The sequence below is a fragment of the Trachypithecus francoisi genome, unplaced genomic scaffold (genome assembly GCF_009764315.1).
Source record: "Trachypithecus francoisi isolate TF-2019V2 unplaced genomic scaffold, Tfra_2.0 Lachesis_group12, whole genome shotgun sequence".
NCBI lineage: Eukaryota > Metazoa > Chordata > Mammalia > Primates > Cercopithecidae > Trachypithecus > Trachypithecus francoisi.
In genome coordinates, this window is record NW_022681457.1 from 14,069,626 (window position 1) to 14,126,945 (window position 57,320).

Here is a 57,320-nt window from a genome sequence, read left to right on the forward strand (position 1 = left end):
TCCAACCACACCCAGATTTCAGCTGGAGTCAGTTCCAGGCAGCCAGGGATCACCTACAAACTCACCAATTTCACTCAGTTACTCCACAATCTCTCTCATGTCTTCATCCCCAGGCCACAGGGACTCTTCTGTCTCTCTCAGCTGCTCTCCAACCATTTCTAAATTTCAGCTGGAGTCAGTGCCAGACAGCCAGGGATCACCACCAAACTCACCAATTTCACTGAGTTCCTCCCCAGTCTCTCTCATGTCTTCACCCCCAGCCCTTAGGGACTCTCCTGTCTCTCCCAGTTACTCTCCAACCACGCCCAGATTTCAGTGGGACTCAGTTCCAGGCACCCAGGAATCAAGTACAAACTCACCAATTTCACTGAGCTACTCCCCAGTCTCTCTCATGTCTTCACACCCAGACCTCAGGCACTCTCCTGTCTGTTCCAGTTACTCTCCAACCACGCCCAGATTTCAGCAGGAGTCAGCCTTCTGCACCCAGGAATCACCTACAGACTCACAGACCTCAGTGACATCCTCCCCAGTCTCTCTCAGGTCTTTGCCCTCAGCCTACAGGGAATCTTCTGTCTCTTTCAGCTACTCTCAAACCATCCCTAGATTCCAGCTGGAGTCCGTTCCAGGCACCCGGGACACACCACCAAACTCACCAATTTCACTGAGTTCCTCCCCAGTCTCTCTCATGTTTTCACCCCCAGCCCTCAGGGACTCTTCTGTCTCTCTCAGCTACTCTCCAACTGTCTCCAGATTTCAGCTGGGGTCAGCTTCCCACACCCAGGAATCACCTACAAACTCACAGTCCTTACTGCAACCCTCCCCCAGTTCTTTCACCTCTTCACCCCCAGGCTTCAGGGACTCTCCGGTGTCTCCCAGCTTCTCTCCCGCCTTCCCCAGATTTCTGCAGCAGTCAGCCCCAGGCACCCAGGAGAGCCCTAGAAACTCGCAGGCCTCACGAGATTATTTCCCTATGACCTGTGTCTATACAGGGATGGTTCCCATGTATCCCTCGGTGACCCCGAACCCATCTCCATGTACACTCAGACACTCCCAGGGCCTGACAGCTACTCCCTGTTATTGTCCTTCAGTTCGAAGGCCTGGCCAATCCATTAGCCAACATGACGCAGTTACCTGGCCATTTCTCCACATTTCTGGTGAAGGCCCCACACCCAGCCGCAGAAGAGCCCCTCCTGCATTCCGTCCTCACACACAGGCCTGTCCATCTACTTGCTACTGTCACACTCTTGCCAGCAGAAGAGGCTCCTCTAACGGCCAATATCACCACCCAGACTATCATCGCTCCACAGCTGTGCAGCGGGACCCTCCTGCTTGCCGACGTGGCTGCCAGCGTCCATATTGACACCAACCTCCAGCATGTCAGCGTCCCTTTGGGTGACAATACTGGTGACATGGCTAGCATGACCCTCCTATCTGGCGGTGACACTGTTGATGTAAGCCTCCCACATAGCTGGGACCACAGGTGCTTACCTCCACAATTGGATATATTTTTTTAAAATTTTATTTTAGGCCGGGCGCGGTGGCTCAAGCCTGTAATCCCAGCACTTTGGGAGGCCGAGACGGGCGGATCACGAGGTCAGGAGATCGAGACCATCCTGGCTAACACGGTGAAACCCCGTCTCTACTAAAAATACAAAAACTAGCCGGGCGAGGTGGCTGGCGCCTGTAGTCCCAGCTACTCAGGAGGCTGAGGCAGGAGAATAGCGTAAACCTGGGAGACGGAGCTTGCAGTGAGCTGAGATCCGGCCACTGCACTCCAGTCTGGGCGACAGAGCGAGACTCCGCCTCAAAAAAATAAAATAAAATAAAATAAAAATAAAAATAAAATAAAATTTTATTTTAGAGTTGGGGTTTCACCATGTCACACAGGCTGGTCTAAATCTGCTGAATTCAAGTGATCTTCCTTCCTCAACATTCAGTTTGGACAAATGTTTCCTCTTGGTGCATACCTAGGTGTGGAATTTCTGGGTCATTTGGAAACTTCTATTACGTTTAACATGTTTAGGAACTTTCAGATTATTTTCCAATATGGCTGTAGATTTTGAAATTCCTACCAGCAGTGCAAGAATGTTACAGCTTCTTTACATAATCATCAGCATTTGTTATTTTCTGCTTTTTTGTTTTTGTTTTTTTGAGAGAGAATTTCTCTCTTGTTGCCCAAGCTGGTGTGCAATGGTGTGATCGCGGCTCACTGCAACCTCCGCCTCCCAAATACCTGGGATTATGGCTGCATGCCACCACACCTGGCTAATTTTTTGTATTTTTAGGAGAAACGGGGCTTCACCATGTTAGCCACACTGGTCTCAAACTCCTGACCTCAAGTGATCCGACCACCTTGGCCTCCCAAAGTTCTGGGATACAGGCGTGAGCCACTGCACCCAGCCTATTTTCTGCTTTTCAATCCTTGCCATTCTAGTGAGTGTGAAGCGGCACCATTGTTTTGACTTCCATTTCTCTAATGACTGAGGATGTGGAGAGTCATTTCATGTGTCTCTTGCTTATTTATTTGTTTTCATTTAAGATATGTCTACTGAAATCCCTTGCCTACTTAAAATCTGGTCATTTTTTTCTCAACAATAACAAAACTGTTAGGGAGTGGGAAATTACAGCAGTTTCAAATTCAGTTGACACACGGTTTCTATAATCTTTTGCAGCTTGTATGAGGTAGGATGAGGGCTGAATGTTCATCTTGGGCCTTGGAATGGATTCATCTAGCCATACCTTGTCCAGGTTGGCTCTCAGCTTCCAGGTCAGGACACTTTTTTTAAAAAATTTATTTTTATTTTTATTTTATTATTATTTTTTTGAGACGGAGTCTTGCTCTGTCACCCAGGCTGGAGTGCAGCAGTTTGATCTCAGCTCACTGCAAGCTCTGCCTCCCAGGTTCACGCCATTCTCCTGCCTCAGCCTCCCAACTAGCTGTGACTACAGCTGTGACTACAGGCACCTGCCACCACACCTGGCTATGTTTTTTTTTTTTTTTTTAAGTAGGGAAGGGGTTTCACCGTGTTAGCCAGGATGGTCTCAATCTCCTGACCTCGTGATCTGCCCGCCTCAGCTTCCCAAAGTGCTGGGATTACAGGTGTGAGCCACCATGCCTGGCCAAGACACTTGATAGAATTGCTTAAGTGTTTCCTATGTGCCAGAGCCATGAAAAGTAAATAAAGAAAATAAAGAAAAAGAAGATCCAATTATTTTGATGACTTAGAGATCTGACCATGGAGGATGTGTGAAACGTGGTAACCAGCGATTGAAACCATGTGTTACTGGATCCCAGAGTAATATAATTTATTGATTTCTCAGGGAAATGAGAAAGTTCCGAGAGTGACATTTAACATCCACCACACTCACATGAAATTCTCCCAATCACAGACTGATCTGCTCATTGAATTATAGATATAGAGTTCAAAAACAATAGCGGAAATGATATTCAAGTTGTGTCTTAAATATTGAGTAAGATTTCAATAGCACAGGAAAGGATGGACTTACAGAAGGAAGAACAATAGCGGCAAATTCAGACATTTGTAAAACTGGAGGACACAGGCTGAGAACTAGGACTGTGTCTACCCAAGCAAAGAGAGGTGGTTTGGAACCAAATGCCTGACGGGCTTGGATGTTTTGGAGTCATTGACAATTTTTTAGAATTTATCAAAACAATTCGATACTCTGTTTATAAGGGAGAGTTCTAGAACTTCCGGGATGAAATGTTTGAAACACAACAAGGAGGGAGAGAGAAGGAAATGAGTTATCACTGTAACTGAAACCTTTCATCACGGCACAGAAAAAGACATCTCTATCTTGGAATACACTTCTATCCCAGAAAATATTTCATTATATATATATCAATGTAAGTGATTAGGATGCCATTTAAATCAGAAAGGAAATAATTACTTTTTATGTAAATTTTGTTAAGAAAAGTAGGCAATCCTTTGGTGAAACGGGAAACTCCATCCTCCTTTCATATCATACACTTAAATGAATCACATGGTGATTCAAAAGAACAATGAAAGCATCTGAAATGAATATAGACATGCACTTATTGGGAATCAGGCTAAGGAATGTCTTTTTGGTCATACTGGAGAAAAAAAAAAGAAGCCACAAATGAAAAGACTGATATACCTTGTCAGATGAAGGTTGTTTTTTTTTCTTTTTTTTTTTTTTTTTTTTTTTTTGAGACGGAGTCTTGCTCTGCCACCCAGGCTGGAGTGCAGTGGCCGGCTCTCAGCTCACTGCAAGCTCCGCCTCCCGGGTTCACGCCATTCTCCTGTCTCAGCTCCCGAGTAGCTGGGACTACAGGTGCCCGCCTCGTCGCCCGGCTAGTTTTTTGTATTTTTAGTAGAGACGGGGTTTCACGTATTAGCCAGGATGGTCTCGATCTCCTGACCTCGTGATCGCCCATCTCGGCCTCCCAAAGTGCTGGGATTACAGGCTTGAGCCACCGCGCCCGGCCTGTTTTTTTTTTCTAAACTACTTTATGAATGTTGAAACTGGGGGAGCATTTCACTTATAACAGAAGCGATATCATTAATACACAGTACTTAAATAAAAGATGACAATGAAATGCAATAGGCAATAAGACAGCATATTTAGTCTGTCAAATTGGGAAAATGAGACAGGATATTTAGTCCACCAAACTGGGAAAATATTAAAGAAAGTGACTGTGTCTAGTTTTGATATGCTAAAATTAGAAGCGTAAGTTCAATGGAGGACAAGGGGGTAACTTCCCTAAAAGCTAAAGAATCCTAAGCAAGCATTGCAAATTTTTTTTATTATTATCTCTACGTATCTCTACGTCTGTAGTGACATAGAGAACTATCCATGATATATGACCTGTGGGCAAGAAATGATTACGAAATGATGCCATTTGGGAGAATGGGATTTTTAAGAATTCATATTTACTCACATAAACCAGGGATTAAGTAAGAATTTATTATTATTATTATTATTGTTGTTGTTGTTATTATTTTACCATTCTTTACATGTAATGTGAACTACTTTTGAAATAAACATTTCAAAAGGCTCTGCGGCGCCCAAAACTTCAACTCAGGAACACCTTGCATGACACCTCCTGCCGCCTCGCAGTGGGCGGGACTCGAGGACGCGCATTTACGTCACCATCGCACCTAGGATCGGACTGCGCCGCGGAGGGTTCTGGGAAAGGTAGTCCCACACGTCGAGTCGACCACTTCCGTTTCCGTTGGGCGCGCCATCTTGGTTGCTTATTAGGCGGTGGTGAGGCGTGTTAGAGACATGCGTCTGCGTGTGGGTGTACTGTCCGGCCACGGGATTTAGGATTAGCTCTATAGGACCAACGTGAAAGCACAACGTGCGGCGGAGAGTCGAAGCCGACGGATTTCCATGAGCTCGACCTGGTGAGGCAGGGGTGTGAGGAGGCGCATGTATCGAACTTTCTGAGCGCCTGTGCGGGGTGGGCCCGGGTCTGCAGCCCTCGCAGTCCGGGCTTAGAAAAGCAGTTTGAGGCCAGCCCTGGCTTTGAGATGAGATCTGCAGTGCGAGAGCGTCCACTGCGGGCAGTGGCGGATCGATGACATAAATTTTCTCAGGGTAGCCGCCCACCCACTTGTGGAGTAATTTCAGAGTTTTCTGCGAAGTTATTTCTGTAAACAGGAAGTTGATTCCCTGTGTTCTGGTTTTATCCTTTGAAATGTATTGAGCGCTGTGCAAGTCCTAAGAGTTGGTTTGCTGTATCGTTGCTGGCTCTGCTTTTCGTAGCCGCCTAAGCACGCACAGGCAGAATTTCACTATCAGTGTCAGACAGTCAGCTCTGAATTCAAATCTTGAGGTTTTGTCTTGATTCTCATTGTCTCCTGAAAGGGACAGTGAGAGTAGGCTTGTAGACGGCTGCTTTGGGCATCAGGAATGGCGTGGACCTTTTACTCTGAGTCCTGTAGGAAAAGAGGTTCTATTCCTCGACTCCTCAAGCAAGTAGCGAGGTAGATTACAGAAACGGGTAGATTACATTCAGCTGGCACTGAGAGAGTCCCCCTGTGGCATAGTGGGAATTGGGATTAAATCATGTTAGCCCGCTGCTCATTTTTCTTTCACAGGCTTCCTTCTTGGGATTGTTTCTTTCTCGGAGAGAATTGTATAAAAGAGGGAGAAATAACCCCACATCTCTTGACACTAGAGCTCCAGGTGAGGGAACTTTGGTTTCTCTTTTGTGGCAATGCCCGGTCTCTTGGTGACCTCATTCTTCATCCCATTGATTTCACAAATGTTCATCCAGGCCCCTTAGCCGCAACTGCCTTCCCCTAGAAATGGGGAAGGGTGGAGGAATTTCCCAGTGTCTTTATTTAGTGTGTTATCTTGGCTCCTAGTAGTGGGCCGCTGAGTCAGTAAAGGCTTACGCCGTTTCAGCGCCGTGCTAGGGAAGAAGCAGGGTAGAAATAATTGGAGTAACTGTGATGGTGTATATGAACTGAGTGCTTACCGTATGCCAGGTATTACGCTCTATCCATGGTGTCTAGGACAATGCCAGGCTTGCTAGTAAATATTTGAATAAATGAATGTATTTCTATTGAATTTTCTGAGCAAGTTTGTATGTCAGCTATTATCCCAGTGTCACAGATGAGTTGCTGAGGTTTAAAAAGTCTAAAAAACATAAAAAGTAAGACCTGGCCAGGAGATCATCTAACCAGAAACAAGGTCTTTGCACTCATGCTTCCTTCTGGGCTTGTCTCATCCCAGCTTTTTTCACAGCTGATTTATTTTTCAAGCAGCTCTTAGAGACTGTCCCTGATTAATGTTGTTCTTTCCACAGTTGCCACGTATGTTTCACCTGATAGAACCTACGTTTGTTGGAAAACAGGAATCTATCATGTTTGCTTTACTTTCTTCATAGCCCTTTTTGCAATCAAAAGTCACCTAATTTGTAGAGAGATTAACCCACCCGAATGTAGGCACCATGGGAACAATTACTTTTTCCATCTTAATTTACTGCTGTAGTGTCATGCGCGTCCTGTGAAGAGACCACCAAACAAGCTTTGTGTGAGCAACAAGGCTGTTTCTTTCGCCTGGGTGCAGGTGGGCTGAGTCCGAAAAGAGAGCGAAGGGAGATAAGGGTGGGGTCGTGTTACAGCATTTGGGTAGGTAAAGGAAAATTACGGTCAAAGGGGGGTTGTTCTTTGGCGGGCAGGAGTGGGGGTCACAGGGTGCTCAGTGGGGGAGCTTTTTGAGCCAAGATGAGCCAGGAAAAGGAATTTCACAAGATAATGTCATCGCTTAAGGCAAGGACCGGCTATTTTCATTTCTTTTGTGTTGGAATGCCATCGCTTAAGGCGAGGCAGGGCATTTGCACTTCTTTTGTGATTCTTAGTTACTTCAGGCCATCTGGGTGTATACGTGCAAGTCACAGGGGATGCGATGGCTTGGCTTGGGCTCAGAGGCCTGACATGTATCTCTAGTGTTTATTCTTCTAAGATGTTGTTAGACTCTAAATGTACATTTACTAAATGCATGAGTTCCCGTATTCCTAGGTTAATACTGGGTTGGGTCAATGGTAATAGTTTATTGATGATTTTCTGTGTTCCAGGTACTGGGCTATGAAGTTTATTCACATAGGCATGTGTGTGTGAAAGAGAGAAAAAAGTCTTTTAGTTTTGCAAATAAGGATTATCTTTATTTGACAGAAGTACAGACTCATTCAAAAGGTCAAGTCATTCCTGTGGTGTTAATGTAACTACAAAGTGGCTGAACCAGAATTCGAACCTAAACCTTTTGACAACTCCAGTTTTGAGAAACTAGAACTGCAATTTTCAAAACCCGACTCTTCCTTTTGCTGTCTTATCATAACTTCATAATTTACCTGTTTTTTCTTCAGACTTCAACCTCAGAGTCATATTTATTTCTCCTCCTCTTCATCCCTACGTGGAATTATTCTTTTAGTTTTGTTATTTCTACCTCTGCAATATTTCTTATTCCCACTACTTCATTATCCCACTGCCTTCGTACGAACTCTTTCTGTCAGCCTCCTCTTCTCCCAGTGTGAGCTCCATGCAGTCCAAAAATGTATCTTTTACCATATCCTAAGCACCTGGAACACAGTAGAAGTTCATTATGGCTGCTGATTTCCACCTAGAATGTTAGCAGCTGCATGAGCACAGAGTCCTTGTCTTCGCTGTTCTCTCTTGGATGCCAACACAGCCTGCATAGTCCTTAGCACCCAAATTACAGTCCATGAACTGGAGAACAAAATCACTTCTGCTCTGAAGATGACATCAAGAGGACCCAAGGATCCATATTAGCAAGCTGAGTTCAGATTACTTCCATTCTCCCATTTAAATATTTGTTGAGTACCTGCTGTGTGCCAGGTGCCAACTGAAATCCTAGCCCTCATAGAGTTCACATTCTTGTGGGTGGAGAAAGATGGTCAACAGGAAAAATAGACTGTAGGTAAGGTGTCAGTTTCATGGAGAAAAATGAAGCAGAGGAAGGTGTAGGAAGTGCTGGTTTGCCAATTTGAGAAGGATAATGAGGGATGTATTTCACTGAGAAAATGGTGCTTGAATAGGGACCCAAAGCAGGTGAGGGGCCTGCAGGCATCTGAGGAAAAGCAGTTTTCTCATTCTGCTCAGCTGAGCAGAATGAGAAAGAGGGAGGGATAATTGAGAAACTGAATATTGGGAAGGAAGATAGTGTAAGGTCTTTGGGCCATTGAAAGGACCTTGGTGCAAGGTTTTGAGCAAAGTGATGGTTTTGGCCAGAGAAGAATATGAGTTTATATAAAAGATCACTCCAGCTGCCATGTAGGAAGTAGACTAAAGTGAACAGGAGTAGGAACACAGAGGTGATTTAGGGAGCTGTCACATTAATTCAGGTGAGACATGATGGTGGTGTGGATGGTGGCAGCAAGAATATTTGATCTGATTCTGGTTCTGATTTGTAGGTGTTTGCTGATGGATTGGATGTAGAGTACAAGGAAGAAATCAAGAATGACTCTAGAATATTTCTTCTTCATTTCAGAGGAGAGAAGTACCTCTGGGGCAAATCTGGAGTTTGCTTTTGGACATGTTTTTTAAGTTGCTTTTTAGACATAAGAGTGGAGTTGCCAGGTTGCCGTGGAGTCATCAGTGTGTAGATTCTACTGAAGGCCTGAGGCTGGGTGTCTTCACCAAGGGAGTGAAGGAGAATAGAGAAGAACTTCATGTGCTGACTCTTGAGGCTTCCTGACCAGAAGAGTTCAGGGACAGGAGAAGGAAGCACAAGGAAAATTTGTACCCACTGGAAGTTTCTGGAAACCCTGAAAATCAGCCAGTCAGAGGAAGGGAGGGTAACTTAGCAAGTTTGCTTCAAATGTGGCCCCTGGACCCACTTTGTCAGCATCCCCTGGAAACTTGTTTAAAACGCAGACTCCTGGGCTCTACTGCAGAGATACAGAATCAGAATCTTTGGAGTTGGAATCTAGCAGTCTGTTTTCATCATTGCTCCTGGTGATTTTTAAATATACTGAAGTCTGCAAAGCGCAGTCCTAGAGGATCCTGAAGTTTGGGTTTAAGTGGCATTGGGGTGGAGGCCTAGTTTCAGATCTGGCCTCTACTCTTGCCTTTTGTCCTTTGTGTAGGAGGGTAACGTGTTGCCTGGTTTTCCACACCTGGGTCAAAGGGCCATCCCAAGTTCAGGGCAGTGCATGAAGGGAGGGAGAGAGAAAGATGCTTGTCACTGTGGGCCATGCAGAGGGCTGGTACAGATGGTTAGAGGAAAGAAGGAGATTTGAGTTCTTGAAGCAGTAAAATTCAGTGAGTGTCCTAGAGTAGACAGCCCAAGTATGTGTATCTCTTTGTCTGAACTTGACCCCATTGAGACCTGAATTTCAAGAGGAAAGAGTTCAGGCAAGGTGGGGCTATTCTTTTTATTTGACCTTGCAGTCCACACATATTTGAAATATGCAAAAATTTAGTTTTCCCCTTCTATTTCAAATGTTTAAATGTGAGAAACCATTTTTTTTTGTTTTAGTAACACCAGGAGTTTTCCCCTTCCTGTAGATGTCTATTAGGTCTGCTTGGTCCAGAGCTGAGTTCAAGTCCTGAATATTCTTGTTAATTTTTCTGTCTCATTGATTTAATATTGACACTGGCGTGTTAAAGTCTGCCACTATTATGGCATTGGTGTCTAAGTCTCTTTGTAGGTTTCTTAAGAACTTGTTTTATGAATCTGGATGCTCCTCTACTGGGTGCATAAATATTTAAGGTAGTTAGATCTTGTTGCATTGATCCTGTTACCATTATGTAATGCCCTTCTTTGTCGTTTTTGGTCTTTGTTGATTTAAAGTCTGTTTTATCAGAGACTAGGATGGGTGGGAACTCATGCCTGCTGTCTTTGCACTACTTCCTGAGTATCTCTGAGCAGATTGCAAGAGTTTTGTTCAATCTCTGTGCATTGCTTCCTGCTGATAGAATTGCTTAAGTGCTTCCTATGTGCCAGAGCCATGAAAGGTAAATAAAGAAAAAGAAGACTCAGGCCGGGCGCGGTGGCTCAAGCCTGTAATCCCAGCACTTTGGGAGGCCGAGACGGGCGGATCACGAGGTCAGGAGATCGAGACCATCCTGGCTAACACAGTGAAACCCCGTCTCTACTAAAAATACAAAAACTAGCCGGGCGAGGTGGCTGGCGCCTGTAGTCCCAGCTACTCGGGAGGCTGAGGCAGGAGAATGGCGTAAACCCGGGAGGCGGAGCCTTCAGTGAGCTGAGATCCGGCCACTGTACTCTAGCCTGGGCGACAGAGCAAGAGTCCGCCTCAAAAAAAAAAAAAGAAAGAAAGAAAAAGAAGACTCAATTATTTTGATGACTTAGAGATCTGACCATGGAGGCAGTGTGAAAGGTGGTAACCAGCAATTTACACCATGTGTTGCTGGATCCCAGAGTAATTAATTCAGTCTGGGGGCGGCGGGGCAGAAGAGACTTCATTTCGAAAAGGAATTCTTGTCCTGGGTTCCGTGAGCATAACTCAGGAGTTCCATGAATTTGAGTGGGAAAAAATTTTATGCTAGTCTAAGTCACAAGTAGCGTTTCACTGTGAACGTAGGTGCTAAGCCGCAATATTAGCAGTAGTTGTGACTTTGTCATCCATATACATCATAGATATTTTTATGTCATATTCTGGTTTGCACAGATATTTCAGAGTATTGTTTATGCTTATTAACCTTTTGAAATTGTAGTAAATACGTTGTTTATATTGAATGTGTTAATAAAGTAACACTGTACTTGCACAGTGAGCCATGCAGAGTTTTAATAGTTTTGAAGTTTGTATTTCAGTATAATTCTTCGCATTTCTTTCTATGCATTTAAAACTTTATTCTGAGTAGAGGTCTTTAGGTATCATCAGATTAGTGAAGGGGGGCCATGGCACAAAAAAAGTTAAAGACGCTGACTTAACGATGGCTCTAATCTTTTTTTTTTTTTTTTTTTTTGAGACGGAATCTCGCTCTGTTGCCCAGTCTGGAGTGCAGTGGTGCGATCTCGACTCACTGCAAGCTCTGCCTTCCGGGTTCACGCCATTCTGCCTCAGCCTCCCGAGTAGCTGGGACTACAGGTGCCCGCCACCACGCCCGGCTAATTTTTTGTATTTTCGGTAGAGAGGGGTTTCACCGTGTTAGCCAGGAGATGGCTCTAATCTTTATCCTGATTTCTATAATCCCTAAGTATGGGGATTTAGTTTATTTTATTTTTTGCAAGTCCAACATTATTGCATTAATAAAGCTTTTTCTGTCCAGGTGTTTCTTCACAGGGCACAGGTCCCATATGTTTGTGGAGTCTCCCTACCCTTCTGAGGAGCCCTGTGCCTCACTGAGAATTTAGCTGCAGGGCCCTTCTCACAGACTCTTCTGTGACTGTCCTTACCCATCTGCAACATTCTTGGCTTTCTGGACTAAGCCCCTTCAGTGTAGGGGACTAAACCTAACAAGTACTGAGTAGATGTCCGATAAACTACTGAATGAATAGTATCCAGAGGATACGAACCACAGCCTTGGGGCCCAGAAGAAAGGAGTAAGTAAAATTCCTTCCTGAACCTGTAGGTCCCCGGACCATGGGAAGCAGTCACGCTCTGGACAGTAAAGGTGAAGACAGCAACTTGTCAGAGCTTGGAGAGTCTCTAGAATGAAGAAGGCCTGGATCTTCTGTGTCTCCAGCTTAAGAAGACCAGAGAATAAACACAATTGCTGCTGCTCTCAGAAAACCTAGCAGAAAAGACCATGGAGACTTTGACCTCAAGGCGTGAGAAAAGAGGTGACAGTTAATAGAGGGGGTGGGCAGAGAGAGAATCCGAACTTAATGTGGAGGAGAAAAAGTTGAGTGTTCAGGAATTTCCTCAAGTGAGAAGAAACCAGTCTGTAAAGCTGGGCACTTTCCTACCAGATAGATGACCTAGAGCTCCGGGCAGCACCAACTCCTCCTCATGGCCTTTTTCTCCTCCTACAGCTCTTCATTCTCAAGCCTCAGCCCTTTCCCAAGATAGGGAGGACAAGACCATGTTTCAGGTGGGTTGTTTTCTTTTTCTCTCCCGAAATACCACCTTAGGCATCAGAGAGAAAACATACATCCCTTCTTGGTAAAAGGAAAAAGAGTGAAAAATGTATTGAGTGAATACATTATATTTCTCATTGCATTTATCCACAGAATAGTGATGTGAGACAGATAGTATGATTCTGTTTTAGGGATGAAGAAATGAATGGGGGATCCAGGATTTGAACTCAGGCCAATTGGATTCGGTAATCTACCTTTCTGCTCTGCCTTTCTGCCACCACAATAGCTTCATGCAGAGGCCCAAGCCTGGATTAGCAGAGAGATGACTCTCCAAATACTGAATCATTTCTGCCTGGGTTGTTCTCTTCTGTGGAACATGTATTCATTTATAGATGTAATATTCTCCATGTAGTAGACCCTACCAAAAAGTATACCATGCACAAAGTTTAAAAAAAAAAACAACATATTAGGGGAGAAAAGTTTCATCTGTGACTGAATTTTAATATCCTTATTTTCAGAAGAGGGCTATGCATAAAGACCTGAGCATTCTTGTTCAGGAAGGGAGCAGAGAAAAACTAATGCCCACTAATCATATGAAAAGATGATGAGCCTTTATTAACCAAAAGGATACACTTTGGAATAAGATTTATGATTCTTCCAGCAGACAGCCAAAGATTTGAAAGGTCAACATTCACTGTTAGCTGAGATATGGAAAAATGGGTACATCCACACAGCTGCAGGAGTATTTCAGCCATTCTAGAAGTTCTCCTTATTCTAGTCCAGCATTTCCCACTCTAAGAATTTTTTCTAAATCAGAACAAATGTGCAAAGAATGGTAATTGCAGGCTCATGCGTAACAGCCAAATATATATACACACATACATATATATACACATATACATACACATACGCATCTGTATATATACATACAAACACATAGTGAGAAGGATTCCATGTTCATCTATTAGTGAATTGTGGTTTCATTCATTCTTTTGTCTGGATTCTAAGCTGCTATCAAGTGAGATAAAGTAAATGAAAAAATAGGGATATGGAAATAGGCTATCCTTTAGTATATACATATTTCTTAATTTTCTTTTAAATTGAAAAAAATCATAGCCATTGCAGAATTTTAAGATTATGTTTTTTCAACACATGAAACATTATTTTCTAAACCTTTCTTTTATGAAAAGAGATTGTGAAATAATTTTGAAGATTTGATTGACTTCTTTTACTGGGTACCTTAATTTTAAATATTATTGGTTACTTCCTGCTGTGAAAGTTGAAGCAATTAGCACGTTTTTACTTCCCACCATCTTCTGATTGTTATTATATTGTTATTGTCATCGTTACCTTCTGATTCATAACCGGCAGTTCCCCTAGTTGAGACTCACTTCTGTGTATTTAAGTAATTGCTCACCGCCTCTCCTTTTACCATGACTTTCTTACTTGAATTTATTTGTTGGTTGCCTCAATTTCATCTACAAAGACTTTTGGATGCAGAACAAGACTTTGTTCCCCCATGCCAAAGACTTGCCTGCAGTATCCTCTGCATTTTTCCAATTTTAAGAATGTTGTGGGCCAGGTGAAGTGGCTCGTAAACTTAGCACTTTGGGAGGCTGAGGCATGCGGATCACTTGAGCTCTGGAATTCGAGACCAGCCTGGGCAACATGGTGAAATCTCATCTCTACAAAAGTACTAAAAAATTAGCTCACTCATAATATTAAACCTCTGTAGCTCAGCCATGTTAATAATACTAGTTTATATATATTTCATTATAACTTTTAAAATAAAGATTTAGTAGAAGACAGACCATACCAGGGTCTATAATGAAATAAATTAGATTTCCCCTAATTGAAATTCTGACCTCGCAAATGTGCCCAGCATTAACAAAGAGGTGTCCATCCATCAATATCTCTGTCGTGTGAAAATATATGTTACCCGCTTTAAAAAGGAAATGGGGCCGGTCACGGTGGCTTACGCCTCTAATCCCAGCACTTTGGGAGGCCTAGGCGGGCGGATCACCTGAGGCCAGAAGTTCAAGACCATCCTGGCCAACGTGCTGAGACCCCGTCTCTACCAAAAATAAAAAAATTAGCCGGGCATGGTGGCGCATGCCTGTAATCCCAGGTACTCGGGAGGCTAAGGCAGAAGAATCACTTGAACCTGGGAGGCGGAGGCTGCAGTGAGCTGAGATCATGCCAGGGCACTCGAGCCTGGGTAATAGAGTGAGACTCCATCTCACAAAAAAGGAAATGGAAACATGTATGCTTTCCATGTAGTACATATTTTACTACTATAAGATAATTCAGTACTGATTACTACCAGTTTTAGCGCTACAGACAGTACAAACAAACACATGTGATTTTCACATCCTGTGCTTTAATCTGTAAATTCTGTGATCTAGACGTCTAAATATTGCTGGCCCAATGGGGTATACTTTGTGGGGAAAAAAACCACTCAAACTCTAAGTGCTTTCTGTATTCTGACACTCAGCAACAATAATCACAGGCAGAAGACTTCTGTGGCCAAACATGTGGGTTTCTCCTCAAACACTAAGTGAGCAATCAGTTTTGTGACAGTTTTGCTGGGTGCCCTTCAGTTCAGTTCTGACACTGTTCTCCTGGAGGTAGTGTCAGACCCCACAGGTTGAGGATTTGGTCCCACAAGAGCGTGCTCTTCCCTCCCACCAGTTGCAAGTTTAGGCTTCCAGAACTTTGACCAACCAGCTGCAAGTTGGGGTTCCCACAACCCACTCTTTGGGTTTGATTAATTTGCTAGAGCAGCTCACAGAACTCAGGGAAACACTTACGTTTACTGGTTTATTATAAAGGATTTTACAAAAGGATACAGATGAAGAGATGCATGGGGCAAGGTACGGGGGAAGGGGCATGGAGGTTCCATGCCCTCTCTGGGCATGCCACCTTCCCAGAAGTTCTCTGAACCTGGTCCTCTTAGGTTTTTATGAAAGTTTCATTAGGTAGGCACCAGTGATTAAAACCATTGGCCAGTGGTGATCAACTTCACCCTCAGCTCCTCTCCCCTCACTGGAGGTTGGGGGAGGGGGAGGTACTATAAGTCTAATCCTCTAATCCTGCCTTGGTCTTTCCAGTAAACAGCCCCATCCTGAAGTTACCTACCGGCTGCCAGCTACCAGTCAACTCATTAGCATAGAAAAAGACATCACGGGTCTTTTTTTTTTTTTTTAAGTTCTAGGGTACATGTGCACAATGTGCAGGTTTGTTACATATGTGTACATGTGCCATGTTGGGCAAGGATCTAGAACTAGAAATACCATTTGACCCAGCCATCCCGTTACTGGGTATATACGCAAAGGATTATAAATCATGCTGCTATAAAGACACATGCACACGTATGTTTATTGCGGCACTATTCACAATAGCGAAGACTTGGAATCAACCCAAATGTCCATCAGTGACAGACTGGATTAAGAAAATGTGTCACATATACACCATGGAATACTATGCAGCCATAAAAAAGGATGAGTTCGTGTCCTTTGTAGGGACATGGATGCAGCTGGAAACCATAATTCTCAGCAGACTGTCCCAAGAACAGAATTTCTAACCAAACACCGCATGTTCTCACTCATAGGTGGGAATTGAACAATAGAGATCACTGGGACACAGGAAGGGGAACATCACACACTGGGGCCTATTGTGGAGGGGGGGAAGCGGGGGAGGGATAGCAGTAGGAGATATACCTAATGTAAATGACGAGTTAATGGGTGCAGCACAGTGGAGTTTCTAAGGGCATTTGAAATTGTATGCCACAGAGACCAAATACCCATTTCACGGTGTCACACACTTCATTGTAAACTGTTAATATATTATTGCCACAGTATTTGAGAAGAAATCATAGCAATTTTTGCTGTTCTGCACACATGCAATTCCAAGAATGATTAGTACTAAATACTTTTGCTCATCTGATGGAGGATATGTGGCAAAGATGCCCCCAATTTGTTTTGCAGTTACCTGCGTTGTAAACATGGTAAGCACTTTTTCATATGTATATTGGCTATATTTGTATTTTCTTATCAGTAAATCGCTTAGAAAATACTTTTGCCCATTTTCTCATTAATTCATTTTTTACCATGTTTTTAGAAGCCCTTCTGAACACTTATCGAAAGTATAATAATTGTTTTCTCTCAATCTTTTCTTTTTTAAAAATTTCAGGTTCAGGGTACATAGGCAGGTTTGTTATATAGGTGAATTGCATGTCATGAGGGTTTGTTGTACAGATTATTTTGTCACCCAGGTAATAAGCCTAATGTCCATTAGTTATTTTTCCTGATCTTTTACCTACTCCCACTGTCCACTCTCAAGTAGGCCCCTGTATCTGTCATTCCCTCTGTGTGTACAAGTGTTCTCATCATTTACCTCCCACTTAGAACATGCAGTATTTGATTTTCGGTTCCTGCATTACTTTGCTTAAGATAACGTCCTCCAGCTCCTTCCATGTTGCTGCAGAGGATGTGATCTCTTTCTGTTTTATGGCCGTATAGTATTCCATGGTGTATATGTTCCACGTTTTATTTATCTAGTCTACTATTGATGGGCATTTAGTTTGACTTCATGTCTTTTCTATTGTGAGTAGTGCTGCAGTGAACATGCGTGTGCATGTGTTTTTATGGTAGAATAATTTATGTTTCTTTGGGTATATACCCAATAATGGGATTGCTGGGTTGAATGGTAGTTCTGTTTTAAGTTGTTTTATGAATCACCACACTGCTTTGTGTAGTGTCTGAACTAATTTATATTTCCACCAGCAGTGTATAAGTGTTCTTTTTTCTCCACAGCCTTGCCAGTGTTTATTATTGACTTCTTAGTAATGGCCATTCTGACTGGGGTGAGGTGGTATCTCGTGGTTTTGATTTTCATTTCTGTAGTCATGTTGAACATTTTTAAATATGCTTGTTGGCCGCATGTATGTCTTCTTAAATTTTACTTTCTTAATGGTGACTGTAAAGAAGTTTAAGGTTCTTATATCGTTAAATGATTTATTAGTTCCTTTTTGAAAATTTGGTTTCATATAATTTCAAAAGACCTAATCCATTCTCAGATAAGTCATCTAAATGGCTGTTTAACATTTATATTAAAAATGTTTTTCTCATCAGCAAGGTCTGAAAAAATGTTTTATCTCTAGTATAACTGTAATTTATTTTTGTAAATGACATAAGGTTGACATTTAAGTTCATTTCTTCAAGATGGATACCCAGTTATGAAAATGTTATTTTTACATCAATCATTCTTTTTCAAGTCAACCAAAATACCACACTCATTTCTTGTGTGTAAATGTATATATATATATATGTTTGTACATATAAATATATACACACGTATGTATACATATCATATACAAAGACAGAAGGAAATACAGCAATTGATTGATATTTCACATGGACCTGACTGCTCTGCATTCTGTACTCTGGTTCACTGAGTTACTTGAACATCTATCTGCATTGAATACCAACTTCTTTTTTTTTTTAAGACACAGTCTCGCTGTGTCACCCAGGCTGGAGTGCAGTGGTGCAGCCACAGCTCACTGCAGCCTTGACCTCCCAGGCTCAAGTGATACTTCCACCTTAGCCTCCCGAGTAGCTGGGACTAAGGTGCGCCATCACAATTAGCTTACTTTATTTTTTGTAGAGATGGAGGTCTCCCTGTGTTGCCGAGGCTGGTCTAAAACTCCTGGAATCCAGTGATCCTTCCACCTCGGCCTCACAGAGTGCTGGGATGACAGGCAGGAGCCACTGTGCCTGGCTTAAACACCTACTTTTGAAATTTAGAAATTTGAAAAAAAAAAAGATGTTGGAATTAAAGTTTGGCTAGAACTTAGTAATGGTGCCCTTTGTTTTATGGTAGTTTTTGGGTGGGTGGTGTTGGTTTTTGTTGTTGTTATTGTTGTTTGAGACAGGGTCTGTCTGTCACCCGGGCTGGAGTGCAGTGGTACGATCTCAGTTCAGTGCAGCCTTGAACTCCCAGGCTTCCACCTCAGCCTCCCGAACAGCTGGGCCTACAGGTGCGCACCATCACGTCCCCCTAATGTTTCTATTTTTTGTAAATATGGAGTCTTGCCATGTTGCCCAGGCTGGTCTAAAACTCCTGGGCTGAAGGAGTCTTCCCACCTTGGCCTCCCAGAGTGCTGGGACTATAACTTGGAGCCACCTCACCAAGCCCATGGTAGATCTCAAGCTACTTTTTTTCAGTTACTTTTGTGGCATTGGTCTGTTCACATTTTCTTTCACTTATTCATTCAGCAAATGTTTGTTTTGTTTTTTGTTTTTTTTTTTTTTTGAGACGGAGTCTTGCTCTGTCGCCCGGGCTGGAGTGCAGTGGCCGGATCTCAGCTCACTGCAAGCTCCGCCTCCCGGGTTCACGCCATTCTCCTGCCTCAGCCTCCCGAGTAGCTGGGACTACAGGCGCCCGCCACCTCGCCCGGCTAGTTTTTTTTTGTATTTTTAGTAGAGACGGGGTTTCACCGTGTTAGCCAGGATGGTCTCGAGCTCCTGACCTCGTGATCCACCCGTCTCGGCCTCCCAAAGTGCTGGGATTACAGGCTTGAGCCACCGCGCCCGGCCAATATTTGTTGAATACCCAACTATGGGCCAAACATTAAGCACTGGTAATATATTAGAGGAGAAAATGGATAACATCCCCGCCTCATGGGGCTGACATTCCAGAAGGGGAAGATGGGTAGCAAATCAATTAAAAAGTAGACAAGTACCCTTGAGTGTTTTAAGGGACATAGCCAGGGTGAATGGGTGGCTGCAAGGTTTTTGGCCTGAAAAACAGGGTTGGGAGCACCTCAGTTTATCCATGTAAGGGAGATTAGCAGACAATAACTTGAGAGTAACAGCTCCATTCTGATTGGGCTCTTTTAGGTTCAAGATTCCTTTAGATGCCCAAGTGATAGCTGGATATTCCAGGACTCAGTGGAGAAGGCAGGGCTGGATATTAAAAAATGAGACTTGGTGTCTAGTCAGCAGCTGTTTAATTAATTGCCTAACTGACCTCTTCTGGCTTGAGCTTTCTCCCTTCCACAACACCTCTAGTCTTGGGATTGATGGTTTAGTTCAGGATTCTGCTGGGAAGAGGGCTCTGTTGGTGTTTCTGCCTTAGTCCACTCGTCACTCAACATTTATTAGGTGTATACTTTTGGACAAATAATACTCAATTTTCTGAAACCCCGTTTTTCTCATCTGTGAAATGAGGATAGCAATGGTAACTATCTTGCAAGTTCTGTGAGGATTAAATGAGATAGGTCCTATAAAAATTCTTAGCCTAGTACCTACCTTATAATAAGTTTGATATAAGTGTAAGGGATTGATATTATCTGCTTTATATCTTATTTTCTAGTCTCCTGCTAACACACATCTTGGCTTTTATAGGACAGTTGTTAAAGCAGAGCGGCTCTGGAACTAAGCTCTATGTGTTCAAGTTCTAGTTGTGTATCTTCCTAGCTCTGTGACTTTGGCCAAGTTACTTGACCTTCTGGTTCAGGGGTCCCCGGGGTCACCTTCATATTTGGTGCTTTGCCTGGACTCCTGGGCCTAGTGTGTAGTTTTTCTTATGGCTAAAATGTATTATAGTGGCACAGTAAGAGTACACATCTGGATCAGGAAGGGAGACAGACACAGGCGGAGACTGGTGGAATTCACGTGCAGGCTTCCTCTGCTCTCCTCACATGAAAGGTCTGCCACAACACACACCCCAGCGCAACATTGCAGCCACTTGTGTACAGTGTTGCTGCCCAGAGGAGCCCAATACGGGCTCAGCAACCAGATTTTTGTTGGGAACTGGACACCTTGGCACCCTCTACCTTCCACGTACCAAAATTCAGACTCCTGGAAGAAAAGTAGGCATTCATCATAAGTCACATTGTTCCATAAACCACAAACAGCTGCTAGCTGATATACCAGGGTTCCGTGCCCCAACCCTGTGTGTGAGGGGAACATTTTAAAAGCCGAGTTCTCAGACCCCAGCCAAGGGCCATCCAACCCTGGAAGCCTTTATGGAGATACCAGTCTTGGGCCTGCTAAGTTAACCCTTTTCTGCCCATCTCCCTGTGCCTCAGTTTCCTTTGTAAAGAAAGGATACAAGTATTATCCACCCCAAGGAACTTTTAAAATCAACTTGAGAGAATTTACACACAATAAAATATACTTATTGAAAGTGTTCAGTAAATTTTAAGACATATATTCACCACCCTATTCAAGATACAGAGCATTTGCAACACTTCAGAAAGTTCTCTTATGCCTCCATGCAGTCAGCCCCTCTTAATAATATGATCCGTCTGCTTCTTTCCATTTCCCAAGCCATGTCCAAGTCCAGGCTAACATGTCTCCCTGTAACTGTTGCAGTGGCCTCCTGCGTGGTCTCCTTGTGTCTATACTTGATCCATTCCTGTGTTTTTCCATGCTGTGTCGGGTTCATAATTTTAAGACAGCTCATCTAATTTTATCACTACCCACTGTAAACCACCCTTCAGTGTTTGTTTCCTGCTTTTGGGAAAGACTAAAATCATCAATGTAGCCTAAGAGGCCCGGAGTGATCTGGCCGCCGCCTACTTCACAGTGGCATTGCCTATTGCCTGAGGCTGAGATACGTGTGCCCTGCTTTTTACCACTTCCGGGTTTTCACCAACTGTTCCCACTGTCTGGAATTTTCTCTCCTCTGTTTTCCCTTAGTTAATTTCTACTTGTGCTTCAGAATTGAGATCCAGTTTTACTTTCTCAAGCAAAGCGTTTGCCTCTGTAAACATCGCTTCTGATAAGAATGGCATACACTACCTGGACTGTTTGTGCAAACAATATGGTTTCTACTGAAAACTTGCTTTTCTGGAAGTCTGCAACTTTGGTATGTGCTAGTCGGGAAGTCAGGAGGTACCTATGTGACCAACCCCCAGTGAAAATCCTGGGCACCAAGTCTCCACTGAGCTTCTCTGATAGACAGCACTTCACAGGCCTTGTTGCAATTGATTTTTGGAGGAATTAAGCATACCTGTGTGACTCCAGTAGGAAAGGACTCTTGGAAGCTTGCACCTGGTTTCTTTCCAAGTTCACCCCACGTGTCTTTTCCCCTTGCTAATTGTATTTTATTTTCTTTCACCGTAGTAAGTCTTAGCCATGAGTGTCATTGTATATCAGGTCCTGTGAGTCCTCATGGCCCATCATACAACCTGGATCTGGTTTTAGGAACTGCCAATAGTAGCTCCATGAAGCTCTAGCTTTTTGGCTCATCTCTGTAATTCCTGGTGACTAACATTATTTTATAGGTACTGAATATTTCTTGAAAAAGTAATATGGCGTGCATTCTGTATTAGTCAGTTCTCATGCTACTAATAAAGACATACTCGAGACTGAGTAATTTATAAAGGAAAGAGGCTTCAGTCACAGTTCCGCATGGCTGGGGAGGCCTCACACTCATGGTGGAAGAGCAAAGGATGTCTTACATGGCGGCAGGCAAGAGAGGCTGTGGAGGGGAACTCCTATTTATAAAGCCATCAGATCTCGTGAGACTTATTCACCATCATGAGAACAGCATGGGAAAGACCCACCCCCATGATTCAGTTATCTCCCATCAGGTCACTTTCATAACACATGGGAATTATGGGAGCTACAATTTAAGATGAGATTTGGTTGGGGACAGAGACAAACCATATAACATGCACTAAAACTTTCTATAGCTACCATGCCTTCGTATCAAAAATATATGCATGACTTAAACAACAAAGTCAAGTAAAAGTAGTCATCTCATTCTTGACTTGTAATACCTTGTTGCAGGTACTCCAGTGACATGCTGAGGGCAAAGTATAATTCTTTTTTTTTTTTCTGTTTTGAGACAGAGTCTTGCTCTGTCGCCCAGGCTGGAGTGCAGTGGTGCGATTTCGGCTCACTGCAAGCTCCGCCTCCTGGGTTCATGCCATTCTCCTGCCTCAGCCTCCCGAGTTGCTGGGACTACAGGCACCCGCCACCACTCCCAGCTAATTTTTTTTTTTTTTTTTGTATTTTTAGTAGAGATGGGGTTTCACGTGTTAGTCAGGATACTCTTGATCTCCTGACCTTGTGATCCACCTGCCTCAGCCTCCCAAAAAGCTGGGATTACAGGCATGAGCCACTATGCCCAGCCAAGGCAAAGTATAATTCTGAGAGCTCCCATATACAGTTCTCAAGAGAGCTTGCCACTGTCCAAGTGAAAACAGCAATGATATTACAGTAATATTTTGATGATCACTGTATTGCAGAATACGCGACTGCCATTTATTCTCACTGGACTGGAACAATTAGCTTTAAAAACACAGGTCACTATTCATAGCTGAAGGGGACACAGCATAGTTTGAAATTCCTTGGTTCAAAATGCTACTTTTGAGGTCTCACCTGGTTGAGGAGATGGTTGCATGACATACATTAGCTGATTTCTGTCAGTGGTTGACATGGAAGTCCCTTAAAAAGGGTGTGGAATGGAAGAGGGGCTGTGGTCGCAAAGAGCAGGATTTGCCCACCTGGTGATGGAAGCATAGCGAATGATTGGGAAAGAACCATCATTCTGGCAGAGAAAATGATTTCGGGGTACATGCAGGCATGGGCACAGTAAATTAGGCACTGTTGGAACTGTAGATTGTAACAACCTTCTTGGAGAAAAAATTGGCAATCTGCAAGTCACAGTTAGATAATAAAATGTGCAGACAGGTGATTCAGCTGATCTAGTTCAGAGAAATTTCCCAAAGAAGTGCTCACAGTAGGCTGGGTGTGTTAGGCCATTCTGGTATTGCTACAAAGAAATACCCGGGTGGATCAGGAGGTCAGGAGATTGAGACCATCCTGGCTAACACAGTTAAACCCTGTCTCTTATTAAAAACACAAAAAGATTAGCTGGCATGGTGGCATGCACCTGTAGTCCCAGCTACTCAGGAGGCTGAGACAGGAGAATCACTTGAACCTGGGAAGCAGAGGTTGCAGCACTCCAGCCTAGGTGACAGAGCAAGACACTGTCTCAAAAAAAAAAAAAAAACAACAACAACCCAAGACTGGGTGATTTATAAAGAAAAGAGGTTTAATTGGCTCACAGTTCTGCAGGCTAAACAGGAAGCATGCTGCTGGCATTTGCTGGGCTTCTAGGGAAGCCTCAGAAAGCTTATAGTCATAGCAAGGTGAAGGGAGAGCAGGAACTTTACGTACTGAAAGCAAGAAGTGTGGTTGGGGGAGGGGAAGTGGAGGTGCCATACAATTTTAAATGACTAGATCTCACAAGAACTCACTATCATGAAGACAGCACCCAGTCATGAGGGATCTGCCCACATGATCCAAACACCTCCCACCCCCGCTTCCTAGTACTGGGGATTGCAGTTCAGCATGAGATTTGGTCAGGGACAAATATCCAAACTGTATCAGTGGACAAATATCCAAGTATCAGTGGCTCACCCCTGTTAATCCCAACACTTTGGAGGCTAAGATGGTAGAATCACTAGAAACCATGAGTTCAAGACCAGCCAGAGCAGCATAGCAAGGTCCCATCTCTACAAAAAAATAAAAATTAGCTGGATGTGGTGGTGCAAGCCTGTAGTCCTAGCTACTTGGGAGGCTGAGTGAGGCATGGGGATTGCTTGAACCCTGGAGATTGAGGCTGCAGTGAGCTATAATTGCACCAGTGCACGCCAGCCTGAGCCACAAAGTAAGAGACCCTGTGTCCAAAAAAAAAAAAGTGCCCTAAGTGAGCACAGGATACGATGTTTCTTCCTTGACGCTGCATGTCTGGGGTAGTTCAGTTGGGTAGAATTGAAATTATTGGCACTAAACATTAATAAACTGGAGTTGACACACCCGGCTAAACAACTTCCTGCTGTCTTCTTGTTTTAGAGATGTGCAGTTTATCTTTAGATTTTTAAATTTTTTTGTTTCTATAAACCTCCTCTGTGGACACCAATTTGTCTTCATCTAGTAGATGTTTGTGTTAATGGTTTTTCATTGTAGGAGCCATTAAGCTTCAAGGACGTGGCTGTGGTCTTCACTGAGGAGGAGCTGGGGCTGCTGGACTCTACCCAGAGACAGCTGTACCGAGATGTGATGCTGGAGAATTTCAGGAACCTGCTCTCAGTGGGTGAGAGGAATCCTCCGGGTAATTGGAACTGAACTTCTTGGAGTGTTCTTGTTCCTGGAGAGAAGATATTTTTGACTTCTTTACACAAGTTAAATCCTATTTTTATAGAACTCTTAGCTCCGGCTGCTATAAAAAATTGCCAGACTGGGTAGCATATAAACAACAGAAGTTTATTTCTCAGAGTCTGGAAGGCCCGGTCCGAGATCAGGGTGCCAGCATGGTTGGGTTCTGGTGCGAGCCCTCTGCCAGTGTGCAGATAGCTGACTTCTTTTTGTGTCCTCACATGGCAGAGAAGAGCTCTCTGGGGATCTCTTTTCTAAGGACACTAACTTCTGTTCTGGGGGCTCCACCTTCCTGACTTAATTACCTCCCAAAGACCCACCACCTCCTAATGGTATCACGTTGGGATTTAGGATTTCAACATAGGAATTTTTGAAGACTGGGCTAACAGATGGAGAAACTCCAAGAGATGTATCTCCAGGTGAGAACCATGGGGCCTAGAGGTCTTGGAAACAAGAGCCTGGCTGGGCAGTGAGGAGTGAGCTTGCCACACAAGAGATCCCATTCCTCACCCCTTGTCTTGCCTGTGGGTACCTGTTGGCAGCATCGTAGATGATTGTTCTGCCACTTCATTTCTTCCGTTCAGTTCCTACCTTTTCATGGTTTCTCTGTGTCTTTCACAGAATATCATACCCAGAATGAGTGAGGGACCTCTGGACTTCCATCCCTCTAATAGAAACAGCCAGGCAGTAGAAGGCAAGCCAGTGGCAGAGAGACTGTCCCAGAATATTGAGACTCCTCAGATGAATTTCTCACTTTCTTCTAGTATTGTACTAGTCCCTGGTTATAAACAGATTCTTGTTACTTGAGCCCTAAAAGATAAAAATAGCCAATAAAGAATATCAGATAACATGGACACAATTTTTAAATCATCCAGAACTATGGTCAATATGCCAGTTTGATCCTTTGCAGCTTGGGATCCAAAGGATCTCAAGGCATAAGTAATGATCGTAAGTCAAATATGTGTGTGTCTTCCTGCCTTAACAGTATTTTCTGGATTCCTATTGAACCTGCTCACACAGAATGACACAGGTGGTGCCCTGTGGAAAATTTGGCACCCTCCTGAAGTATGGCTTACACATACCCAGAGTACAGTCTGGGCTTCCTGCATTTAAATGCAGAAATAATACGGAATAATGTGCTAGGTTACCTACCCTCTCTCTGACTTGGTTTCATCATTAGAAAATGAAGATAATACAGTGATTTCTACTTTGATATTGTTCTGAGGTTTAAGTCAGTTAATATGTGTACATCATTGGCAGATAGGAAGTGTTACAGTAGTGTCAGATATTATTACTAGCTCTAGCAACATTATTAAGTGAAGAAATGAACTTTCTGTATAAAAATCTGTTCTGAAATACTTTTTTTGCCTGGCAGTTCTATAATGAGACATAATTTGGTACTAATAGGATCATACTAGCATTTTGCTTCAAAACTTATTAATAGGAACCTCTTCCTGTCATAAACATAAGTGCTCTAATAGTTATGATACATAAAGCCTAATTTTTCTCTAGGCTATTATTAGTTCAAGTCTGAAAGTCTGATGTCCCTGAGCCAGTCTTTTACTAGTTCTCATCTCTGAATTGTCTTTAACCTCATAGGAGACAAGAATGGAAGGGATATGGAGTATATTCAAGATGAAGAATTAAGGTTATTTTCACACAAAGAGCTCTTCTGCAAAATCTGGGAAGAGGTGGTGGGTGAATTACCTGGGAGTCAAGACTGTAGAGTAAATCTGCAAGGAAAAGACTTACAGTTCTCGGGAGATGCTGCTTCCCATCAAGCGTGGGAAGGAGCATCTACGCAGTTTTTTCCAATTGAGAATTTCCTAGACAGTCTACAAGGGTATGGGCTTACCAGTTTAGAAAATCAACAGTTTCCAGCCTGGAGAGCTATAAGGCTGATCCCCATTCAAGGATCTTGGGCAAAAGCATTTGTGAACCAGTCAGGGGATGTTCAAGAAAGATGTGAAAATCTCAACACAGAAGACACTGTATATAAATGTAATTGGGATGATTACAGCTTTTGCTGGATATCTTGTCATGTTGATCACAGATTCCCTGAAATAGACAAGCGATGTGGTTGCAATAAATGTAGAAAAGACTGCATTAAAAACTCTGTACTTCATCACAATAACCCTGGAGAGAATGGCTTGAAAAGTAACGAATATGGAAATGGCTTCAGGGACAATTCAGACCTTCCCCCCCATCCAAGGGTACCTTTGAAAGAGAAAGGTAAGGGCTTGAGGCAGAGTGCCTATCTTAACAGACATCAAAGAATTCCCACAGGAGAGAAATCTGTTAAGAGTCTTGAGCGTGGTTGGGGTGTCAGACAGAACACACACATACACAGCCACACCAGAGCCCCCGTGGGAGACATGCCCTATAGATGTGATGTCTGTGGAAAGGGGTTCAGGTATGAATCGGTTCTTCTTATTCATCAAGGAGTGCACACAGGAAGGAAACCTTATAAATGTGAGGAGTGTGGGAAGGCGTTTAGTCGAAGTTCAAACCTGCTTGTCCATCAGAGGGTCCACACTGGAGAGAAACCATATAAATGCAGCGAGTGTGGGAAGGGCTTCAGTTACAGCTCAGTGCTTCAGGTCCATCAAAGGCTGCACACAGGGGTGAAGCCCTACATCTGCAGCGAGTGTGGCAAAGGCTTCTGCGTCAAGTCTGCACTGCACAAGCACCAGCACGTTCACTCTGGAGAAAAGCCCTACACCTGTGTCAAGTGTGGAAAGGGATTCATCTACAGCTGCCACCTCAGCAGTCATCAGAAGACGCACACTGGTGAGCGGCCCTACCAGTGTGACAAGTGTGGCAAAAGATTCAGTCACAACTCGTACCGTCAAGCTCACCAGAGAGTTCACATGGGGCAGCATCTGTACGAATGCAATGTGTGTGGTAAGAGTTTCATTTACTACTCAGGGCTTCTCACGCATCAGAGACTGCACACGGGAGAGAAACCCTACAAATGCGAATGCGGGAAGGGCTTTAGCCGGAGCTCCGACCTCCACATGCATCAGAGGGTCCACACAGGAGAGAAACCCTATAAATGCGGTGAGTGTGGGAAGGGCTTCCGGCGGAATTCGGACCTTCACCACCACCAGAGGGTCCACACGGGAGAGAGGCCCTACATATGTGATGTATGCGGGAAGGGTTTCATCTACAGCTCCGACCTCCTTATCCATCAGAGGGTCCACACTAGAGAGAAGCCCTATAAATGTGCTGAGTGTGGCAAAGGCTTCAGTTACAGCGCAGGGCTTCTCATTCACCAGAGAGTCCACACTGATGAGAAACCTTTCAGATGCCAAGAGTGTGGAAAGGGCTTTAGGTGCATGTCAAGCCTTCACAAACATCAGCGAGTCCACACGGGAGAAAAGCCCTATACGTGTGATCAATGTGGCAAGGGATTCAGTTATGGCTCTAATCTTCGCACTCACCAGAGGTTGCACACAGGAGAGAAACCCTACACTTGTTATGAATGTGGGAAGGATTTCAGATACGGCTCAGGTCTCCTTAGTCACAAGAGAGTTCATACTGGTGAGAAGCCGTACAGATGTCACGTGTGTGGGAAGGCCTATAGTCAGCACTCACATCTTCAAGGTCATCAGAGGGTCCACACTGGTGAGAAACCCTACAAATGTGAGGAGTGTGGGAAGAGCTTTGGCCGCAGCTCCTGTCTTCATGTTCATCAGAGAGTCCACACTGGAGAGAAGCCCTATACATGTGGTGTGTGTGGGAAAGGCTTCGGTTACACCTCAGGGCTGCGGAACCACCAGAGAGTACATTTAGGTGAGAACCCTTAGAAGCAGATGTACATAGAGGATTCCGTCTGGGACCTGGGACCTTCTGTCCATCTGAGAGCCAACACAGGAGAAAAACCATAGGAAAGTGACATGTAGGAGGGCTATAGGAGAAACCGATGATTTTACATTTATCTCGTAGTCTACATAGGAAGGGAAGACCTGGAAGTGTGATAAATAGGTAAGCACTTCAGTTACAAACTTCAGTCTTGAAGAGTCTGTTGTGCAGCAGAGCAGGCTTTAAAGAAACAATGCAGCAGTGGTTTCAGTAAAAATCCTCACTTTCATCAGAATCTGCCTGGGAGGGAGCTTTTACAATGTACAAGTGGTGAGAATGTATCCAAGGTGTCAATTATGGACAGATTCTTTGTGTGGATTGTGTAGCTATCAATGAGACAGTGTAGGAACAAGTTTTCACCTTCCTAAAACCAGTATGGTACATACCTTATGAAGATCACTTTATAAAAACAAAAAGGTAACATGAACATTTATTGAAACAAGTCACTCTGAGAAGACCAGGAAAAGGGTCCTCTTAGTAGATCTGGGTGATGTGTGTGTCTCACATTTTTATTGTTTTTGTGACTGTATTTTATCTCGTAGGTAAGCTTTACAGCTCTCAGAGGAGTTGTAGTAAACTGCAGAAATAGTTTACTTTCCAGATTTAAAAAACAAAATCTGATTGGCATTGCATTGAGTTATTAATTACATTTATTTATTTATTGGCATTGCATTGAATTTATAGGTTAATTTTGAAAGAACGTGGCATCTTTGAAATGCTGATTTTTTTTCACTTAAAAAAATGACTTTTTCCCACTGATAGTATTTTATATGATCCCTTAGTAATATTTCTTAGAGATGGTTAAAAATAGGTTCTGAGTCATCTTAAGCATATTTCTAGGAATTTGTTTTATTGCTGTCATGAATATAATGGTTTTGCTCCAGTTCATTTCATAGTTTAATGTATCAGATATTAGCTATCTTAAAAATCATAAATGCCATTTCACCCTAAAGTAGTAAAATTAGCAGTAGTAAAATAGAGTCCTCAAATCCCCCATCAGTGGGGGGGGTTATGGAAACATGCAGTCTGATATGGTTTGGCTCTGTGGCCCACCCAAATCTCATCTCAAATTTTAACCCCCATGCGTCAGAGGAGGGCCTTGATCAGAGATGATTGGATCACGAGGGCAGATATCTCCCTTGCTGTTCTCATGATAGTGAGTTCTCATGAGACCGATGGCTTTAAGGTGGAGAGCCCTTCCTCCCTATCTCCTTCCTGCCCCCCTTGTGAAGAAGGTCCTTACTTCTCCTTTGCGTTCAGCCATGACTGTAAGTTTTTGGAGGCCTTCCCAGCCATGTGGAACTGTGAGTCAGTTGAACCTATTTCCTTTATAAATTAACCAGTCTCAGGTAGTTCTTTATAGCAGTGCAAAAATGGACTTATTTTTGCAAAAATGGACATGATAAGTCTTATGTACTTATTGGTAAGAGAAAATCGGTGCACTGTTTTGGAAAGAATTTGTTAACATATCAGTTCAATTTCTATAACCTTTGAAGTGGCAGTAAATATGTAGGTAGAGTTTTTTAAAGCGATTTTTTTAAATAGCAAATGTTAATATTCCCAGTTTCCATTGGTAGGAAATTTTAAAAAATAAGTTTAGGCATATGTATGCAACGGGAAGCCATTAGAAATCTCCAGGCACACAGATAATGACGATGAAGGTTGCTCGTGAACTGTTTAGTGAACCAGGAGAGTTTTAGAACAATTATAGCACGACCCCCCATTTTGTTAATATGTTTTTCTATTTGTATGTTTAGAGCAACAGAGAAAAAAATACTTATGAGAGGTCACTATCATAGCTTACCTCTAGTGGTGGGATTCTGAATGTATAATACATACATTGTACTTTTATATATTTTACTTTGTAACAAAGTATCTTTCAGTTTTATAATAACAGTAAAGCTATTTTTAAAAAATTATCCTGATGGAACAGTCTGTTATGATTAAAGATTCACGTTGTAACCTCTACAACTTTTTTGGCTTTTTCTCCTGTTCACCCAACTCCCTGTACCAAAGATAAGGCATACAAATGAGTGATGTGAATACTCTCAGAGGGTACATCATTTTTGCTGACTGGTAGGAGAGGAAGCCATCTAGATAATTAGGAGCCATGGTGTATCCATTTTGCAGTCCTGCCTTCTTGGACTAGTGAGCTCACGAGCCTGGTTTTGTAGAGGGCAGCACATCATCATGTGTTCCTCCAGGATAACCTCTCTGTCTTAGTGACTCAGGAAACCTGGGTCTGCTCTGGTCTGAGCCCTCTGCTGCCTGGAGCTGCCAAAGAGAGAAGATATGTCAGGAGGTGGGGAACAGGCACTTTATATCTAAATAAAGAACATAACCAAAGTATTTACCATGGGAAATAAGGTTTCAGAAGGGGGCAAGGGGCGGGGATAAAAAGTAATTTATGGAACTGCAGCAGGGTCACTTGGGATGTAGGATTTCATGGCCAGTAGAACAAATGCAGACACTATCCCCATCCATCCTACCTCAAAGTTTGTGGCTGAAAAGTTTAACTCATTCTGTATTCCCAGAGGTTGTCAGCAGACTCCTTGAATTCTAGGCAGTATATCCCCCAATGTTCTGGAGACACCTGTCAATTGTTGGCAGGGGCTGCAGTCATCTGAATGCTGGACTGGAGCCTCTCAGTTCCTTGCTGGCTGTTAACAGAAGTCTGTTTCTCACCTTGTGGGCCTCCCAGGGCTAAAGGCCTTCATCATGCAGCAAATGACATCCCCCAGAGAGAACAAGCTGGAAGCCAGGGTGCCTTTTATGACTCAGTCTCTTAAGTCACCATCACTTCTGCTATATTCATGAGGAGTCACTAAGTCTAGGCTACACTTAAGGGGAGTGGTCACATCTTAAAACCGTAGCACCTGTGTAATCATGGGAGACTAATGTGGATGGAATGGTCATGCCAACAGTGGGTCTGCCTTGTGCACTTGTGATGTCTCTTTTGTACTTCGGGGTCTGCAGTCCTTGAGGTCTCATTGGGTTGCCTAAAGTTTACTCAGGTGCCAGCCAGCTGCTAGGATTTCAGTGGCAGTAAGGTATACAGACAGTTAAGGAGAGAAAGCTGCAACTGTTGTGCAGTGGGTTGCTGTGGGGGTAGGAATTCAGTGCTTTCTATGAGATAAAATGAGGTGTTACTCTCTGGTGTCATTTTTTTAATGCTGTATGGTAGAAAGGTTAATACAAGTTTAAGGGGATTTGCAGAGTTGTAAAAGCAGCCCGTCTGTGGGGATGACATCGGAAATAAAATCTGGTAGTACAGAGACAGATATTAAGCAAGTTGTCTCTAACTGGAGTGGGTTGGTAGGAGAGATGGGTCTGGTCAGAATCTAAGGTTCATGCTGATAGTAACATTGTATCCTGCCAACAAGTTGATGTTGTGGCCGTTTGGTAAGGTGGGTTCAGATACAAAGGACAGCAATATCCCAGAAGCATTTGTGGATCTAAACAAGTTGCAACTGTACTTCAGCCTGAATACACATATCTCAAGTATAATAAGGGCATTGTGAAGTAACAGTATGCCTTCAAAATGAAGCATGCCAAGTTAGGGAGGGAATCTCCCAGCAACCATTAGGATGAGACAGTTTGACGGGAGGTCAGAACTTAAATTCAGCTTAGCTATACTTGAGCGATCTCTTGCATCCAAATGTGTTGCTAAGAATACCGAAAACACCTAAGCCTGTTGCACTGAACCCTAGAGTCACAGCATAACATGGGATTGTGCAATTCGGCCATCAGGAGTGACTGCATATCACATTTAGCCTCTGGAATTTTAACCACTAAGAGTTCAACCATTAAGAGTCATCCCTCTGCATAATCTGGGCATGGGGCCCTGCATGAAGCTATCCCAGGCAGGCGGCATGCAGAGCAGAAAGGCAGATCATGAAGTCGTACTGACCTGGGTTTCAGTCTGAGATCCGCCATTCCTTTCTTCATCTCTAAAACAGAATCACACGGTCTGCTTCACATAGAAATAGGATGTTTTCACCCAATACATTTTTCACTCTTTTTCCTGTTACCAACGGGGTAGGTATGTTTGCTTCCTTCAGGCCTGTTGAACGAAGCCTCCATCTAGTCCCCAAAAGACTGGGTTCCTTCTGGATGGAGCACTTGGGAAGGCAGTGCACCCCTCCCCCAAAACTTGGTTCCCTGCGCCTCTTTACCTGTACGTTCTGCAAGTTCCTTCAGAATCAACTGCTAAACATAAGTCTTTCCCTGAGTCTGTCAGCTGCTCTAAGCAGATTAATGGAATTCAAAAAGGAATTCAAAAATGGTGGTGGAATTCTGATTTCTAGCTGGCCTGTCAGAAGCACAGGTCAAATAACCAGGGGCATGTTTTCATTTTGAAAAGTGGTTTTAGACACAGGGTCTCTGTGTCACCTGGGCTGAAGTGTAGTTGCACAATCAGAGCTCACTGCAACCTCCAATTTCTGGGCTCCAGCAATTGTCCTGAATCGACCCCCTGAGTAGCCAGGGACCACAGGGGCACACCACCGTGCCTGGCTGTTCACCCATTTTTCCATTATTCATTTTTTCCCCCATTTTGTGTTGTGGCCACACCCTCCTAGCACAATTAACTACTGTCTGTCATAAGTGTTCGGGATAATTTTCTCCAGTAATTTGATATCCAGACCTGGGCAAATCTATGGGGATAGAGTAGACCTCTCTATGGAGCTGTGACCTAGGGCTGCGGTTGTGGTTGGGAGTGGTTGGTTGGGAGTTGGGGTTGGGACCTGGAGATAGAATGAGGAATGACTAATGTTTACAGGGGTTTTTCATTGATGAAAATGTCGTAAATTGTTATTGTGATTTAAAATGGACTGTGCACAATTATGAATACACTAAAGGCCATACAATTCATCACCTTAAACGGGTGAATCTTATCCAGGGCATCCACGTGGAGACAGGGGCAGACACAGGGAAAGAGGATGAGTAAATGTCTGAAATGGAGGCCGAAAGAGAGACAATGAGAAGGCCTGTGAATGGAAGACACGGAGCACAGGGAAAACGGTCATATGTATACATCAGGGATGTGAGAACAGGGGTTCACACCGACCACAATGTCACTGCCAGGAAAGGGGGTTGAGCTAGCAATGTTGCCGGTGGGGTCACCCGCAGGAATGCAGACAGGCCGGGGGGTTGTTGCTGGCACCGCCGCCGGCAGCCACGTGGCAGGCAGGAGGGTCCCGCTGCACAGCTGAGGGGTGAGGATAGCCTCTGATGTTGGCCATCAGAGGGGCCTCTCCTGCCAGCAAGTGTGTGACAGTAGCAAGTAGAAGGATAGGTCTGTGCGTGAGGCAGGAATGTGGGAGAGACTCTTCTGCGGCTGCGTGTGGAGCCCTGATTAGGAATGTGGAGCAATGGCCAGGGCCCCTTGCTGGAAATACCAAACCAACATTAGAGGGGTGGAGTTTTCAGCCTCATACCCAGTTTCCTGGGATGGGAGAGAGGATGAAGGCTGAGTTGATCACAAATAGCCTATGGTTTAATCCTTCAGGAATACTGTGTTGTATGTTAAGCTCCTGCTATGCAAGACAGAGCTTAAATACTTTAGTTTCCTGATAAGTAAACTTGTTTCTGCCTTGACCCTACATTTGTGGGTCACATGTAAAAAGGATCAAAGTAGATTGAAATTGACAGTCCATCTGAACTACTAAATTCTGAAGAATTTCTAGAAATGGAGGAGATGAGTAAAAGGCAATACTGGATATTACTCAACAAGCACCTTGTTAGGGCTGATGTATAATATTTCACATACTACTTTCACTGTTCTAAGAACTTCAAACATAGTAATTCACTTAGTCCGAAGGACAGTATAAAATAGGGAATATAATTATCCACATCTGAAACATGAGGAAAACAAGTGACAAAGAATTTAAACATTTAGGAAGTGGTGGAGCTGAAATTTAAAAGGGGGCGTCCTGGCTCCAGTGTGTGTTCTGGTCAGTGCTGTGTCTCCGAGTCTGCCAAGTAACTGTCACTCTCAATGTTCCTTGATAGGCCTTCTTTCCCCATTGATGTTAAGTCTTTATGAGGTTATTAGTATTAATTGTAAATAACATAAGAATGTGATGTAAAATATTAGATTGATGTTGTCTTTATGAGGTTATTAGTATTAATTGTAAATAACATAATAATGTGATGTAATATATTAAGACATTACTAAAAAATTCTAGTGAAATCAGTTCCCCAACATCCGTCCTTTGGACCCCTCCTCTGTGGCAACTGCAGTTACCAGTTTCTCAATATGTTCTTTGAGGGATTTTGTATATACATATACACATGTGTATATATGCGTGTATACATGTGTGCATACATGTATATACACGTATGTATATGCATATATGAATGCATACTTACGTGTTTATGTGTATGTATACATATATGTGTATGTGTATGTATATAGATGTATATGTATGCATGTATACATATATGCACATATGTATAGGTACACACGTGTATACATGTTTATGTATATCCATGTATACATGTATATATACATGTATTTGTGTATGTATGTGTATATGCATATATGTATACGTGTATACATGTATGTCACCATATATGTGTATGCATAGATACGTGTGTATATACAAGTATACATATGTACGTATATGTATGCATGTATGCACATATACATATATGTATATACATATGTGTATATAGAGAGAGATTATCATCTTATATAAAAATGACATCAATTTGCCAAAATTTTACACCTTTTATTCAAAATTTAGTTTGGGAATTTCGTCACACCGGCGCATACACATCTATCTCATTCCTTAAGAGGTTGCAGAGTGTGCTATGATGTGGCTTTGCCAATTTTATTTTTTTTCATGTAACCAGTCTTCTTTTGATGGCATTCTAGTTCTTGTGGAGGTTACTCTGAAGAATAGTGCTTCATTGATGGTCTTGTACTATGTATTTTTTTTTTTTTTTTTTTTGGTGGACTCTCGCTCTGTCAGCAGGCTGGAGTGCAGTTGTGCAATCCTGGCTCACTGCAACCTCCGCCTGCCTGGTTCAAGCAGTTCTCCTGCCTGAGTCTCCTGAGTAGCTGGGATTACAGGCAGGCGCCACTGTGCCCAACCACTTTTTTGTATTTTTAGTAGAGATGGGGTTTCACCATGTTGGCCCAGATGGTCTCGATCTCTTGGCCTTGTGATCCACCTGCCTTGGCCTCCCAAAGTGCTGGGATTACAGGTGTGAGCCATCGCATCTGGCCCTTATATGCATTTTATAAGCTTATTTGGAAGACTCTTTGTATCAATTCCTAGATATGCAATCATTTCAAGGTTAGGCACATTTTTAAATGTAGCCGGTATTGCCGACTTTTCTGAAAATATTTTATACCAATGTAATGTATGTATATGTAACATATATATTTGGTCTTTATCCTTGTTTCCTTGCATACAACTCCTAACATTTTAAGAATGTTCAAAGTGATAAGTGTTTTTCCTTTGGATATATGCTAATGAGTTTGCTGAAGCTAGGTAGCTTCAGGATAGGGCTGTTCACCAGAAAGGCCAAGGCAGGATTAGAGGGATGTGATTTTCAGCCTCAACCCCAATTTCCAGGAAGGGGAGAGAGGCTGACTGCAGGTCAGTTTCGTCACCAATAGCCTATGGTTTAACCGATCATGCCTATGTAATGAAGCCTATGTCATACCTATGTAATGAAGTTGATGTCTTTTTATCCCTTTTCTGTTCACTGCCTTTTCAAACTTTTCACCCATTTATAAATTTTTAATTAAAAAAATTAATTGGCCGGGCGCAGTGGCTCAAGCCTGTAATCCCAGCACTTTGGGAGGCCGAGACGGGTGGATCACAAGGTCAGGAGATCGAGACCATCCTGGCTAATACGGTGAAACCCCGTCTCTACTAAAGATTACAAAAAACTAGCCGGGCGACGAGGCGGGCGCCTGTAGTCCCAGCTACTTGGGAGGCGGGGGCAGGAGAATGGCGTGAACCCGGGAGGCGGAGCTTGCAGTGAGCTGAGATCCGGCCACTGCACTCCAGCTGGGCGAGAGAGCCAGACTCCGTCTCAAAAAAAAAAAAAAATACTGTGTCACCCAGGCTGAAGTGTAGTGCCATAATCAAAGCTCACTGCAGTCTCCAACTCCTGGGCTCCCATTTCAGCCTCCCAAGTAGATGGGACCACAGGCGCACACCACCAGGCCTAGCTGTTCACCCATTTTTCAATTGTTCATTTTCCTCCCTCCTCCTCCTCTTGTGACCATTTCCTCTTTCATAGATTAGCTACTATATCTCATATGTGTTGAGAATAATTTCCCCCAGTCATTTGCTATATGTTTTCATTTTAATATGTGATGAAATTCATAGTCTGTCCTTTATGGCACCTGGGTTGAGAGAACCATTATTGGAACCAAAACTTGGTCTGTCACTTCTTTGGTTTGAGACTTTATTTCACTCCTAGTGTCTTGTAAATGTATGCATATTTCTAGGACTTAATTTCTCGTTTCCCTAATGCAAATTACACATATGTTTAAGATAATATTTGATTATGTTAAAATGCAAGCCCCCTTCCTACACCAACCACCTCTCCCTTAATTTCATTTCTCTCCCAAAATAACTATCAATTTCACCTCTGTTGTTTCAGATCAGCTTCTATATAGTCACATGCATATTTGTGTACAGTTAGAGTTCAGATAGAGCACAGATAGAGTTTGACAGTTTTTGTTTGCTTTCACTTAGATGGTGCCATATTGACTAGATATTCTGCACCTTATTTAGTTTTGTTTTGTTTACATTGTCTCAGAGTTATTTCCATGTTCATATATATTAGTTACCTTATTTTTTGGGGGCATAGCATTCCATACTATGGGTCTATCAAGTTAATAAACTGCTATAAACAGGATATCACCACTGATCTCACAGAAATACAAACAATCATCAGGAATATTATAAATACCTATAAATACCTCTACACAAATAAACTAGAAAATCTAGAAGAAATGGATAAATTCCTGGACACATACACCCTCCCAAGACTAAACCAGGAAGAAGTTGAATCCCCGAGTAGATCAATAACAATTTCTGAAATTAAGGCAGTAATTAATAGTCTACCAACAAAAAAGCCCAGGACCAGATGTATTCACAGCCGAATTCTACTGAATTCTACAAAGAAGAGCTAGTACCATTCCTTCTGAAACTATTCCAAACAATAGAAAAAGAGGGATTCTTTCCTAACTCATGTTAAGAGACCAGCATCATCCTCATACCAAAACCTGGCAGAGATACGACAAGAAAAGAACATTTCAGGCCAATATCCCTGATGAACATCAATACGGAAATCCTCAATAAAATACTGGCAAACCAAAATCAGCAGCATATCAAAAAGTTTATCAACCACGATCAAGTTGGCTTCATCCCTGGGATGCAAGGCTGGTTCAACATATGCAAATCAATAAACATCATCCACATAGAACCAATGACAAAAACCACATGGTTATCTCAATAGATGCAGAAAAGGCCCTTGATGAAATTCAATATCCCTTCATGCTAAAAAAAACTATCAATAAACTAGGTATTGATGGAACATATGTCAAAATAATAAGAGATATTTATGACAAACTCATAGCCAATATCATATGAAATGAGCAAAAGCTGGAAGCATTCCCTTTGAAAACCAGAACAAGACAAGGATGCCCTCTCTCACCACTCCTATTCAACACAGTATTGGAAGTTCTGGCTGGGGCAACCAGGCAAGAGAAAGAGAAAGAAATAAAGCATATTCAAATAGGAAGAGAGGAAGTCAAATTGTTCCCGTTTGCATACAACATAATTGTATATTTAGGAAACCCCATCATCTCAGCCCAAAAACTCCTTAAGCTGATAAGCAACTTCAGCAAAGTCTCCTCAGGATACAAAATCAATGTGCAAAATTCACAAGCATTCTTATACACCAACAGTAGACAAGCAGAGAGCCAAATCATGAATGAACTCTCATTCACAATTGCTACAAAGAGAATAAAATACCTAGGAATAACACAAGGGATGTGAAGGACCTCTTCAAGGAGAACTACAAACAGTTGCCCAAGGAAATGAGAACACAAACAAATGGAAAAACACTCCATGCCCATAGATAGGAAGAATTAATATCATGAAAATGGCCACCATACTGCCCAAAGTAATTTATAGATTCAAGGCTATTCCCATCAAGCTACCAGTGACTTTCTTCGCAGAATTAGAAAAACTACTTTAAATTTCATATGGAACCAAAAAGAGCCCGTAGAGCCAAGACAATCCTAAGCAAAAAAAAAAAAAAAAAAAAAAAAAACACAAAACTAGAGGAGGCATCACGCTATCTGACTTCAAACTATACTACAAGGTTACAGTAACCAAAACAGCATGGTACTGGTACCAAAACAGATATATAGACAATGGGACAGAACAGAGACCTCAGAAATAACACCACACATCTACAAACATCTGATCTTCGACAAACCTGACAAAAACAAGCAATGGGGAAAAGATTCTCTATTTAATAAATGGTGCCGGGAAAACTGGCTAGCCATGGGCAGAAAACAGAAACTGAACTCCTTCCTTACACCTTATACAAAAATTAATTCAAGATTGGTTAAAGACTTAAATGTAAAACTCAAAACCATAAAAATCCTAGAAATAACCCTTGGCAATACTATTCAGGACATAGGCATGGGCAAAGACTTCATGACTGAAACAAAAATAGCAATTGCAACAAAAGCCAAAACTGACAAATGGGATCTAATCAAATTAAAGAGCTTCTGTACAGCAGAAGAAACTATCAGCAGAGTGATTAGGCAACCTACAGAATGGGAGAAAACTTTTGCTAGCTACCCATCTGACAAAGGTCGAATATCCAGAATCTACAAGGAACTTAAACAAACTTACAGGAAAAAACAACCCCATCAAAAAGTGGGCAAAGGATATGAACAAACACTTCTTGAAAGAAAACATTTATGCGGCCAACAAACAAATAAAAAAAAGCTCATCATCACTGGTCATTAGAGAAATGCAAATCAAAACCACAATGAGATACAATCTGACACCAGTTAGAATGGTGATCATTAAAAAGTCAGGAAAAACAGATGCTGGAGAGAATTTGGAAAAATAGGAATGCTTTTATGCTGTCGCTTGGAGTGTCGATTAGTTCAACCATTGTGGAAGACAGTGTGGCAATTCCTCAAGGATCTAGAACCAGAAATACCATTTGACCCAGCAATCCCATTACTGAGTACATACCTAAAGGATTATAAATCATTCTACTATAAAGACGTACGCACATGTATGTTTATTGCAGCACTATTCACAATAGCAAAGACTTGGAACCAACCCAAATGCCCATCAATCATAGACTGGATAAAGAAAATGAAGAAAATGTGGCACATATACAGCATGGAATACTATGCAGCCATAAAAAATGAGTTCATGTCCTTTGCAGGGACATGGATGAAGCTGGAAACCATCAATCTCAGCAAACTAACACAGGAACAGAAAACCAAACACCACATCTTCTCACTCATAAGTGGGAGTTGAACAAAGAGAACATACGGGCACCAGGAAGGGAATATCACACTCCAGGGCTGGTTGGTGGGTGGAGGGCAAGGGGAGGGATAGCATTAGGAGAAATACCTAATGTAGATGACAGGTTGATGGGTGCAGCGAATCACCATGACACATGTATACCTATGTAATAAAGCTGCACGTTCTGCATATGTCTCCCCAAATTTAAAGTAAAATAAATTTCTTTTTTTTTTTTTTTTTTTTTTTTTTTTTTTTTGAGGCGGAGTCTCACTCTGTCGCCCAGGCTGGAGTGCAGTGGCCGGATCTCAGCTCACTGCAAGCTCCGCCTCCCGGGTTTACGCCATTCTCCTGCCTCAGCCTCCCCAGTAGCTGGGACTACAGGCGCCCGCCATCTCGCCCGGCTAGTTTTTGTATTTTTAGTAGAGACGGGGTTTCACCGTGTTAGCCAGGATGGTCTCGATCTCCTGACCTCGTGATCCGCCCGTCTCGGCCTCCCAAAGTGCTGGGATTACAGGCTTGAGCCACCGCGCCCGGCCTAAAGTAAAATAAATTTCAAAAAAAGAGTAAAATCCAGAATCCTTGCATTGGTTTAAAAGATGGCATATCATCTGGCTCCCATTTACCTGACTTCATCTCCTACAGCTCTCACTCACTCTATCATGCAAGCTTTCATCTCAGAGGGAACTTGCAAACTTCATATTGCATTCCCTATCTCTATCTGCCTCCTTTTTTCCCTTAATTGCACATATAAGTGCCTTATTTCCGGTGTCCAGATCACTAGCTGATACACAGTAGCCACCTAACAAATACGTGATGAAGAAGCAATGCAGTCCCTGTCCTCTAAGCTTGTAGCCAGGTCTGAAGATGAGAAACGACAGTATAGTACAATGACAAGAGAGGCGCCAGACACAGTGAGGACCTAATGTAGTGGGGGATATCAAAGAAGGCTTCTTGGAGAAAATATTATCTAACCAGAGACCTGAGGATAACAACAATAACAACGACAACAACAACAACACACAGTCTTCAAACTGTTTAGCATGACCTGCAAGAATCTTCAGCATTGGGCCCACAGTGATGTTTCCAGCATCATTTTGGCCACTCTGCCCTGTGATCTCTGTGCTCTGGTACCTACCCTAGTGCTTCCTATCATTCGATTGGACCACAGTATTTTCCACAGTCTGTATTTGTATTAAATAAAGATAATAATTCTGATTTCCAAAGCTGAAATAAATAAGCCACCTTTCTTTCACACAGACATGATGCTATTTGAATAAAGCTGACAGCCCGTTACATGGAACGTAGAACATTTCCAGTAAACTACTATCATTACAATCATTCATCCATCCCAGCACTAACCCAGGAATGTAGAAACTCATTCATTTAATAAATTCATATTCAGGGTCTGTCGACATCTTAGACACTACAAGAAACAGTAGAGATACAGCAGTAAATAAGCTGAAATTAATAATAATCTTAAATCATTTAATAAATAAACAAGGGCTTTTTCTTATGGTCCTTGTGTTCTGGGGGGTAAACCAGTCTACAGATGAGGTGACCTTTCGTTGAAAATAGGACTATGAAGGAAATGATGCAAACATGACAGATTCCTGTTTTTCAAGGAGAATGTAACACGTGAAGCATACGCTCATCTGAGATGAAAAGAGTTGAGAAGGAAGTCCAATTGCGAAGGCCCTGACTTCTACTTATAACACATCCTAGACAGATCTTATTTGTTAAGTTTCATTACCTTTTTAAGCTTTCAGCATTCTCATCTGTGACATGAGGCTAATAAAATCTAACAGCATTGCTCAGAAAATACTGTAGCGTGATATTTATTCATTCCAATATTTATTCACAGGCATTGTTCCAGGCACCGGGTACACAGTAATGAAGGCCTCATCATGATAATCATGATACCTGGCATGTAATAAGCACTCAGTTATACACACCATCACAGTTACTGTAATTATTTCTATGCTGTGTTTCATCCTGACACGGCCCTGAAATGGTGTAAACTGAATGATTTACTGACCCAGTGACCCACTACTAGGAGACAGGGAGGGAATACACTAAACAAAGCAACTGGGAAATTCCTCGACCCTTAGAAGAAACCCATTTCTAGGGGAAGGCAGCTGTGGCTAAGCAGACTGGGTGGACATTTGTGAACCATGGGATAAAGAATGAGGTTGTGACAAGAGCTGGCATTGCCACAAAAACCAAGAAACCAAAGATCACTCAACTACAGGTCCAGTGCCAAGAAACCAGGGATTATTTCTGTACAGCTCTCTCTCAGAGAGGAACAGTCCCAGTAAGGCAAGGCTGTGAAAGAAAACTCAGCAGTGAGACAACATGATTTAATCACAGTTCCCAACACACCACAGGGTGACATCTCTCAGTGCCAGCTGGATGTAATCTACCTGATCCGGTAATCTACCCCTCCTACTGGCTTGAGGATTCTGGGAAAGTGAACTCCCTCCTTATAGGACTCAGGGACAAAGGGCCATGCCATTGTTGGAGCGCAATGCAGACTGTCCACAAACCACTACACCTTTCAGCCGATAATGAGAATTAACACATGAACTCAAAATGTGAACTCAGAGCCATGATTCTCTTATGCTGTGTGACACTTTTAAGAGTGGAATTTTGCCTGTGTGTGCCTAGATGGTTACAAAAGCAGAGCCAACAACAATACAGAAAACCATCTCTCGGCTAGGAGCGGTGGCTCACACCTGTAATCTCAGCACTTTGGGAGGCCAAGGCTGGTAGATCACGAGGTCAGGAGTTCCAGACCAGCCTGACCAATATGGTGAAACCCAACTCTACTAAATATATAAAATATACAAAAACAAAACAAAACAAAAATTAGCTGGGTGTGGTGGCACGTGCCTGTAATTCAGCTACTCAGGAGGCTGAGGCAGGAAAATGGCTTGAACCCGGGAGGCAGAAGGTTGCAGTGACCCGAGTTCGCACCACTGCACTCTCAGCCTGGGTGACAGAGTGAGACTGTTTCAAAAGAAATTAAGAAAAGGAAACCATCTCTCACGACTTACACAATGCTTAGTAAATTTCAAAAGAATAAAAAGAGAACACAAGGAATCAACTTCTGTAGCTCTTTACAAAAATGACTTCACAGACCCAAAACTCTTAAATTAGTACAGATATGGGTGGGCAACTACCCTGAGAGAATTGATCATGGATCTGAGACTGCTGTGACTGGAGTCTCCCACGCTGAGAGATGGCATCTCAAAGCCACAGCTGCCAGACCTGGACCCGCCCCATGCCCCAGGCCAGGATGCTCAGTGCCTTGGCCTCCTGAAACCCCTTCGTGGCCAGGCCAAGCTTCTGGAAATTCCCTGGCTCTGATTCTGCACCACAGGCCACCCCTTCCTACAAGTCCTAGATAATCAATCATAATCGAGAACAGAGAGAAGACCCCCACTGAGACCCACTTCCTCATACACTTAACAGTTGTCTGAGAGGAGCTCAGTGGGGTGCCTGACGGAGGCGGAGGGGAGGGGGCTTCTGAATTAGGGTCAAGATAGGGCCATAAATGCATGCCCCCTCGAGTTCCGCCCACTGCCCGGCAAAGAGAGGTGGCCGTGCATGGTGTCCTATGGTGGAGTTTCAGCACCACCACACGTTTCCTTTCTTTTTTTTTCTTTTTCTTTCTCTCTCTCTCTCTCCTTCCCTCCCTCCCTTCTTTCTCTTTGTTTCTTTCTGTCCCTCCCTCCCTCCCTCCCTCCCTCCCTCCCTTCCTTCCTCTTTCCGTCTTTCTTTCTTTCACACAATGTCACTCTGTCACCCAGGCTACAGTGGAGTGGCATGATCTCGGCTCACTGTAACCTCCGCCTCCCAGGTTCAAGTGATTCTTCTGCCTTAACCTCCCAAGTAGCTGAGATTACAGGCGCCCACAATCACGCCTGGCTAATTTTTTTGTATTATTAGAACATCTTCACTCACAACTGACATATTCGTGTTGAAGAAAACTTTACAATGTTCTCAAAAAAATCCATATCCATCACCATTGGATACGCAGTATTACTGGTTGTTTTGATGTATATTACGTTTAAAGGTTTATTTCAAAAGGTATGCATATTCAATATAAAGAAAGAAAAAAATTATACCGAATTTAAAGTCTTCTGTAATCCTTGCACACGTGAACACATTAATATCTTGGCTTATTTAGTTTCTGATGTTTGTGAGTCTATATACATTTTTTTTCAATCCCTTCTCCCAAATGGCCTATAATAACTTGTAACCATTTTTTTCAAACACAGATCATATATTGTAGATAGTTTTTCACTACATAATGAAATCATTTGTAATGGTTGCTTAGTATTGTTTACTTTCTAGATCCCATACTACCTTGTCCACCAGTAAACTTATACTTCCAATTTCAGTGCACCTGAACTAGAAATAATCATTTTCTTAAATTTATCACTATTTGATAGACTAAACATGCTGACTTATTGATTGCATTTCCTTGATCATGGAAATGTTGAACAGTCGTTGATATATCAATGGTGGTGAATTTTCTTTTTCTATCCTTTGCCCACTTTCTTCATTCATTTGTTTTAAATTCTGTCTAAACTAATGGTATTGACTCTGTTATAAATGATTAATTATTTCCCAGTTTGAAATGTTATATGGTAAAGAAGTTTAAATTAAAAACACCTTGATTTGTCCAAATTTATCTGTCTTTTTATTGTGGATTCTGTATTTTTCTGTAGGATCATAAAGACTTTCCTTACCCTGACTCCCAATAAACTCATGTCTGTATTCACTTCTAAGGCTTCTGTTTTTAATCCCTGTGTGTGGTATGAAAGGAAGATGTCTTCTGATTCTCCAAATGTTTGTCGAGTTTTGTCAACATTATTTCCTGAAAAAATTTATTCTTTCCCTATAGATTGAAATACTGTTTTGATCACTTACTACATTATTCTATATAATTAGATATTTTCTGGGATACAATTCTGTTCCCAAGAGAGACATGAAATAGAAGGGGAAAACTAAATTTTTGCATATTTCAACTATGTGTGGACTGCAAGGTCAAATAAAAAGAATATCTGTAAACAGTAAAAAAACATTTCCATCATGACTAAAAATATGAATCCTGAGAGTTTTTGGAGACCTCAATGTAAAATACATATGTTAGATTATTAAGACACAAAAACCACATGATGATTTCAGTAGACACAAAAGAACATTTGACAAAATCCAACATCTTTCATGATAGAAAGACACTAGATACTAAGAAAACATCTTTAACCTGGTAAAGAACATCCACCAGAAACCCACAGCAAACATCATGTTTATTGGCAAAATATTAAATGCTTTCCACCTGACATCACAAACAAGACAAAGGGCCAGGTGCAGTGCTCATGCTTATAATCCCACTACTTGGGAGCATCGCTTGAGCTGAGGAGGTTGAGACCAGCCGAGGCAACACAGTGAGAGCCAATCTCGATGATAAATGACAATTACGAAAAATCAGTTTTTAAAAAAGACATACTTATTCAAGATTTTACCAGAATTTCTAACTAGGAATATTAGGCAATAGAAAGCCTCCAGATAACAAAGGATTGGCCGGGCGCGGTGGCTCAAGCCTGTAATCCCAGCACTTTGGGAGGCCGAGACGGGCGGATCACGAGGTCAGGAGTTTGAGACCATCCTGGCTAACACGGTGAAACCCCGTCTCTACTGAAAAATACAAAAAGCTAGCCGGGCGAGGTGGCTGGCGCCTGTAGTCCCAGCTACTCGGGAGGCTGAGGCAGGAGAATGGCATAAACCCGGGAGGCGGAGCTTGCAGTGAGCTGAGATCCGGCCACTGCACTCCAGCCCGGGCGACAGAGCAAGACTCCGTCTCAAAAAAAAAAAACAAAGGATTAAGTAAAAAAAAAAAAAAATTCTGTTTCTCAAAGACATTATCCTGAATATAGAAAATCTTAAGGAAAGCATTAAATGATCTATTAGAACTAATACGTTAGTCCAGCAAGGTTACAGGATACAAACTTAATATTCAAAAATCCATTAAATTTCCATACAATCACAATGAACAATTTGAAAATGAAATGCAGCAAATAATTCTATTAACAATAGCATCAAAAAGAATAATAGGCCGAATATAGAGGCTTATGCCAGTAATCTCAGCACCCTGGGAGGTTGAGGCAGGAAGATCACTTGAACCCAGCAGATTTAGGCCAGCCTGGGTGACATGGTGAAATCCCAACTCAAAAAAAAAAAGCCAGTTGTGGAGGTAAGCACCTGTGGTCACAGCTATGTGGGAGGCTTACATCAACAATGTCACTGCCATGTAGGACAGTCATGCTAGCCATGTCAGCAGTATTGTCGCCCACAGGGACAATGACATGCTGGAGGTTGGTGTCAGTATGGACGCTGGCAGCCACGTCGGCAAGCGGGAGGGTCCCGCTGCACAGCTGTGGGGCGATGATAGTCTGGGTGGTGATATCGGCCGTTAGAGGAGCCTCTTCTGCTGGCAAGAATGTGACAGTAGCAAGTAGATGGACAGGCCTGTGTGTGAGGACGGAATGCAGGAGGGGCTCTTCTGCGGCTGGATGTGGGGCCTTCACCAGAAATGTGGAGAAATGGCCAGGTAACTGCGTCATGTTGGCTAGTAGATTGGCCAGGCCTTCGAACTGAAGGACAATAACAGGGAGTAGCTGTCAGGCCCTGGGAGTGTCTGAGTGTACATGGAGATGGGTTCGGGGTCACCGAGGGATACATGGGAACCATCCCTGTATAGACACAGGTCCTAGGGAAATAATCTCGTGAGGCCTGTGAGTTTCTCGGGTTCACCTGGGTGTCTGGGGCTGACTGCTGCAGAAATCTGGGGAAGGCGGGAGAGAAGCTGGGAGACACCGGAGAGTCCCTGAAGCCTGGGGGTGAAGAGGTGAAAGAATTGGGGGAGGGTTGCAGTAAGGACTGTGAGTCTGTAGGTGATTCCTGGGTGTGGGAAGCTGACCCCAGCTGAAATCTGGAGACAGTTGGAGAGTAGCTGAGAGAGACAGAAGAGTCCCTGAGGGCTGGGGGTGAAAACATGAGAGAGACTGGGGAGGAACTCCGTGAAATGGGTGAGTTTGGTGGTGTGTCCTGGGTGCCTGGAACTGACTCCAGCTGGAATCTAGAGATGGCTTGAGAGTAGCTGAAACTGATAGAAGAGTCCCTGTGGGACGTGAGAGAGACCGGGGAGGATCTCAGTGAGGTCTGTGAGTCTGTAGGTGATTCCTGGGTGTAGGAGGCTGACTCCTGCTGAAATCTGGGTATGGTTGGAGAGTAGCTGGGACAGATGGGAGAGTCCCTGAGGGCTGGGGGTGAAGACACGAGAGAGACTGGGGAGGAACTCCGTGAAACTGGTGAGTTTGTAGGTGATTCCTGGGTGCCTGGAACTGACTCCAGCTGAAATCTGGGCGTGGTTGGAGAGTAGCTGGGACAGATGGGAGAGTCCGGGAGGGCTGGGGGTGAAGACGTGAGAGAGACTGGGGAATATCTCAGTGAGGTGTGTGAGTTTCTAGGTGATTCCTGGGTGCCTGGAACTGACTCCAGCTGAAATCTGGGTGTGGTTGGAGAGTAGCTGAGAGAGACAGGAGAGTTCCTGTGGTCTGGGGATAAAGACATGAGAGAGACTGGGGAGTAGTAACTCAATGAAATTGGTGAGTTTGTAGGTGATTCCTGGCTGTCTGGCACTGACTCCAGCTGAAATCTAGGCGTGATTGGAGAGCTGCTGGGACAGACAGGAGAGTCCCTATGGGCTGGGGGTGAAGACGTGAGAGAGACTGGGGAATATCTCAGTGAGGTGTGTGAGTTTGTAGGTGATCCCTGGCTGTCTGGCACTGACTCCAGCTGAAATCTGGGCGTGGTTGGAGAGTAGCTGAGAGAGACAGAAGAGTCCCTGTGGCCTGGGGATAAAGACGTGAGAGAGATTGTGGAGTAACTGAGTGAAATTGGTGGGTTTGTAGGTGATCCCTGCCTGCCTGGAACTGACTCCAGCTGAAATCTTGGCGTGGTTGGAGAGTAGCTGAGAGAGACAGAAGAGTCCCTGTGGCCTGGGGATAAAGACATGAGAGAGACTAGGGAGTAACTCAGTGAAACTGGTGAATTTGGTGGTGAGCCCTGGGTGCCTGGAACTGCCTCCAGCTGAAATCTAGAGAGGGTTGGAGAGTAGCTGACAGAGACAGAAGAGTGCCTGAGTGCTGTGGGTGAAGACATGAGAGAGACTGAGGAGGATCTCACTGAGCTGTGTGAGTTTGTAGGTGATTCTGGGGTGTGGGAGGCTGACTCCCCCTGAAATCTGGGCGTAGTTGGAGAGGAGCTGGAACAGACAGGAGAGTCACTGATGGCTGGGGGTGAGCTGCTGGATGATGGCAGTAAGAACATATGGTATATTATTGAGGAACGGGGTGACTGTGAAGAATCTCCAGAGGAGGACACGGGAGAGCACAATGACATCAGTGATTGTCCTGCTTGGTTAGCCAGGGGAAATGTAAAGTTGTGAAATTCCGCTGATGATGGATGTGCGCGTGGTGAAGTCCTGAGGGATGATGAAGGGTACTTCCACATCCCTGGTGAGGAGCTGCCCCTTGGGTCTGAGTTTCTGGGAGGGGAGAGGGAGAAGCTGGGAGAGGCAGGCATGAATCTTGAGGAGTCAGGGCTGGGGGACCGCTCATAATCTCCTGAGACCTGTGAGTTTCTGGGGGACTCCTGGCTGCATGGGGCTGACTCCCACAGAAACCTGGGGATGGTTGGAGAGTAACTGGGAGACACAGGAGAGTCCCTGAGGGCTGGGGGTGAAGAGATGAAAGACATAGGGGAGGAGCGCCCTGAGGCTTCTGAGTCTGTAGGTGATTCCTGGGTGTTGGGGGCTGACTCCAGCTGAAATCTGGGGTTGTTTGGAGAGTAGCTGGGAGACACAGGAGACTCCCCTAGAGCTGGGGGTGAGCTGCTGGGTGATGGCAGTAAGAACATGTGGTAGATTACTGATGAACGTGGTGAAGCTAAAGAATCCCCAGAGGAGGACACGGGAGAGCCCAGTGGCTTCACTGATTGCCCATCACGGTTAGGAAAGGGAAATGGGAGCTTGTGGGTTTCTGGTGATGACGGAGGTGAGTGTGGTGAAGCCCTAGAGGATGGTGAATGGTAGCGCCTGATCCCTGGTGAGGAGCTTTCTCTCAAGTCTGAGTTTCTGGGAGGGGAGAGAGACAAGCTGGATGAGGCTAGCATGGATCTTGGGGAGTCCGGGCTGGGGGTCCGCTCATAGGAAGAGCCAGAAAACACGCCACTGTTCTTAGACGCAGACATGATTAGGAAACCTGCAGCTCCCAGGGCCCCCTACCAATTTTCTGACCCCCAGAATAAAGGAGTGTGTATGTGTGTTTGTGTGTGTGTGTGTGTGTGTGTGTGTGTGTGTGTGGTATGAGGTATGTGCTCGTTAAGAAAATGGAAATAAACAAACCAATGAGATAGACAGAGATTCACTTACCCAAGTGTTCTGTCCTGTCGTCTGAATCCGCTTCCAAGTCGCAAGACGCTGTAAGCTCCAAGTCCACGCAGAGACCGCAAAACGCTCCGAGGGCTGCTCTCCTCTGCGAAGATCTGAGCACAGGCCCGCCAGGGCGGGTTTAAGTAGCCTTGGGCGCAGCCTGTCAGCGGAAAGGGCGGAGCTTCACTCCTCCTTTCTATGAGTCTCCCCCAACTTTCCCAGGCTCCACCTCGTAGGAAATTGCTCTCCTGATTTGATGTCATGTCACGTATTTGAGACCATCTAAGAACTTCAAGTTTTATTGGCCAAATATACTATGAATTAAATGCACTTAAACACTGAAAACCATCTATTGCTGTGGTTCTGACACTGTGGTTTTGAGACCAGCAGCATCCTTGCAACCCTCAAACCCCGGAGATCCACAGATCTGTGTTGTAACAAGCCCTCCCCCCGACCGTGATGCATGGCAATTTAAGAATTACCCGTGTAAGCGAAAAGACTTTTAAGAAAAAGTGGAGATATGCGTTGTATAAACATTCTTCTGCTCTGGAACCATCTAGAGACTTCGGGCCAGTTGGGTGGAGTATTCATAGATGAAGGTGATTGAGTTAGGAATATCAAGGTGTGGTTCCAGATAATTCAATCATCTAATTAAGTTTTCAGTTACGCTCATCTGTTTTAAAATTCCGTTTGTGTAAATCCTATCACTCAGACTGAGAATGGCAATGCCCCAATCCCAATTTCCAGGGAGGGTTGAGAGCCTGAGGTTGAGCTGATCACCAATAGCCTATGGTTTAACCCATCATGCCTATGTAATGAAGCCTCCATAAAAACCCAAAAGCACTGGGTTTAGAGACCTTCTGGATAAAACTTCCTGGAACGTATTGTGCCCCTCCACCCATGTTGGGCCCCGTGAATCGTTTTTCTGAATTTTTTGCAATATCCTTTATACTAAATTGGTAAATGTAAGTGTTTCCCTGCGTGCTGTGAGCTGTTCTAGCAAATTAATGGAACTAAAACAGGGAGTGGTGGAAACCTGATTGGTAGCCAGTTGGTCAGAAGCACAGGTAAACAACGTAGGGTTTGCCATTGTTATGAGAGTGGGAGGCCGGTCTTGTGGAACTGAGCCCTGTGTAATCTAATGCTATGTCCAGGTACATAGTGTCATAATTGAATTAGAAGACACCCAGCTGGTGTCCACAGCAGAATGGATTGTGTGCATGACTGACCGGGAGAAATCCCCATACATGTCGTCACAGAAATCTGTGTAGATTCTTGTGATGTGAGAGCAGCAGAAAAACCATTTTTATTTTTTCGCTGAACCTAAAATGTAAAAGTGTCTATTTTCTCACACTATTGAGGTTCACGTGATTTATAATAAACATGTTGAATCTTTGTCAACTTGATATATAAAAAGGATGTTGGTTTTCATCTCATTGCTAACAATCAAGGTGGTCGTAGTTGATGTCTTTTTGTCATTTTTCATTTCACTGACTCGTCAAGCCTTTCACCCATTTTTAATTATTTCATTTTTAATTAAAAAAAATTTAGGCCGAGCGCAGTGGCCCACGCCTGTAATCACAGCACTTTGGGAGGCCGAGGCGGGCAGATCATGAGGTCAGGAGATCGAGACCATCCTGGCCTACATGGTGAAACCCTGTTTCTACTAAAATATAAAATTTAGCCAGGCGTGGTGGCACGTGCCTCATAATCCTAGTAATTCAGGAGGCTGAGGCCGAAGAATTGCTTGAAGCCAGAAGGCAGAGGTTGCAGTGAGCCGTGATGGCGCCATTGCACTCCAGCCTGATAACAGAGCTAGACTCCATCTCAAAAAAAAAAAAAGTGTAGAGACAAAGTCTTCCTGTGTCACCCAGGCTGAACTGTAGTGGCCCAATCATAGCTCACTGGAATCTCCAATCCCTGCATCAGCCTCTTGAGTAGCTGAGGCCACGAGGCCTAGCTGTTCACCCATTTTTAAGTGTTCATTTTCCCCCCTTCATTCTTTTATGACCATTTCTTCTTAAGGAAATTAGCTACTAACCGTCATATGTGTTGAGAATAATTTTTTTAGTCATTTGCTGTACGTCTTAATTGCAATATGGAATCAAATTCTTTGTCTTTACTTTATGGCACTTGGATTGAGAACCAGAATTTAAACCAGAAATTGGTCTGTCACTTTTTCGGTTTGAGACTTTATGTTGCCGCTAGTGTTTTGTTTTTGTTTTTTTTTTTTTTTTTTTTTTTTTTGTTTTTGTTTTTTTTTTTTTTTTGAGACGGAGTCTCGCTCTGTCGCCCAGGCTAGAGTGCTGTGGCCGGATCTCAGCTCACTGCAAGCTCCGCCTCCCGGGTTCACGCCATTCTCCTGCCTCAGCCTCCCGAGTAGCTGGGACTACAGGCGCCCGCCACCTCGCCCGGGTAATTTTTTATATTTTTTAGTAGAGACGGGGTTTCACCGTGTTAGCCAGGATGGTCTCGATCTCCTGACCTCGTGATCCGCCCGTCTCGGCCTCCCAAAGTGCTGGGATTACAGGCTTGAGCCACCGCGCCCGGCCTGTTTCTGTTTTTTCGTTGTTGTTGTTGTTTTGTTTTGTTTTTAAGTTCTGGGGTATATGTGCAGATTTGTTCCATAGGTAAACGTGTGCCATGGAGGTTTGCTGCACCTACCAACCCATCACCTAGGTATTAAGCCCAGGGTGCATTAGCTACTTTTCTTAATGCTCTCCCTCCCCCAACCCCACCCCATGACAGGCCCCAATGTGTATTGTTCCCCTTCCTGTGTCCATGTGTTCTCGTTTTTCAGTTCCCACTATGGGTAAGAACATGTGGTGTTTGCTTCTCTGTTCCTGGATTAGTTAGAAATGTGTGGGACTCCATTTCTCTTTTTGCTAATGCAAATTATATGTATGTTTAAAGCAATATTTGCTTATGTTTTAATTTATTTAAGTTAAAATGAATGTCCCCATTGCTGTATCAACCTCCTCTCCCTTGTTACTTTCATTTCTCTCCCCAAATTACCATTATTAACAATTTCACTTTCATTGTTTCAGATCGGATTCTATATATTTAGACACATATTTGTTTATAGTTAGGAATAGAGTTTGGGGTTTGTGTGTTTGTTTTTACTTAAGTGGTGTCATATTGACTATCTATTCTGTACCTTGTTTTGGTTTGGTGTTTTACATTGCCTCGGAGATCATTCCATGTTCATACATATAAATTACCTTATTCTTTTTCAGTGTGCATAGCATTTCATACAATGGGCATCTTAGGTTAATAAACTGCTATTGGTGAATATCTACTTTTTTCTCTTAATAACTCTGCAGTGAACTGTTTTTGTACACATTCCTATAAATGTGTATTTCCCTAGGATCATTCTCTAGAAATGATAGATTAAATTAAAAAGCAATTTTCTTTTATTTTTTATTTGTACTTTTTAAAATTTTTATTATTGTTTTTTGAGACGGTTTTTTGCTCTTCTTGACCAGGCTGGCATGCAATGGCACAATCTTGGCTCACTGCAACCTCCGCCTCCCAGGTTCAAGCAATTCTCCTGCCTCATCCTCCTGAGTAGCTGGGATTACAGGCCTGCGCCACCACACCTGGCTAATTTTGTATTTTTAGTAGAGATGGGGTTTCTCCATGTTGGTCAGGCTGGACTCGAACTCCCAACCTCAGGGGATCCACCCACCTCGGCCTCCCAAAGTCCTGGGATTATAGGCACGAGCCACTGTGCCTTGCCTATGAATTTTATTTTAAAAAGTTGAACCAGCTTATAGTCTAACCAGAGTAGATGAGATGTTCATCTCCTCAAGCACACAATAAAACTGGCTGTTACTTTGGAAGGCTGAGGCAGGAGGATCACTTGAGTTCATAAGTTCAAGGCCAGCCTGGCCAGCATGGTGAAACTCCCTCTCTACTAAAAATACAAAACTTAGTGGAGCATGGTGGCAGATGCCTGTAATCCCAGCTACTTGGGAGACTGAGGCAGGAGAATTGCCTGAACCTGGGAATCAGAGGTTGCAGTGAGCCAAGATCACACGCCACTGCACTCCAGCCTTAGTGACAGAGCATGACTCCATCTCAAAAAGAAAAATAAAAAACAAAACCAAAAAAATAAACCTGGTTCTTATTAATCCTTTTAATTTTGAATTTTTTTCCATCATGCAAACAATTATGGCATTATATTACTGTGAAGTTTTCCAGGTGGGAGATATTGGCCATCCTGTTTTTTGTTTTTTTTTTTTGAGACAGGATCTCACCCTGTCACCCAGGCTTTAGTGCAATGGTGGGATCAGTGCCTCAAGCGATCCTCAGCCTCTTGTGTAGCTGGAACTACAGTTATGCATCACTGCACTTGGCTAATTTTCTTTTAAATTTTTTTTATAGTCGAGGTCTCACTATGTTGCCCAGGTTTGTCTCAAACTCCTGGGCTCAAGCGATCATCCTCCCTTGGCCTTCCAAAGTGCTGGGATTACACATATGAGCCTCTCCCTGCCTCTTCATCCTCTTATAAACTTATTTCTTTGTATTCCATTGTTATTTACTCCTTGTTTCTCTCTGTTTAGGTATTCATCTTATCTATGAACTCTTTTTGTGTATTTTTTCTAGGTTTTGATCTTTTTTCTTTTGTTATATGTATTAACAAGAAGATTACTTTCAACCTGTTGATTGACATGTATTTTCATGGTGATATGTTTTAGAAAGTAATATTTCTTAATAAGATGAATTGTATTGCTAAAAGTAGTAATGATGAATTTCCTCGCTGTAATAATTTTAACATATTGTAATAATTTTAACATATTGATGGATTTTGTTTGCTGCTTTTCATAAGATATTGCAGTTCTATTCATTGAGACATTTTCCTTTAGTTTTCTGACTTGTTTGTTTTTTGTTGTTCTATTATGGTGTAATTGGGTTATCAAAATTATACTAGGATTTGTGGTAGCAATATAATAACTTAAGGAGCTCCTAGCACATTCTGCTCTCTGGAAAAGTTGATTATAATAATCACATAATTGTAGGTTTGCTTTATTTCTCTCTTAGAGCATTCAGAATAGATTTCCTGTTTGGGGATTAATATTAGGTTTCTTCTGAGGTTGTTGTTTTATTCAGCATTTATACTGCTTGTTAAATGTATTTGCATTCTCTGTATATTCCCAGAAAAGTATATTCCTCATTTCATTCACTTCTGTTTTTTCTGTATTATTGCTTTCCACTTTCTCTGGTTTTGTTTTGCTGCTGCATATCTGAGACATAGATAGTTCAGTATTAAGAGCATGGGAGTGGGCGTGGTGGCTCGTGCCTCTAATCCCAGCACTTTGGGAGGCCGAGGTGGGTGGATCCCCTGAGGTTGGGAGTTCAAGACCAGCCTGACCAACTTGGTGAAACCCCATCTCTACCAAATACAAAAATTTAGCCGGGCGTGGTGGCCCATGTCCATAATCCCAGCTACTTGGAAGGCTGAGGCAGGAGAATCACTTGAACCCAGGAGGCGGAGGTTGCAGTGAGCTGAGATAGTGCATTGCACTCCAGCCTGGGCAACAGGATCAAAACTCTGTCAAAAAAAGAAAAAGGAAAAGAAAAAAAGCATGGGGTCTGGAAACTTGTTCTCAGTTTGTTGTACTAGATTGTTTAGTAGTTGGTCTGCCTTTTACTAGACATGTGCTTCTCTGTACCTCAGTGTCCTCATCCGTAAAATAGCAATAAAATAGTGCCCATTTTCTAGCATGACATGAGAATTAAATGAAGTAATACACATGAAAGACTTAGAACACACACACCCTCAATGCATATCAGCTACCACTGTTCTTACCACTTTCTTGAAATGGAAGATAATTTAATTTATTTTCACTCTAGTGTTTCATAAATTTAATCAATGTTACAAGTTTTCCTCTGAGTATGATTTTAAGCTATTTTAAGTATGATTTTAAGTTGTTTTGGATATGTATTTCTTTTGTTTTTATTTATTTATTTTATTTTTTTTTGAGACGGAGTCTCTCTTTGTCCACCAGGCTGGAGTGCAGTGGCGCGATCTCGGCTCACTGCAAGCTCTGCCTCCCGGGTTTAGGCCATTCTCCTGCCTCAGCCTCCCGAGTAGCTGGGACTACAGGCGCCCACGACCGCGCCCGGCTACTTTTTTTTTTTTTGTATTTTCAGTAGAGATGGGGTTTCACAGTGGTCTTGATCTCCTGACCTTGTGATCCGCCCGCCTCGGCCTCCCAAAGTGCTGGGATTACAGGCGTGAGCCACCGCGCCCGGCCTTGTTTTTATTTATTTTCAAATAGTATGTGACTATTATTTTGATTCCCTCTTTAATCCAAGCCGGCATTTAAAAAATGTCCTCAGGTTCCTTTCAATCTTGAGGTAGATAAATAACTTAGAGAACACTCTTTATGTCCTTTTGTTAATTTGATTGCATGATGGTCAATGAATTGAAACATGTAACCATGGCAAAACCCTGTCTCTACAGAAGATACAAAAAGTAGCTGGTTATGGTGGCATGCATGTGTAATCCCAGCCACTTAGGAGGCTGAGGCAGGAGGATCCTTGTCTCAAAAACAAACAAACAAAACAAAACCCACTATGTGTTTAACTCACGATTCTATTAATCAGCAATTTGGGCTTGCCTCAGCCGGGCTCACACATGCATCCAAGTCAGTTTCTAAGTTGACTCTGCATATGATGGATGTCACGCATTCTTGTCAACTGCATCAGCTGGGTCATGCGGTGGGGTGGGGCCCTCAACTGGGATCTCTGCTTCACTTGGTCTTTTTTTTTTTTTTTTTGAGACAGAGTCTTGCTCTCTCAGGCTGGAGTGCAGTGGCACAATCTGAGCTCACTGCAACCTCCACCTCCCGGGTTCAAGCGATTCTCCAATCTCAGCCTCCTGAGTGACTGGGATTACAGGCATGCGCCAGCATGCCCGGTTAATGTTTGTATTTTTAATAGGGACAGGGTTTCACTATGTTGGCCAGGCTGGTCTGGAACTCCTGACATCAGCTGATCCAACTGCCTCGGCCTCCCAAAGTGCTGGGTTTATAGGCATGAGCCACCACGCCCCGCCTCCACTTGCTCTTATACTCCAGCAGGTCACAGGATCACAAGGTCATAGCAGTCACAATAGTCAGAGAAACTGAACAGAGGTGTGCATTCTGTCAGCTAAAACAAGTCACAGTGCCATCATAGATTTGAGGAATGGGGAAATAGGCTTCTGTTCTTGAAGAAATAAGGGGCTACAAATGTCACATTATCAAGAGTGAAGGATTTGGTCACTTCTGCAATCTCCCACAGAAAATAATTCTTGAGCTGTCATATGTGGTCTATATTTTCTTCTTCATCTTATTTCTCTGTGCTTTTTAATGTGTGTTTGAAAACTATTAGTTTCCTCGGGCTGCTGTAACAAAGCACTAGAAACTGGGTGACTTCAAACAACAGAAATTAATTATGTCACAGTTCTGGAGAATAGAAATCTGAAATCAAGCTGTCAGCAGGGCCATGCTCTCTCTAAAAGCTCTAGAGAAGAATTCTTCCTTGCCTTTTCCTACCCTCGGTTTCCTGCACTCTTTGGCATTCCCTGGCTTGTATCACTCCCGTTTTCATCTCCATCTTCACATGGCAGTCTTTTTTCTGGGTGTGTCTGTGTCGAAATTTTCTTTTGCTTCTTAGGACACGAATCATTGCATTAAGGCCCACCCTAATCTAGTGTGGTCTCATCTTAACTTGATTCCATCGGCAAAGATCCTGTTGGTC

General features: G+C 43.2%; 1 protein-coding gene across 4 annotated transcripts; it reads left to right on the forward strand.

Moving 5' to 3' along the window:
• The first annotated feature begins 5,221 nt into the window (after positions 1-5,221).
• Positions 5,222-30,506, forward strand: ZNF229 (zinc finger protein 229). Of its 4 annotated transcripts, XM_033224788.1 has the most exons (6): positions 5,222-5,390; positions 6,087-6,174; positions 12,051-12,261; positions 12,454-12,512; positions 24,486-24,630; positions 26,274-30,506. In XM_033224788.1, the coding sequence occupies exons 3-6, from the start codon at positions 12,228-12,230 to the stop codon at positions 28,481-28,483; spliced, it is 2,448 nt and encodes an 815-aa protein (XP_033080679.1). In that variant the 5' UTR covers positions 5,222-5,390; positions 6,087-6,174; positions 12,051-12,227; the 3' UTR covers positions 28,484-30,506. The 4 variants fall into 4 exon arrangements, with proteins under 4 accessions (XP_033080679.1, XP_033080678.1, XP_033080681.1 ...); XM_033224787.1 differs by lacking the exon at positions 6,087-6,174 and having other exon boundaries at positions 5,230-5,390; XM_033224790.1 differs by lacking the exons at positions 5,222-5,390; positions 6,087-6,174; positions 12,051-12,261; positions 12,454-12,512 and having other exon boundaries at positions 24,514-24,608.
• The last annotated feature ends 26,814 nt before the right edge of the window (positions 30,507-57,320 follow it).

Excerpts from the sequence above, each read along its gene's own strand:
- ZNF229 (XM_033224788.1), top strand. The coding sequence starts at position 12,228 with ATGGAGACTTTGACCTCAAGGCGTGAGAAAAGAG. Across the intron at positions 12,513-24,485 it reads AGGACAAGACCATGTTTCAG|GAGCCATTAAGCTTCAAGGA; the intron begins GTGGGTTGTTTT and ends TTTTCATTGTAG. Across the intron at positions 24,631-26,273 it reads GGGTGAGAGGAATCCTCCGG|GAGACAAGAATGGAAGGGAT; the intron begins GTAATTGGAACT and ends TTAACCTCATAG.